This window comes from Carassius carassius, chromosome 13 (genome assembly GCF_963082965.1).
Source record: "Carassius carassius chromosome 13, fCarCar2.1, whole genome shotgun sequence".
Lineage (NCBI taxonomy): Eukaryota > Metazoa > Chordata > Actinopteri > Cypriniformes > Cyprinidae > Carassius > Carassius carassius.
The window spans coordinates 4,577,388-4,649,476 of record NC_081767.1 but is presented as its reverse complement, the minus strand read 5'-3'; the positions used below and the strand labels follow the sequence as shown (position 1 = coordinate 4,649,476).

The 72,089-nt window shown below is 37.4% G+C and overlaps 1 protein-coding gene across 3 annotated transcripts; it reads left to right on the top strand.

The window, feature by feature from the left end:
• Window positions 1-12,089: 12,089 nt before the first annotated feature.
• Window positions 12,090-56,426, top strand: LOC132155873 (xylosyl- and glucuronyltransferase LARGE2s). Of its 3 annotated transcripts, none has more exons than XM_059564623.1 (15): window positions 12,090-12,172; window positions 43,498-43,690; window positions 46,093-46,382; window positions 46,796-46,878; window positions 47,477-47,600; window positions 49,672-49,843; window positions 49,920-50,024; window positions 50,846-50,958; window positions 51,135-51,260; window positions 51,492-51,647; window positions 52,164-52,327; window positions 53,704-53,982; window positions 54,062-54,208; window positions 55,352-55,547; window positions 55,629-56,426. In XM_059564623.1, the coding sequence occupies exons 2-15, from the start codon at window positions 43,591-43,593 to the stop codon at window positions 55,824-55,826; spliced, it is 2,253 nt and encodes a 750-aa protein (XP_059420606.1). In that variant the 5' UTR covers window positions 12,090-12,172; window positions 43,498-43,590; the 3' UTR covers window positions 55,827-56,426. The 3 variants fall into 3 exon arrangements, with proteins under 3 accessions (XP_059420606.1, XP_059420605.1, XP_059420607.1); XM_059564622.1 differs by lacking the exon at window positions 12,090-12,172 and adding an exon at window positions 23,954-24,165; XM_059564624.1 differs by lacking the exon at window positions 12,090-12,172 and adding an exon at window positions 24,274-24,291.
• The last annotated feature ends 15,663 nt before the right edge of the window (window positions 56,427-72,089 follow it).

The window sequence follows — 72,089 nt, the reverse complement described above, 5'->3', positions numbered from 1 at the left end:
ATTAAATAAATAAAAAAACAAAGACAAAAAAGCATCTCTACAGATGAAACTGACCTGAAACCCTGAACAGGAGTTCTGCTTCTCTTCTCCAGCAGTCCACTGTATTCTCTCTCTCTCTCTCTCTCTCTCTCTCTCTCTCTCTCTCTCTCTCTCTCTCTCTCTCTCTCTCTCTCTCGCATTGATTACTCGGAGTCTGATCCAAACCGTTTGGCGGAGGCGCGGAGAGCGCGCGAGTCATGACTAACACTTCATGATTTATTAGAGATTTAATTATCAAATGGCGGATTCGCAAATGATCGCTTTAGTACATTCGGCAGGCTATTATAAAATAATGATATTAAAATAGCGGGCAAAATCGGCTGCCAGGCCACCGGGAATTGTCCCGGTTCTCCCGGTGTCCAGTCCGCGCCTGATTTCCACAGACACGCAGAACGTGCAGGAGTCATATATTGCATTTTTGGGGCTTAATATTCACAGACACTAGTCCAAGTCATGTTTTGATTCAAGTGTACTGACCTACTTTTGATTTAGTCATCCAAAATGTGCCATATTCCGTCCGCGTTAGGCATTCCGTTTTTATGACTGGATTCTACAAACTAGACTTGTGTTTCCGCATCCTGGAAATTATTAGGGCGGTATGTCTCAGAATAGTCAGTGCAATTTGGGAAAGAAATCAGTTAAATCTGTATGTGGATGTGTGTAAATATTCAAATGTAATCCACTTTGTAATCGTTCAAAATTTCATAAGTAACTGTAATTTAATTACTCATTTTTTCTTAGTAACTGTAACTAATTACAGTTACAATAATTTTGTAATTAAATTACGTAACGCCGTTACATGTAACAAGTTACTCCCCAACACTGTCTGTTGTATATTAGAATTCAGTATAACACAGCACATACGGACCTCTACATTCACAGACACACCTCAGCTGTCACTTTTTAATGCCTTAATGGCACAGTGAACTTTATTCAACCCTCCCAGCACTATGCAGCCATTTGAGTTTTAGTACTGAGTCATAAAACTGCATCAACACTGAATGGACGATGGTGTCTTTTGGTTTTTTAATTCCTATGTGCCAAATCAATGTTGTTTGTTACTGCTTCTTATCAGTTTGGGGCAGAAGTTGGTCGTGCGGTGTTAAGGTTTTAGAGGGGGGTTTACAGCCCTGCCAATGGTTTGAATGAATGTGAAGCAAGAGGTCAGGGGGTTTTCTATTAAAAGAGTGATACAACTCAATAATGTTCCCATCGGAGTGCAGTATGGCCACAGGCTAAACACAGACAGGCAGTGTAATTAACTCTAAGCAGCCTTCACAACTGCAATCTCTTTAAAGAGAGGAACTAATGGCCGTTGGGCGCTGATCTGATTTTGCTATTGGGACCTGATGGAATTGTGCTCAGGAGGTATGAGAGAATTTGAAAGCTGTGGGGAGGCAGAGAAAGTGGGAGAGAGGCAATTATGATTTCAGCAGGATTGGGACCAAAATGCTGACAATGAACTGAGCAGAATCAGACACTTGCATTTGGCTTCAAATTGTGAGAGAAACAAACATTCATCACTTTAACTCACAGTGATGTGGAGCGAGAGGCGTGATAGACGGAGTGTGGAAGCTGAGAGGTGCCAGTTAGGTTTTATTATGGCCGTTTATGCGGAACATTTTGATGTAGTTATTTTGGTTCATTTTTCCTCTTTGTGCAAAGTTAATTTACTAGAGATCTCTTTCATGTCTGAAAGAAAGAACATTTTGCTGATAGTTTTATTTTGGAGCATAGAATATTGTTTATAGCTTCTCAAAGCTGGTTATTATTTTGTCATTACTTGGTCAATAGTTTGTTTTGGCTACCAGTTTAAGTGGGTTTTATGAGCAGCAGAATCTCTAACAAGATCTTTGTGATATCACTCCTAGACAGCATGAGATAAACAGATGCCTGTCTCTATTTCTCAGATGTTTGTACTGAGAAAAAGACATCAATAATCTTGTATTTATCTTCTCAAAATTTTAAGAATAGAAATAATATATTAAATTCTTACAATATCAAATTATTTTGGCTGCGCTATCCACGTTACTTTTATACTACACTGAAAACAATTCGGTGTTGTATTTTCTTTAAAGTGCCCCATTATGCCATTTATCAAATGTTTTTATCTAAAGCAACTTACAGTGCATTCAGGCTATTTTTTTTTTACCAGTATGTGTGTTCCCTGGGCATCAAACCCACAACCTTTTGCGCTACTAACGCAAAGCTCTACCAATGAGCCACAGGAACACTTCTTTCTGGTGTCTCCTACAATAGGTTTAGATGCATGCAAGGTCAAAAAACACTTTGCTTTTCTCAAAATATGCATTTAATATCACCTCATTTTCCAACGATTCTCAAACAATTTGTTCAAAGCAGTTCTAGAGTCTCTCTAAACCCCTCCTTTCCATGAGCCTGCTCTGCTTTGATTGGTCAGATGGCACAGTATGTTGTGATTGGTCTACTATGTACTCCGTGTGTCAGAAATGTTATGCCCATTCCCATAGTTCAGTATTTTGAACGCTGGCTGGAAAACATTAAATAAATAAACATCTGTTATGTATCATACTTACAGGTTGAGATTCAAAGGAGCCTTCATGCTGGTCCAAATAAACTGAGCCATCGTTCAAGAGCAAGCGTTCTGTGAATCTTGTGTTGAACTCCCCAAAGGAGTCAGTAAAATGATGGGAACACACACACACACACACACAAAAGATTGTGATTGTACTGTACTTCTGTGGTACAGTGGAAAAAATATATATATATATTAACCACTGATTCTTTGCAGCCTCATCTTTCTGAAGTGAAATTAAAACAAATGTATTTTCATACTGAAGGACACAGTACACATGATGTTAACCACATGAACAAGCTACAGTGTTTGAGGGTGGGGTCAAGTTGTTCACGGTTGGCCAATTTAAAACATAGGTGGACATTATTCAGATGTTTTACCATGTGAGGTGCCAACATGGAAATGGGATTCAAATTACTGACGGCTCGTTCTGTTCAGAGTTGATTCTTTCTTTTGGGAGAAAATAACTTTATTTATCGTGCACTTTCGGCTTTACAACTTTACAACTTTGCAGATTATTCACATTCACATCAATATTCAAAATGGCATAATAGGGTCACTTTAAAACAATTTTTTACTTAGTAATTGCTAGTAATTTTCACAAACAGTTACAAATAAATGAATAGTAACACATTTAATTAAAAGTTATTTTTTTATGTAGAAATACTGAAATATAATTTTCTTGTAAAACACTAAAAAGTTAATTAATTAATTAACTTAATTAATTAAGCTTAATATCTGATAATACTTTTTTTGATGGTCCTCCAATAGACATTCTACTGAAGTTTTAGGTGGCATGTTGTTGCAAAGTTACTTATAGTTAATAAAATGTCTTAAGTGGACTATCAAATTAAATTTTTTTAAATGTAACCTAATATTGTGTCATCAACTGGAATGAATCCAGTCCAAGATTCTAAATGTTTATATGTACACTACCTTAAACATGTGTAATCCGATTTAAATATTCATTTACATTTGCATTATATATATTCTGAACAAAACTTCAGTGCATGCTCAGTGCCCAGTCGACTTGTTAACCAGAGTGCTTTACTGTAGTGTGAGCATAATTGTCATTTTTGCTTTGATGACATATATAAAAATAAAGCCACTAATTCACTAATAACTATGACTTTTCCCTCAATAAACTCCCAATTTTCTGCTTTTTAATAGTTAGTAAAGTAGTTGTTAAGTCTAGGTATTGGGTAGGATTAGGGATGTAGAAAAGGGTCATGTAGAATAAGGCATTAATATGTGCTTAATAGCACTAATAAATGGCTAATATTCTAGTAATATCCATACTAATAAGTAACTAGTTAAGAGACCCTAAAATAAAGTGTTACCAGTCTTTTTAGCAAAAAAAAAAAAAAAAAAAAAAAAAAGTTAATATTAAGTCTCCTCTTCTAATTAGTTTGTAAGATGTGAGACATAAATACTGTATGATCGGAGAAAAAATAAAATAAAATAAAATGCAAGCGTCCTTATGATTTAAAACATATTTAACTGTACCTGCAACGTATTTATGAATCTGACTGAAAAAAAATATATAAAATAGCCAGATTCAAGCATTTACATGCATGCATATTTTTTTTCTGACATTCTGATAATTTCAGGTCTGCACCAACCATTTCATTTTGACTTAAATTTAATTCAGATCAAGCTCATCAATGCAATTCTAAACTATTTATTTGAGTGCATGTAAACATAGATTGTCATTGCAGCTCCTTTTACTCTACCAGAACATAAGTCCTTAAATACAAAATATCTGTATACGAGAGCTGGTCTCTGTTAAAATGCAATTAACACCTCATTTGTATTTCTTAAATCCCAGTTTTAGCATTTTATAGTGCTAATAATTTTTTTCCCCCAAGTAGACTGCATTTTTAAAATACACCAACATTCAATAAATAATTACATTTATTAATATAAATAACTGGTAACACTTTAGAATGGGGAACACTAACCCATTTTAATTATGAATTTTACCTCAAATGGCTGATATGCTGCTTATTTATAGTTAATAAAGTAGTTGTTAAATTTAGGTATGCGGTCGGATTAAAGGATCTAGAAGAAGGTCATGCAGAATAAGGCACTGATATGTGCTCTGTAAGTACTTATAAGCAGCCAATATTCTAGTAATATGCATGCTAATAAGCAAGAATAGGTCCTTAAAATAAAGTGTTACCGAATAGTCACAAAAAAAACCGCTGATCGGAGATCATTAATGATCAGGATCGTTAGCTCAGCTGTCTATGGTTGCCAAGCAACAGAGCGCACTGATACAAAATTCAACTGATCACCGATGTGTGTATATTGGCTATTTTATAACAGCATTGTATGTGCCCTGTGCAGTAAAATTTACAGCTCAAATATATATATTTGCCATCATCAAAGCACAGTGAGGTGCTCTAGGCCAGATGGAATTAAGGGAAATCAGGATTAAAAATGTTTTTTAATTACAGGAAATTGATGTTCTCTATCTGTTCCTGAGAACTGAGTTTCACACAGAGCAATGTCACCTTCACCTGCTTGTGATGTTATTTCACAAGGGAAATATGGGGGATGGCTCATGTTCATTCCACTTCAAACATTTTCAGATGCTTTCATTGATGACAATATTCCATAATAAGTGCATGAATGTCTTGACAAAAAGGCAGAAAACGGCTGCTTACCCCCAAGCTCAGTTGTAGTGTTTGCGCTACTGAACTTCATTATTTCTTCAGTATTTTTCATGCCTTGCAGGATAAAGTCATGACAGTCATTTCAGGGCTGGTGTAGACTGCTGTTTTGGCAGTCTTCATTGAGTTTTGTCATGAATCGCATTAGTGCCGTGGGAAGATAAAGCAATGTAATGGTGCATAAAGCGATACAGATACGTTTATTAACCCGAGGGTCAGTCCTGAAATGAGAACAGCCCGTTATCTAATGATGGTATTGTTCTACTTGAAGGCCGGGGCTGTCATTTGTTGTTTAGCATTATTCACTGGAGCATTTTTTGTTTTGTTTTTTTCTTTTCAGGCAATTTCCTTCCATCGCAGGGGCTGATTCATAGAAACGTGAGCGTTGTTCATGTTTGTGTTCAATGTTGTAATTACCTCACATTCATTATTACTCATTTATAATCTGAATATTATAGTTCTGTTATAAAATGTTGAATTTTGAACCTTTGTGAAGGTATCTTAGTCATCATTATTATGGAGCCTTACTGGAACAGCTCTAGCATTAGATTTATGCCTAGTTATCCAAAAATGCCAAGGTAGGCAACTCATTAGGTTTTGGAACAAAGCTAAAGTTCTCCAGTGAGGAAGAGCCCTGAGGAACCAAGAAGTTTTAGTGGTACCCACCTATTGAGTTAGCTTAGTGGCAGGATAGCTTATCTGATTAGAGGGTGTTTGCCTGACCTCTGCCTTTCTAATGTATTCCACACTGAGATGTCTTTGATTGAGAGCATGTGTTTGCATAATATTGGGCAGAGCTGTGTGCCACACACACACAAACACACACACTGACCCTCTCCCCAGCTGCTTGAGTTTCATTTGCCATGGCAACCCTTTGATTGACTGAAGATTGATTTGATGGATAGGAACAATTATGGCAGGTCACTAACAGAATCAGGCCTTTTGATTGGATTATTGACTGCTTTATTAATGCCCTTAACTGGAGATTACACCCGGCATGCCACTGTATGCATACATGAAAGGGTTGTCTGCCTTTAACTGTATGCACTACTAATTCAAAAACATTTTTTTTTTAAAGAAATTAATACTATATTATTTCAACAAAGATGCATTCAACTGATCAAAAGTGACAGTAAAGGTATAAAAAAAAAAATACAAAGCTGCACAACTGTTTTCAACATTGATAATAATCATTTATTGAGCAGCAAATCAAGTTAAGTCATCACCTTTATTTAGCGCTAAATACAGTACAGATTGTCAAAGTAGCTTCACAGTGTTAAACAGGAAAAACATTTGCTGATAAATCAAGAGGACAATAGAAAACAGTCAGTTTATCAGATAAAATCAGTTAATTGTTATTTTGGTGATTTTATGGTCCAACTCAGTTCAGTTCTCTTCCAATAATATCTTTGTAGTCAAGTCAACAATAATGTCCCCAACTAGGCAAGCCAAAGGCAACACTGGCAAGGAACGAAAACTCCAACGGTGACAGCAATAAAGAAAAAAAAAACTTGGAAGAAACCAGGCTCAGTTGGGGGGCCAGTTCTCATCTGGCCAGATGAAACCAGCATGGTGTGGTTTGATTCCAGGCTGCAATGCACATCAAATTGAGCTGAGGACTTTTTCATGGTCTTGAGTCAACGGCCAATGAGGTCTTCAAAGGGGATCTGTCTCTAGGGTTTATCTAGTTGACACAGTCTCCACTGACATTCAGGGCTGTAGAGGTCATCTCAAGGTGCTGATCCACCATCTGGACTGGATACGGACTGGATCCAGGTGACTGCAGTCACCATATGATCTGGATACGGACTGGATCTAGGTGGCTATGGTAACCTTGGAATAAAAATAAAACAGACTAATATTAGAATAGATGCCATTCTTCTTATGATGTAACAAGTACATTGTGTGTTATGGGAATTGTTCCCGGTTCCGGTTGACCTAATTAATGCAGATTAACAATCCTTTAATGGATTTAAATGATAGAAAAGTGATTGTGTGTTATGTGTATGCTAGGTTAAAGAGATGGGTCTTTAATTTAGGTTTAAACTGAGAGAGTGTGTCTGCCTCCCGAACAATACTTGGTACATTGTTGCAGAGTATGGGCACTAAATAGGAATAGGATCTGCCACCCACAGTTGATTTTATATGATCAAAATTGAGGTATTATCAAGTGCCCAGAGTTTTCAGATCACAGTTGACTTGAAGGACTATAATGTGATAAGCGCTTGCTCAAGTACTGAGGAGCTATACCATTCAGGACTTTATAAGTAATTAGCAAGATTTTAATATCCATAATGTGTTTTATAGTGTGCCAGTGCAGTGTTGACAGAACCAGGCTAATATAGTCATAGTTCCTGGTTCTAGTAAGAATTCTAGCTGCTGGATTTTGGACCAGCTGGAGTTTGTTTATTAAATGTGCAGAGCTACCACCCAATAAAGCAGATAAATAATCTAACCTTGAGGTCATAAGCGCATTAATTAACATTTCTGTATTTGACATTGAGAGCACAGGTCATAATTTTGATGGAAAATGGCAGTTTTGCAAATGCTAGAAACATGATTTTCAAAGGAAAGGTTGCTATCAAATAGTACACCTAGGAATGATGACAAACAATTGACTGCACAGCCATCAAATGTTAGACAGTGTTCTAGATTGCATGCAGAGGATTTTGGTCCAATAATTAACACCTCTGAGTTTTCAGAATTTAGCTATTTCTGCTACGAATTGATGATGGTCAAAAAATATTATTTGAACCATGTCAAATCAATTCCACTAATGACAACATCATTTTTCTAGTCTATTCAAAAGAATGTTGTAGTCGATAGTGTCATACGCAGCGCTAAGATTCAATATTACTAATAGAAAGATACAACCACGGTCAGATGATAAGAGCAGGTAATTTGTTACTCTGATGAGAGCTATCTCTGTACTATGATACGCCTAAATCCTGATTGGAAATCCTCACAGATAACATTTTTCTCAAAGAAAGGGAATAGTTGTGAGGAGACTACCTTTTCTAGTATCTTTGACAGAAAAGGGAGATTTGAGATCAGTCTTTAATTAACTAATTCTCCAGGATAAAGTTGTGGTTTTTAAATGTTTTTAATATTTTTGGAACATACCCTAATGAGAACGATGAATTAATGATATTCAGAAGAGGTTCAATGACTTCTGGAAGTATAGAATCTAACATACATGTTGTTGGTGTAGATGGTTTAACAAGTTTATACAATTCTGTCCTATAGCTGTAGTGCACTGTCTGATGCAATACTGTAGCTGATGGCTGAATGGTTTTAATTTTATCTCGACGTTGGTAGTAAAGTAGTTACCCGGTGACTTGTTGGTATAGGGTATATGATTTTCGCTTCGGGTGCAAGAGGTCCCAGGTTCTGAAAGATCTAAAGGTGCCTGGTTCGATTCAGGGTTTCAGCAGAGTGTAGCCCAGATTTATTGGGGAAGTTGTGGCCTAATGGTTAGAGATTTTGACTTGTAATGCAAAGGCTGTGAGTTTGAGTCTTGGGCCAGCAGGAATTGTAGGTGGGGAGAATTAATGTACAGTGCTCTTGGCTGTATATCACGTCACACTTTCACATAAAGACATTACTGCTGTGCTGTTGGGAAATGTCTGTGCCTGCTGATGTTTTATGTTTTGTTAAATTAGCCACTGTATGGAACAAATACCTTGGGTTGTGTTTGTTTTCTTCTAAAAGAGTAGCAGATCTAGCTGTTTTTAAGGCTTCTCTTTATATAGAAGTACTTTCTCTCCATGCAATACGAAATACCTGTTGTTTTGTTTTCTTCCAGCTGTGCTCCATTTTCTGTGCTGCTTTCTTTAGGGCATGCATGTACTTATTATACCATGGTGTCGGACTGTTTTCCTTAACCTGTTAACGTGCACGTGGACTCCAGCGTACTGAACTGCCTTTGTTTGCACGTGTCAATGTTTACTAATAGATTAAATGAAATGGGACAAAATTAATCTTGACAAATTATTTATCATTATAGAGATCTAAGCCTCGAGCATCGACAACAGATCACTGTTTTCCAATGGAAAGCTTATAAAGAATGCATTTGCTACATTTGTGCAAGCAGTACTCATCAAAACATGAAGAATAAAAATGCAGTACATACCAGATTCTTCATAATAATGAGTAATAAACACATCCACAGCTGTAAATTACGGTTTTGTTAGAAAGGTAAAGGTCCACTGAACGTCATCTCATAGAGCACGTTAAGTCCAACGAAGCAATGACGTTGTAATATGGATGATAATTCCTTTGTTTATGTTTCAGTTCTTCAGGGACAGTATTGTTTGTGCCCGGTATGGAATAAATCACACTCAGAAAACTGCGTCTTTGTAGCAAAAAACAGCATGGTTTTGTAGCGTACAGTGTCACAAACAGAATGAGACGATCCACTAAAAAAAAATGTGAAAGATAGGGGGAAGATTGTTTATTTGAATTCTCTCTGAATGATCATGTGACACTGAAGACTGGAGTAATGATGCGGTCACATGAATAAATTATATTAAATTTTAAATTATTAATTAAATTTTAAATTATTAATTTTTAAATTATATTAAAAAATGTATATATATATATATATATATATATATATATATATATATATATATATATATATATATATATATATGTATATATATTTTAGGGCTTTCAAATATGTCAGATTATATTAAATTATATTTTCTATACCCATAGATGTATTATGTACACATGTATATAAATAAAAATATAGTTATTTATATCAAATGTATTTACAGAAGTAAACTACGCCACCATATATCAAACTTTAATATGATTAGGTTTGATCGGCGTGTTATGATAGTCAGTCAGTCTGAAACACTGTGTGTGAATGTAAGCTTTGGCAGAAAAAATCTACCTCATTTTGGTAATCTCCTCAGGGCAATAGACTACCTGTCCCCCCACACCGTGGAGAGATATTGCTTCCCCAAGGCTTTAATGACTCTTCCATTATTTTCCTCTCTAGTCTCGTAATGACCCCTTATTATGCTGTTTGGACACAAACTGAAGTGACAGCACTGCAATTAAGAGTCACAAAGGACTTAGAATAACCCCACAGACTGCACAAGCATCACAAGCCACAGACTGTCACGCCCCTCCTCCAGAATCTTGTTATGTGATCAGAATTATGGAATTTTATTTTAGCTGGAATTGTAAGGCTCATGTGATGTGTGTTTCACAGACCCAGATTCTGAATGTCAGATATTCAGTTTTCATAGCATTCCTGGACTGAAGACCATTTGTCTGTTGATATACTGTAGACATTATGTTCAGCCCTATATTTTTAAGCTGTAATATTTGCTGTCTAAACATGCTACATTGGTCTGTGCTATAACAGTTGTGAAAAAGAGCTAGAAATTGCATGCTTTTAAAAAGAGTACTTGGAATATTATGTTAATGATATTATTTAAACAAATATGAAAATATAAACTGATTGTGCTGTTTTCACACTTGATTGCATGTTATTTCCAGTTCCAATATAAATTAACCCTCATGTTGTTTTCCTGACTTTGCTCACAGAAAATATATAGCTTACTCCAAGCATTGATATTTTAGCACTTTTTTTTACCACCTTAAATTTCTTATTATGTTATATTTTAACCAAATATTAGATTCAATATTTTTGTAAACTAGATTTTTTCAATTGGCATAGGTTTTCAAAGCAGATTGATAATTAAATGGCTCAATGATCTAAGCCTTTTGAGTGAAAAAAAAGCATTTATTATTTGTGGATAAAATCTTCATTCAAAAACTTAGGTGCAAAAGCTCATATATTTTAGGCCTATTATCAATCAGCTCCAAAGAGGGGGAAAAAAAGACACAAAACCTGGGCTAACTGAAAGAAAGCATGTTGACAATTAGGCCTACAACCAGTCAGTTCCAAAAATAAATACAAAAGATATTTTGAAGCACCAAACAACACAGAGCCTCATTGGCTTTCATTGTACTGTATGAACAAAACATTCTTCAAAATATATTTTGTGTATTAATTACTTAGCCTAACCAGTGAGACTTCCTGTCTCTATTTACTTTGCTGGTAAATAGCATTGTTAGGATAGGCTAATACAAAACCAGCTCTAACCAGCCTAGACCAACATTCCTACAGTTGTCAATGCCATACTGAGCAGTACAAATTCCCCTTTTACTTTTATGCAAGTGGTCCATCTCCTCTTTCTTATACAGTCTCTAGCTTGCACGCTGATCACACTTTCTCAGCTGGAGCTCTGAGATGTGCTATCCTCAGTTCAACAGGCTCTTGTTGTAGGTAGGAGGACACAATATGTCTCTGTATAGAGAGAAACAGTGAGAGATAAAGCACATTTAATTTACAGCCAAACAAACCTGTGAGTCGGAGCTACATGCTGAAAGGACAACTCCCGCAGTGTACAGATGCTGTATCAACTCATGATTTGTTCAGTGCACCGTCCTGGGTTTGACCTTAATCCTCAATCAATATCAATAATTGTACTGTAAAAGTTGCCTCCAAACAAACTGAGGTGCTTTAAAAGAGCATATTTAAGTGCTTGAAATGTATCTCTTGGTTTGTGACCCATTTTTTTTTCCCAAAAGATTCGTTTTTCAAATGTACCATAGGTGTGTGCGGGAGTGGATACATTGAGTTCACCTATGCACCCAAGTTTCATTGTAGCCTCATTTTATGTAATATTTTAAGTAATATTTTAAGTACAACAGAAGTTCCATATTCCATATGTGGCATATAAGGTTGAAAATCTGTCTAAGAGTGTTTATTGCCTTCTGTTACAGGTTTCAGAAAGGTTGAAAGTAAAGGTTTTCCAGTGATTCCAGTCTGGGTCAGCAAACAAATCTCCTCTGCTTCAAAGAGCTTCCAGGACACTTTCTGGTGAGTCATCTGTGGAGGTTTATTTTTTTTATTTTCTGAAATATTATTCTAAAGGCCTTTTCCCATAGATTGTTTCGATTATATCTAGTGAAGCATCATTTTGTGCGCAGATCAAGCGTTATGAGGTTCAAATACTTAAACTTTTTGAAGCACAGCCAAGGATTACTGGACAATTTACATGATTATGTCAGCAAATTATAAGCTTATTGAGGCAAATGTCATTGTTAATGGTTTGTTAATAGTTAGATTTAAATAAATAACCTTAAACCTTAAAATAAAGTGTGACCCGAAAAAAAAAAATCAAGCCAGGAAATTTTTGTAGTATTATTTTTTAAATATTAGATATATATTTTTGTCCTAGTTACACTGGGAATGTTTAGCTGTTTTCATTGCATAATTGAGATAATCAGAGCAGCACTGTCATTGTGTCAATCACAGAATTGCAAGATGTGTCAGTCTCTCTCCTTCTGAAAAAAATGGCACCTGTGAATAAGTAGAGTGCACTGTGCTTATTACCAACATTGTTTTCTGTTTTGGTGGCCTACTGTGAGGAATCCTTCCAACCCAGGCTTATGAAAAATATTCCAGTGTCTGTATTTTTGCAGAAATTCTATTGCGTTGCTTTTTGCATGTTAAATGTAAGTTTAAATGTGAACTGTCCAGTAAGTAATGGTAAAAAGCATGGTTGATTTTCTTCAAAACAGATAAACATGACTGTGCCAACTTTTTATTATGTATGCACATATCATAGCATTGCAAGTGCAAAGCTGTACAAGGTGCGCTTTTGAGCAAGTTTACTGGATTTGAAAAGGCACAAATACGAAGCTGGCATTACTTTACAAATCATAAAATGCATTACTTTACAAATCATGCACTATGATAAAAGTGTTGTGAGGTGATAGCACAGTACTTGTGGATGACAATATGCCTTTATTTATCATTAATCTGCCCCTGTAATCAAAATTTGTGTGATAAGGAACAAACATTGTTGTTGTTTAACTACCACTAGTGTTCATTTCAGCTGGAAATTTCTTCGGCTTGTTAAAGTTTTTTAGAAGATATGCAAGTCACGGTGGATCTTTTCTTCGGTACACATTTTGGTTTTGTAATTCAATTTTGTAGTTCCTACAAGTTATTGGTTAGTGATTTAGTACAAATTTTGTATGACAATGTTAAGGCTAGGGCTGGGCGATATGGAGCAAAAAATATATCTCGATACAGGATATATATATATCTTTACAGGAAAAATAACCCCCCAAAACTACCTCTAAAAAAACAAATATGCCAAATATTACATATTTAGGGCCCTATGAAATGTTTTATTTTTTTCTTCACCATATGTTTTATTGTTACCTAATTCTGTGTTTTAGCATGTGTAATTATTTAAATGCATAAAAACAACTTAATTTGTTAATTTTTTTCTTAAAGTAGCCTTATGTGAAATGTTTTTCCCCTCTTAAATTCTGTGTATTTAAACTTTTCTGGTTATCAAATGAAGCACGCTTCAGAGTGTGTGTGTAATAGATGAAGACGCGCTTCTGCACCTTTCATTAACACAGACACGCAGAAGATGCAGGATTCATATTTAAATAGACTTTTTGGGCTTAATATTTACAGATATTAGTCCATATTGCGATTTGATGTGAGTGCAATGACCTACTTTTGATTAATTAATTCTAAATTTGACAAATTCAGTGACATTCCACGTTAAACTGTAAATTCCGTTTTTATGACTGGATTCCGCGATTCTGTCCATGTTTTCTGCATCGTGGAAATCATGGGGCCCTACAGTAAACATCTGCCTGCTGTTCGCCCAGCGCCTTAAAACCGAAGTATCTCCATATAATGGAGCCAGTTATCTTTTTTTTTTTTTGACTAGTTCATAGCCTCCAGGCTGGTTGCGGACGACGCCATGTTTATGAGACAACACGCAAGAGGAGGGGGAACAAAATCAAGGAGGCGGGGGCGAGCACAGCACAGAGAAGACAAACAAGCAAAGCGGAGGAATCAGAATTAAATATAAACAATATATCGATATATACGATATGTCAAAATCCAAATCGTGTTTAAAAAATATCTCGATATATTTTAAATATCGAGATATCGCCCACCCCTAGTTAAGGCATATCTTTTTCACTTTCTGTGATCTTTCAGAGCAATCGGCAAGCCTTTCCCCTGTCTAAACTCTAATATGTTTACTCTTTTTGTAGTCTATGTTAAAGTTTTTGTGTCCACACATCTTACTTAGCAGCACAGCATGATTTGATCTGTGATGCTTTTCATGGGGAGGTCAAAGGTTTCACATGATGTTTATGTTGAGAGATGGATTGAAGCTCTGACATGACTCATGCAAAGAGGGCCTTAACACCTACAAATGATGGGAGAAAAATATGCCATGTCAGTTCAGCAAATGTTAAATAAAGCCACAGTTTATTTGTCCAGAATCAAGCTCATCATTGTCCTTCCTTCAGTGGTTGTCAGGGAAACAGATCACTGTATTGCTAAAGCCCTTAACAACTCACTTACATGTTATGTTTTCCCATCTGAAGGGCAGAGATGCACACTTCTATACTTTTATATCCACAAACAAACAATCCTTGCAACTGGACCATTTAAGAGGGTGCATTAGCCAAGTTCATGAAATATTGATTGTTAGGCATTATTTAGTTTTATCTCTGATAATAGCTTTTGGGTGCTTTGCTATCAGGCTCTAGAGGATCTCTCAGGTCAAGCCATATCTTCTGGATTGGAGTTCATGTTACATCCGCTTTCAGGAAGAAGTGGATATCAAAATGTTTAGCGCTGATGCATTAGAAGCAGCTGACAGTTCATCTGTCGCAAATGTGGTGTTTGATTCATCAAAAGGAACACAGTGATTCTTTTTTTTTGTGCTGGAACACGACTGATGCTGACGGTTTCTAAAGTCTGTGGGCAGGTTGCTAGAGAATTAGCGTGTGTGGAGGTTGTGCAGACCACAACCCACAGGCTGCCCTTGGCTTCGAGGAGGCTGAGAAACAATACAGGCTCCTGAGAGGGGGCAGAGAACCCTGCTGTTAAATGCAGCTTAGACCAGCATGGATTTCCATACTGGTCCAGGTTGGTGTGTGTGGGCTAGAGCTGGTAATGGAAGATCAATCTCTGAGCTATACAAATTTTCTCTAGGAACCAGAAAGACCTCCAGAAATGACATATTTCACCAGAAAGACCATGTTGTTTATGTGTACTGTAAAACTTAGCTGATGAAGGAGCTAAGGAGATGAAGCTAGTAGTCTTGCTGGTTCCCAGAGGAAAGTGAACAGAGGTTTGCTCTTCCATAGCTGAGGAGACTTGCAGTTATTTTTCATGCCAGTATCAATTTTGTCTCAGGTTTATATCTCAGAAATTAAAATAGTCACAACTGAGAAAATATTTACATAATGTAAGCTATCAGATTTTGTTGGTAGCACAACCCAGATCAAATATGGAAAAAATTCTGATGTGTTTTATTTTTCCCTAAATTTTCTTCCTACCTCAAAATATTCTAAGTATATTTTTTCTATATTCCATTTAAATGGTTAAATTAAATTTAAGTAATCAAAAAGCATGCTTAATTGATTGAAATCATGAAACTTTAAACAACTTAATTTATTAAAAGTTTAACAAAGTTACATTATTAGTCACCAATGAAATTTGGGCTGTTGTTTTTAAAAACTACTTGAAAACTTGATATGCAAGCAGGTCAGAACATATCTGCTTTTGAGCAACTTGAGATTGTATAAAGATGATGCAACTCTATGCTGTCCTGAGGAAAATGTCTCTGCACATTGCTCAGGTGACTTAGATTTATTTATTTATTTATTTATTTTTTCATTTATGTATCAACGTTATTTCAGGTTCAACCCTAAAATTCTGAAATTAAAAATAGACACAACTTAGACAGCTTTAACTTAAAGTGAGAGTATAAACCTATATAATTAGCATAGCCCAGATAATTTGGTGAAGACTTACTTGGAAGAATTCGATTTTTTTTTTTTTTTTCGTTTTTTTTTTTTAATTTTGTCTAGGAGAAGCCATGATGATAGTTAAGAAGCTTAGTAAAAACATTAGCTTACAGGTTTTTTATCGTCTGATCCCAGCCAGACTTCATCCTGCTCTGACCTTTCACCTTCATGTTTGCGTCAGCAGACATTTTTGCTCTACCACAGAATAGGCCTTCCATAAAATGGACAAAATAAATCTCCTTCAATCTCTGAGCCCTTAAGGTTCAAAACAGGATATGCTCTTTTAGGGTGGTTTATAGCAATTTCTAGTTGTTAAAAGAACTTTTATCCCAGTCTCCCACTGGTACACGCTGTGTTAATACCTGGTGGTGTTCTCTTTCAATGACGAATTGGATTGCTTAGGCCTTCAGCGGCAAAACTCGGATAAGCGTGGCAGATGCAAGCTATATAGACTGTCCCAGGGCCGTGTTGGTGTGGAGCAGAGCTGTCTCTGACAGAATGAGATATTGTACTAGCGAGTTCAGATGAGCCTACTGGAGATCACTTTGTTTTGAAGGGCGGTAAAGAGGAGGGGAACACACTGTGATTCATGCTTCCTTAATGGAAAGCTCTCAGTGCCCTGGAGTACACACCTCAGTACAACACACTCCCACTTTTCATCCACAGAAAAAAACTCTTTGTGCCCCCTTTTAGAAAGGTAGAGGAATAGGGAAGAAATGCTGCATTTCCTCACATGCAGGGCTCATAAACACCACATGATCTTTTGACACCCTGTTAACCCTATACCTTCTGAAAACATATAGTGGCCTACAGGGATTTAGCCAAGGCTTCTGCTGTCATCATTTATCATCATTTGATTTCATTTTTCACTGTTGTCCTAAAATGAATCTCTGATCAAATTATAGAAGTTCAAATGCAGTGTCTTTTGCAAAAGACTTTGTTTGATGAAAAAAGGAAACAGAAGCAGAAGCAATTTATGGGGCTTTCAGCCATGCCTTAGTCCAATGAGTGTTCCTTCCTCTTTCACTCACATAACTGAAGAATAAACTCCTTTAAACATTTGACTGAAAGGTGATCTCTCGAACTTGCTTCTTTGCCAGGGTCTGAGAATCGTTTGGTGAATGCTTCAGATTAACTCAGATCCCTTTAAAGTCAACCATCTTGGGTGATAGTCTGAGTTAAAGGCTGCTTTTACACTTGGCAGTAATATGCGATCACCATGATCCAATCAAGAAGATGGGATTACCAGTCAATCAGAACATGGTGCATTTACACTTGGTAACATCAACTGACTTTTCTATCTGGATAACCGATCTAACGGATCTGTCTTTCCCAAGCAAGATTTAAATAAGTCTGCAGAGAATCTCCAGAGCAAAGTCAACCTAAAGTGGTGGGTTTTCTTTTGAAAAGCTTTTTCAGTCATGGGACATTTTACAAATCAAAGAGAAGTGTAGGAGTCTCATTGGCGCTCCAAACGGGTGTTCTCCATCTCTCTTCGGATAGTTCACAAGAGAGGGGCAGGGTTTTGTGTGACGTCCATCTGCGTATGCAGACACAAGATCTGATCACAATGCATCCTCAACTACTTCTGGACTAGGACATGTTGATCGGATAGCATTCTGATCAGAAGTGCGTTTACATTTGTCTTTTCAATGTGTATGTGGACAACATCCGGATACAGGTTGCATGTTAATGCCAAGTTTAAATGCAGCCAAAGTTTGGCTAGTTAGCTTTGGCAGTCCGGTAGATGCCATGACTAATTATGCAGCTAAAAATCATGGTTCTCCAAGAACATATTAAAAACACTGTACACTTAGAAGGACATTCCATGATGGCATCCAAAAAAGCTTTCATATGTGGTGTTCTGATAATGCTAACTACCTAGTTCCTGTGAAATCCAGTAATATCCTTCAACATCTAAGCATGAGTGTGTGTGTGTTTGTGTTACTGATATGTAGTTGTGAAAGAGAGTTAGAGATGCTGTTTGTAAGTGAGAGATGACAGTGTGAGACATGACAGCTCCCTCTTGGTTTTATTCGAATCATATTTTTTATGTGCACACAGGCTCATGAATAATGCAAAAGCAGGTTAAATGATGTCACAGATGCAGAATAAGCTCAGTGTTTGTTATTTATATGCATTTGCCGCTTCCGTGAACGTGGGTGTGTTAACTGTGAGGGGAAGTGAGTGCATGAAGCCTCCTGCTATTTTGTGGGCTATGAAACTAGGAGACATGGACACCTTGGCTGGATAGTGAGATCGAGAAGATTTAAAGAGAAGAGTTAGTCTCAGCAGCCAGAGAAGTGGCGTCTCAGTAGATAGATAGTTAGGGAACCCAAGATCTGGGCGAAAACAATATTGCCAGCTTTCGTTCCCCCGCTCACAATCTGCTGTCTATTTACCAAGTTGAAGGCCAGACTGCTTGTGCAAACTCACAGGTTCAAAACACTTTTGTTAAGTAGGAGTAGCTTCAGGATTTCTTTGTGGAAAATGAATGCATAAGAATATAGATTAAGTTCTTCTCAGGATGAGATGTAAAGTCTTCTGACCTTCAAGACTGCCAACTCATTCTATACAATAGACTTTTTAAACAGCTTGTGAATGTGTCTATCGACTTTCGCTGTGAAGCCCATGTAGTCCGATTGGCTCTTGCACCATGCCATCTGGGACCAGAACAAAAGATATTCTGCGTAAGTGGTCGTGGTTAATTCTCAGAAGGTCACAACAGATGTCCAGCAGTGCTACAGCCCTGGACGCGAGGTGTTAGCACTGCAGAGTCAGACCTTTTAAAAGCCTTCACAGCCACAGTCATATTATTTGTTCAGGTTCCGGTGGTTTGAATGGCTGTCCCAGGCTGCTGTTGAGAATACCTCAGAAATCTGCCTCAGACATCCTCGGATTTCATTTTTAGCTTTGGAAATCGTATTTCCCTACTTTGTATTTTTTTTATTTTTCTTTTAATTTTCCCATGACTGTGGGAGCCCTGCCAGAGACTAGTGGGCATGACCTCAGGAGATGAACCTTGCTTAATATGACAAAAATGTAGGTGCCCCTACCTATCTATAAATACAATTAACTGCAGTTTTGCCGCTGAAACGAATAAAAGTGGCAGCAAAACACCAACAGCTTTTATTCATTTCCCCAGAAATTATGATTAAAGTGGCAAATTATAGATTAATAAAGACTATAAATAAATGAAATTTTGCAGAAACATTGTCACAGGCACATTTATCCATGTAGCATGGGTTGGCTTTTTGATCACATTTAATTTCTGAACTGCCACCATACAATAAAACACTGCAAGACTCACATGATCTATTTCTGGATAAAACTAATCATGCTTTTAGTACGCTTCACTGGAAACATGAATTAAGCAACATAATATAATTTAGCAGAAATGTCACCACAGGCATGTTTTTTTAATGTGTGTGGATTAAAGTTATTGATACTACGATGCTCTTTATTCTCAAGCAATAAGGGTTACATGTCAGATATGGCTAATGAAAGGAATGTTGAGCTAATGGATGGCTTCACCACAGAAATTTCTCACACGCTCAACACCCCTCAGTTACATATGACCTTTGATACTTTATTTGTGGGGCGTGAGAAGCTCAGAAGAATCACGGTGCCAATAACTAAAAAAACATACACTAATAACAATCTCCATCTGTCATACTGAGCACACGTTCAGCATTTTCATCTCCATCCCTGGCAGGGTCACACGGTCAAAAATAGTCTTGGAAAGTGTATGGAAATTACTCATATCTTAAAAAAAAAAAAAGAAAAAAAGAACAGTAATAGAAAATAATCAAGTCAAAAAAAAAAGTTAAAAAAAAAAAGAAAATGATTTTTATATGTATAATTGGAGATTGTTACAACAGACATTTTAAAGCAGCTTCACGGTAATAGCATTAATAATAATAGTATTAATGTTCTTAAATTATGAAACATACAATTTTAGCTATTAGTCATTATTCAGATCATTTTAGTTTAGTGTGGATTCAATTTATATATATTTATATATATATATATATATATATATATATATATATATATATATATATATATATATATATATATATATATATATATATATATATATATATGTGTGTGTGTGTGTGTGTGTGTGTAATAGGTTCATTACTCAATGTGCGGGAACCCTGCACTGACCAATCAGCTGCTAAGCTCTCATAATACCTCCCCCCTCACCATGGCAACAAGTTTGGAAACTATGGTCAAGCTTTTAAAAAGCGGCCTTCTTAATTAGTGTGATTAGTACAATTACAGACACAGGCATTAAGAGACATTCTTTATAATGAAGCCGTTGGCTTGATGTAAAGGTTTATCTAGTTTAAGAATATAATAAGACTCTGTTGTGGACGTGTGTGTATATGACAAGCTGATTAAGTTCACTCAACGGAGGTAAGATGTTGTCTGTGTTATTTTAGTCATGTCTAAGGTCTTAGATACAGTCTGCGTTCGGGATGAAGGCGGCTGACGCTGCGACTGGATGAAACTCTATTTAGAAAAGCTGTCTGGAGCCAGAGATAGGAGTGACCACAGACCGAAGAGAGACAGCATTTAGTAGAGTTTGCTAACCCATAAGCCAAGCTCTCCTGCTTCTCATCCAGTACTTGTCAGGACTAAATAAATTGTCACTTTTCCATCAGCTTTATGTGTGTGTGCTCGCTTGTGTCAGTATCAATTATTTTCGCTCAACAGCTCATGGTCCTCAAGCAATATTCTGTTCCCATCAGCCATTGAGAATCCAAGCGAAGCAAAATGCTGCTTGTTTTGGAGACTTTCGGACTTCTTGATCCTTTTAAAACCTCTGTAGTGAGCTGGCTGTTATATTTCTTATTGTTTTGTCATGTCAAAGCCCTCTGTCCTGACGGCCGTCACGAGTTTGTTCACACTCAGGCAGGAGGATTAGAGAGTGTTTTTACTGCAGTTTGGCACTGTTAACATCATTTCCTACATGACTCCGTGAGTCATAAAATGTGCTGGTGTCTGTATTCCAGTGAGAGAGAAAGACTGATGAACAGAATGTAAGTGAAATAGTGAGAAAATTCATAGGGCAAGTGTCAGGCAGAGTGTTTTAGTAATGGACAACAGAGGAAACTCTCCAGATGATTCAGTGTTTATCCCTCACACAATGACTAAACCGGAGATTAGTCCTTAAATGCTAAGCTCTGGGTTTCTACAGCTATGATTTTTCAGTGAATTCGTCACAGAGATTGTGATATTTTGTTCACGAGGATCACAAATGTGCAGCTGTCGCAGCCGTAAACACATATGCCCCAGCGCATTGGGTGGTCCCACTCATGCAAGTGATAAAAGTTCAGCTTGTGTCTTCATGATTTATGATTTATAATGCTGAGTTCCCTCTATCATGTTCTGTTTATTCCTTACTATTTGTGAATCCCAAAATTAAAATAAATCAATACGAAATCACAATTTGATTACTGAAAATGAATCTTTTTTTTTTAATTTTGAATTTGAATTTATTTATCAATAATCGACTTATTTGATCACAAAATGAGAATTAAACAATTGAAAAATCTAACATTTTTGCATTGTTATTCTCATGACAATTAAGTAAATTTACCCTAGGCCTTATGAAATCCATTTTATTTATTCACACACACACAAATTCCATGTGTTTCCATGGGGAAAAAAAAAAAGATTTAAATAAAGATATTGTATTACAGTTATATTAATGAGTGTCTTAACAAACTGTATTAACTGCTATATAAATAATAAAAAAAAAAACTAGTACGAAAAAAAAAGTACAAACTTCCAGACTTATTGTGATAGTGAGAATTTTTGTGCAAAGCTATAATCGAAATAATGTCACAATGCGAAAATAAAAAATAAATATAATAATAATAATAATAATAATAATAATAATGTCTCTTCTTTAGATTTTTGTATTAAGTATGAACTGGGCATGTTTTCATTAGGTTCACTCTCTATTTTTACAAACTAAATTTAACTAAAAGGCAAAAAAAAAAAAACTTTAAGTAGCCACTGTGTATGGTGAAGTGATTCATTAGTTGAAGCCTGTTGCTATTTTTTGTGGCTTAAACAATTGTTAGAGAAACCCAATGCTCCTCATTTTACCACACCCCTCCTCCTCATGCACAGGACTCCCCTTGGAGTACTAGATTAGTCCCATCTCCCTCCATGGCGTCTTGGCTTACTGTCATACCATCCAGTTGCACCCCAGGCTTCTCCAGTGACCTTTACTTCCTTAATGAGGAGAAAACATGAAGTGTTAACTTTGATACATTCATTTAGCTGTCATCTTGTCCTCAGTACAACAAAGCAGGGCAAAGCAAGTGCAGGTTTCTTGTCCAAAAAGAATGAATCTGATAAGCAGTCTCACAGTCACAATAACCAAATATTTAGTGAAAAAATAAATAATAGTGTATGGTGCAGTGTGTTATTACAGTTGCAATTCGACTGGATTGTTTTGTTTATTGTATTAATAGGATTGGCTAATATTTTTTGCTATATTATGTTTTGATGAATAATTTGGAGGAGCCAATTAGATGTGAACATTTGACACTTACCGTTTGAAATGCAGCCAATGATTGGCAGACAATTCATATGACATATGCATTGTTTGCTTTGAATTAACAGCTAGTTTTAGTTTATGTAGTATGAGACTCTCTAAGGGGATGTGATGGGAAAAAAATATGAGCTTGGAAGAAAAAATTATATTTTGATGTACTGGATTTGCTACCAAATGTGTTGCATTTAGTCAAGAAACTTGCAATTCTTGCAAAAGTTTCTCAGTGAAATGCAAGCTTTGGAAGCAAATGGAAAGTTTTGTGTGGTAAATGCAAAAGCACTACATTTTTTTTTCACCATGTCTTCTTGGGGGCTCCATAGTTATGCTTTCTCCTTATACAGTCTTTTCTCTATGTTTTTACTATGACACGGTGAATGCTCCACCTACTGTAGCATCCACATAAATCACCCCTCTGAAACACTATTTGTAGCACTTCCAGAGGTCAAAGAATATGTCATGTCATGTGAAGTGGCCTTTATACACTAATGGACTGCAAAATAAAACCAGAAACATTTTGATTCTTTATTATTCAATTTGTTCTTTTGGGATAGCACATTTCTTTGAACAGGAAGTGAGTAAATCATTGAAACATTTAATCTCTCAGTGATACTGAGCAGAGTGTACTGTAGAGATCCATTAGGGGACTCTCCAGCTCGTCCGCTGCGATAAAAGCATCTAATGAGAGCCTGTAGAAATTCGAATGACAAACCAAGCTGTATCATTGTCTGATAACAATGCTTGATTACACTCGTCTCCGAGTACATGCGTGTGACAATCTGTGCTGCAGGATCATATTGCTGGAGAAGCTTCGCAGACTCCTGCTTTCCTGCACAACCCATCTTTTGTCATGCAACAACAGTTATTTGGAAGATGACACCCTCCCCCCTTCTCCTTAAGTCCATGTCAGTCATCTTTCAATAGAGAGGGAGGAACTGAGGAGGAGTGAGAGTGAATGAGCCAACTGAGGTAAGGGCATTTAGTAAATCAGGTGTAGCGGAGGCTCAAAGACAGGTTTCTGCAGGTTTTCGTCATGGCAAGGTCAGCGGCGGTGGAGTAACTTTAAAAGCAATCACAATATACTTTAGAGCGTAAAGAGAGATTTGGAGAACGACAGAACAAAAGAGAGAGTCTGAGAGGTGACTTTGATCTGAATGTGAGAAGTAAACCTGCCTGGCATGCTTGCAGAAAGGTGGAGGGAAAGAGGGAGGAGTTTTTTCTACCCTCCCTCTCAAACACACATGAACCAACACACAGGTAGAGCAGTTCAAAGTTTGCCACTAGCGATTCATATCAGCCCAAAATCTCATGCATGTTGGGCGCTGTAAGTTCATTCAGCTGTCAGACCGTCATCAAAGCACGCTCAAGCTGCCGGACAGAAGAAGAGAAAGAGAGAGGGAGCGAGGGAGAAGGAGAGCCGGCCTTGGCGCTGAGCAGAGGTGAAGATAAGAGTGTTCTTTCTCCCCCTTTCAGCTCCCTGAATGCAGGCTTTGTGTATGTGGCTCCTTTTTCTTACTCTGTCTTTCTCCCTGGTGATATGAGTCTGTCTTCTTTTGTGGCATGAGGTATTGTCCCACTTTTTCTTCTTTCACTTTGCTGTGTAAAAGTTGTTGTGTTTTTGTGGTGTAGAGATACTTGGGTTTTACAACAGTTCAGTGGTGTGTGTGTGTGTGTGTGTGTGTGTGTTTGCTGTCTAATGGGTGTGTGGTGTTTGCTGAGGTGAGGTTCTTTGTGTGTCTGAGGGAGTTGGGATACTTTAATTTTGTAATTGTGTACCAGAGACATTATTATTAGATAAATCATACAGATAATATATATATATATATTATGGCAAGCCGTTCAGGAAATAATTATATTTATAATATGAAGTCTGAATATATAGAATAAAAAGGCTGAATATATAGAATAAAAAGTCTGAATATATAGAATGAAAGTCTGAATATATAAAACGAATGTCTGAATATATATGGAATGAAAGTCTGAATATATAAAACGAATTTCTGAATATATATATAGAATGAAAGTCTGAAAATATAGAGAATGAAAGTCTGAATATATAAAACAAATGTTTGAAAATATGGAAAGTCTGAATATATATAGAATGAAAGTTTGAATATATATAGAATGAAAGTCTGAATATATAAAACGAATGTCTGAAAATCATTGCAAAAGCAATGAGCGACCCTGTCGAATGCGTGTACGGGCCAAAATACTGGCAACCGTACTCAACATCGTTCTACTGATGAAGAAATTTATTCGCTATTTCAAAGGTGAAGATTGTAGATAGCTGTGGGTGGTCCCTGTGAGGTAGAAGGCATGTTTCTTTCTGTAATGTTTGCTTGATAAGCAGGAACTTCCTGGGCTGTGAAGTTCACCGCATTCGCTCTTCCGCAGTGAAATAGCGAATAAATTTCTTCATCAGTAGAATGATGTTGAGTACGGTTGCCAGTATTTTGGCCCGTACACGCATTCGACAGGGTGTTAATTAGATGATCGTTACTTAAAATTGCTGCTACAAAATTTCGTGTGGACTCGCTCATTGCTTTTGCTTTTGAATTGATTTTCAGACATTCATTTTATATATTCAGACTTTCATTATATATATTTTCAAACTTTCATTATATACATATATTCAGACTTTCCATATATTCAGACATTTGTTTTATATATTCAGACTTTCATTCTATATATATTCAGACTTTCATTCCATATATTCAGACTTCATATTATAAATATAATTATTTCCTGAATGGCTTGCATTATATATATACTACCAGTCAAACGTATTGAATAATTAAAATTGTTATGTTTTTGAAAGTCCCATTGTGCTCAACAAGGGTCACCGTGATTTTGCCAAGTAAGACATGTTCCTGGATCAACATCTTTTGATGATCCTGGATCAACATTGTTGTCCAAAAATAAAGACTTAGCCCAATCCCTATCCATAAACCTAATCCTACCCATAATGTAGTTCAAAAATCAGTTGGAAATAATAGCTGATTAACATGAGTGTAGAAGCACCTAACCCATATTGTAAGCCTAAAACAGATATTTCCTGAAAAATTATATCTTAATTCTGATTGGTTGATTAGAATGTTGTTCCAGGATCAACGAGGATGATGATCAAGGAACATGTTGTACTTGGTGAAATCACACTCACTGCTCACCAAGACTGCATTTTTTTAATTAAAAAAAACCAATAATATTGTAAAATATTATTGCAATGATTATGTGGCATTCAGTGCTTTAAGTAGCCCAAAAGAGGTGTCGGTACTCTATAGCCTATATATATATATATATATATATATATATATTTAATTTTTTTTTTTTTTTTTGATGACTTCCCTCATCCCCTGAGGTAACAACAACTATATTGAAGGGGTTTTATATACAGCAGTCAACAAAAACAACAACATTAAAATCATGAACTCAAATGTCATTGTAAAAAAAAAAAAACAATGACAGTGCGTAAATCAGACCTTTCTGTAATGCTAACGCTAATGAGCTTAAACGTATTTTTTGTACACAGTGCCGCGAACTGTCAATCACTTCTGTACACGTGCATCACTGTCCTCCTCGCAGCTGCAGCAACTTGCGCTCTCTTCATCAAGCTTTAAAACAAAAAGGGGACAAAAAGGTCGTATTGTCTTTGTGCATATAGATTAATTAGATAAATGAATATCTAAATTCGTGCCTAGCCGCCTACGGTATTTTTTAGAACTTAGAAAAAAGATGCTGCAGCCAATGAGCAGCCGGCGGGGGCTGGTTGCAGGACGACTCAACCTCCGCAGACAATTTTTAATGTTTATCAGACGATAACTACTCAAGATTTTGCTTTAGTATAATTTTCGGGACAATTAGGGCCAGATTTAGATTTCGGGACAACAGTTTAGATTTCGGGACTGTCCCTAATTTTTCGGGATATCTGGTCACCCTACCTGAAAGAGCTACTGCATTACTTCATTAGCTGGCGTCTGACCTGCAGTGATATCAATTAGGCTTGGTAGGTTGTTCGCAAGCGAGTCATCCATGTTGTTTTTATACTCAGAGTCTGAAGCCAGGAGACCATATTAAGTGTTGTTCATTGTTCAAGGGTGTATGGGTAATGTAGTCTCTGCTCTCGGTGGGACGAATTAGGAAGCTTGCATTGTGAAGGGCGCTCTGAAAAGCGGCAGCGCAGGCAAAAGATTAAAACCTCTATTTAAACAGATGTCAAAAAGAGCGTACCGGTACGCTAAAACCAAGTTCTGGGCGCATGGAGAGGTGGCGGTACGCTGAAGAGCTATATTTGGAAGTGGCGGTACTGAGTACCGGTGCGTACCAGCCCACTTAAAGCACTGGTGACACTGAAGATTGAAGTAATAGCTGCTGAAAATTCAGCTTTGCATCACAGAAATAATTTACATTGTAAAATATATTTTAATAGAAAACATTTTATTTTTAATCATTATAATATTTTGAAATAATATTATTTTATTGGTCAAATAATTGCAACCTTGGTGAGCATAAGAGAATTGCTGAACATTTTAAAATTAAATCTTAATTATTCTAACTTTTTGACTAGAAAATATATATTTGGGTTAGTATGTAGTAATTAGTAATTAGCTTCATTTTTATTGAGAGAGAGAGATTACTTGGTGAGGAAAGCAGGTTAGTCTTTTAGCCTGTAACCATTTGAATGGTAAAGGTTCGGACAATGGCTTAATGATTTACATTTAAATTGTCGTTAGCTGTATGGACTTTTGTCATGTGAATTCACAATGCCTAGTTTCACTTAAAAAGAGCTTTGAGGTCAGCCTGGATTTCCTCACTGTGAGGATCCAAGATTGTAATAGAGAAAACTTCAGACAGTTACATTTCACTGGAAACTCATCTTTCTGTAATTAGTCAGCGTAGTTCATCAAAAGGTGATTTCAAATGCCCCCTCTCATCTGTTTTTTTGTAGTTTAGATACTTTTTTTATGAAAAGGAGCTTGTGGAAAGAGCTGTTTACTGATGAACCCTTCAGAGTTGATCAATGTTCCTTTCAGGCACTTCTGATGTTGCTTCTATGCAGGTGGAAAAAATGAATGAATGGGCTAAATGAACGGACATCTCTAACTGGAGTCACTGATTTTCAGTATGAAACTGAAGCTGGGAGGAATATGCAGTGCTGATTAGTTTGCGAGACATGGCCACATCCTTGAACAGTACAGGGAAGTTCATAGTGGTTCAAAACACTGTATTTACATAATTTTTTGGCTTGTGATCTTGAGACCATGAAAAAGATAAGTCATAACAAAAACATAAGATATCTTGACCAAACAAAGTCCTTGAGTAAAATAAAGAAAAATAACGGTAATTCATGACTTCTAGATAGAATTTACTACTAGTAGTAGACAAAACCTGAAACAGTAGACTCAATATTTGCAATATGTTTCCATGTAAACTGATACACCACTTTTTAAAAGTTTATGCGATGACAATGATTTTTGTATGTGAATAAAACAAAAATAATAACTTTATTCAACAATTTGTCTCCTCTGTGTCACTCCACATCCATGTATTGCCATTTTGGAGAATCTGAACAGTACGCAGGCAGCCTACGCTCTTCTGTGTCAGCCGCACAAGCAGGGCTGCCCTTAGTTGACGCGGGGCCCGGTGCAGGGTAGGGAGCGGGGTTCCCTCTCAGACTGTTCCCGATTGCGTTCCACACCAGTTGCAATCCCCTAAGGACGGCCCTGGCCACAAGGATACATTTTCTATATATATTTACACTTTGATTTGAAAGAACACTGCACATCAGTGCAGTGCGGCTGACACAGAAGTGCGTAAGTTGCCGGCATACTGAACAGATTCTCCAAAATGTTGCTACGCTGATGTGGAGTAACACAGAGGAGACAAATTGTTGAATAAAGTCATTATTTTTGTTTTATTCACGTACAAAAAAAATAGTCGTCGCTTCATAATGTTACAGTTGAACCACCGATGGCAGATGGACAATTCTGTTGACATCTTTCATACAGCCTCCCAGTTTTCATCCAAAATATCTTAAGTTGTGTTCTGAAGACGAGCAAAGCTTTTATGGGTTTGGAACAACATGGCGGTAAGTGATTAATGACAAAATGTTAATTTTGGGGTGGAGTATCCCTTTAATTTAAATTAAAATTTATTTATAAAGCACAACTAAACACAACCACCTTTGACCAGTGTGCCGTACAAAGTAAGTAAACACTAACAGAATTAAAAACAGAGGCGAGGTCACAAATAAAACTGCAAGACACAGGGCAGAACAAATGCAAATCACGAATAATAATCCAGATCAAATAAAAATGTTTTTAACCTGGATTTAAAAATGGATAGTGTAGGGGCCGTTCTGATTTCTGTAGGAAAACTATTCCAAAGTCTCGGTGCGTCTACAGCGAATGCTCGATCACCCCTAGACTTGCCTGGCACTAGTAATGCTAAGATCACTCTTATTAGTTTGTAGACAGATCCGCTGATTATAGCTAATAATAATCTGCAGTAGTTGGTCACTTTAGGTTGAGGTTGCCCGTGTGGAGTCAAAGACGAAAATTTAACCAATTCAAAAGCTTTGTGACATGGTGTGTTGGAAGAAGCCATCACAATATGGGTACACTGTGGTCATCAACAACATGGTCAGCAACAATACTGTAGGTAGATGGTGGTGTTTAAATGATGCTCAGCTGGTACTAAAAGGTCCAAAGTGTGCCAAGAAAACATCCCACACCATTACACCACCAGCAGCCTGAACCGTAGGTAGGATGGATCTATGCTTTCATGTTGTTTACACCCAATTCTGACCCAACCATCTGAATGAATGTTTTACGCAGCAGAAATAGAGACTATTAGAAAAATAGATAAATAGAGTCTAGAGATCTTCTATTGTCCAATTTTGGTGAGCTGTGTGAAATGCAGCCTCAGTTTTCTGTTCTTGTGCCTTCTGCTGCTGTAGCCCATCTGCTTTAAGGATTGATGTGTTGTGCATTCAGAGATGCTCTTCTGCATACCTCAGTTATTAACAAGTGCTTATTTGAGTTACTGTTGCCTTTCTATCAGCTTGAACCAGTCTGGCCATTCTCTGGCGTTTCTCTTTTTCAGACTATTCTCTGTAAACACTAGAGATGGTTGTGCATAGAAATCAGCAGTTTCTGAAATACTTAGTCCAGCCCGCCTGGCACCGGAAACAATGCCATGTTCAAATCTATCTACCTACCTACCTACCTTTTACGTTTCTGTCAGTAATTTAAGAATCATCTCCACAGGATTGATATGTTTGGGAAGCTCTGCTTTGCACCATGTGACTTGGTGATGCACAACCACAGCACAAGTCTTTTTAAAGTACTGGTTGTCTCACGGATGGCAGCTCTCTCTTTCTCATTATCATCTATCACTCTGTCTGAATCTGTATCTCTCTCTCTCACGCTCACACACATAGACATATGATTGAGGCTTTGTTTTTTTTTTTACTATAAGACTCTAAAAGATAGAAGCTGATTTGGTTTCCTGGCTTGGAAGAGAGAAAGATTAGCTGGATTTCAGGCCTCAAAGGGACAACTGCAGCATGTGAGGAGATATTGAGTGGAAAGGGGGGGGGGGGCAGTGTTTTTGAAGATTAGCCCTCTAATGCACTGAGTATCAGACTGGGGGGACAGACAGACTCACACACTGAAGTCTTTATGAGTGATATTCCACGATCTCTTGCTGCAAAGCCACTGGAGAGAAGTTCTTAATGGCTGTCAGTTCTCCTCTGGTGGCTTAAAGATGGAAAGAGACATTTCAAACCTGGTTCTATCCAGGTTCAGTCTTCAAACCTTTTGTAGTTCACATATACCTAGAGAATTTCTGTTCAAGGTGCTAATGATCAGACACTAGGTTTGTCTCTGTTTTATGGTGTTGTATTAAGACAGTATCTGTGCTCAGAGAGGAGAAGAGGCAATACAATTCATTTTACAAATACAAATAATCTATCCAGCACATACTTACTGTCTGCTGTCAGCTGCCTTCTAACTAGAACAGACCTTCATAAATGACAGATTGATTATATGTATATATAATATACACATGTATATATATCTACCTATCTATTTTACCATTATATATATATATATATATATATATATATATATATATTAGGGGTGACCCCGAATAGTTGACGATTCGATGCTTCAATTTGAGGACTGATAAATTGTTATTAATAATTATTATACTATTAATGTTTTCTAAGATTAACTTTAAGTGACTGTTAGATGACAGCAAATGTGATCTAAAATCTGATATTGATACCCGTAAATTAAAAAAATCTCTTATATCAGCCAATAACTGATATTGGGAAACCCTATGAACAAGCTATGAACAAGGTTTCGAAGGCATTGTTTCCCTGGCTGATTAAAATGTGAGAACAGCTTCCTTTTTAGACTGTGGAAATTCAGAACTGCCAATGAAACACTGTGTGTGCAGACAGTGCTGAAATGATTGTGATTTAATAAAAAAAGATCTTGTCCCTGATTATATTCATGATTACAATGTCCCTCATCTAAAAGGGTAACGCCGATGTAGTTCTAGGTCTTGTCCACAGAGACTCCATTCCATTAATGGCATTACCATACTGCGACTGACAGCAGCAGTGGAGCTCTGGTCCCACCTGTGCTGTCCACCAATAGAACATGACAAAGACGGAGCTGAATAGATGAAATATTCATATAAATTAATAGCAGATTACATAAAGTTGTCACAAGAAGAATCCCACTGTAGTACAAGTGCTTAGTCCAAGGGCACAATGGTGACAGCGCACAACCTCAATTGCGAGTGAGATATTGCTTTTATACAACATCAATGTACATAAAGGTAATACTGAGTAATTTCTTAATTACTATACTTACTATTGCCAACAAGAATAATTCAAAATGAAGCCATAAAACACAGTACTGATGTTTTGTTACTCAAAGAATAAGTATTTTTAATGAATCAGTTGACTGAATGATTTAGTGAGTCGCTCTGTCTATTGTTTTTTTTGAATAATAAATTTTAACTGAATGGTTCAATGACTGTTGACTCATTTTTGAACGAATCATATGAATGAGTGACTCCCTTATAAAGACACTGGCTTTATCTGAAATCTCATACTGTGAGTATAGGTACTTCTTTTGAATAAGTAATTACTTTCTATACGTTGCATATGTGTGAATGTGTGTAATATGAAAGTAATCTGGATATACATTGGTCATCTTGTCATTGTCATGTGACCTACAGTGTCAGTTGCGTTAGTTCACTGCCATTCATAAAACCTCTCCCGTGGCCTCATGATTTAGTATTGATAAGTGTTGATTGAATGTCCACTTCAAAATTGCACTGATAGATTTGCCCACTGTTTTATGAATACTATGAATTCAGATATATTACACTTTTCACATACTGTTCTTCATCTACTGTATAGTAGGGAAGTATCCAATTTTGGATGCAGTCGGTCATTTCTTTAGCGCCTGAATGAATCATTGTTTTTGAACACTTTTTTTTGTTTTGAGTGAGTGAGTGATTCAAGTGACTCATTAATAAAGATGGTCACTTGTCGCCACCTACTGGCATAATATTGTGAGCTGCTGAATAAGTCAGTTAAAGAGTCACCCTTGTAATGCTGCTCAGATTCAGATTTGAGGACTGGAGAATAAAGGAGATTATTCATTGGATTTTATTCATCTATATCTTCCCTTTAAAAAAAAAAGAAAAAAGAAAAATACACACTTGCATTCCTACCCTGCTCTGCAACCACTTCAAAACTCCATTTTACACCTGTTTGCAATTTCTACAAAATAAGCATCTAAATGTGCGTGCAGAGCTGTAAGCTGTAACAGGACTGGTGATGTGTCCTTTTACACATTCATTGAACTTCTATAGGTTGATAAGTGTAATGTTCAGATAAGAGAGCGTATGAAGTGTTCACCCTGATCAATACTGGAGTGCACTAAAAGGGGCTCACTGGTTTAATGTAAGCTGTCCTACTGCAGATGAGATGAGTATGTAGGCTATAAAAGCCAGTGTGGGCTGAATGTTATGTATTGTATTTCACCTCCCTCCACTATACAACCTCAGTAATTCCTGATTTACTAAGACATCTGTCCCTGTAGAGCGTGCTTGCGAGTCCCGTTGCTTGTTCAGCTAAAGATCCGTATGAAAGCTGCCAGCTAGCCCACCTTGACCACCTTTTTTTTGTTCTTTTTTTTCACTTTCACTATCACTAGTCTTTTAATGGATTTGGGTAGAGGCTTTTCATCTCATAAAAGCCTTGTGTCATAAAGATCCTCTGCAAAGTGACCTTTTAAAAAGCATCTTAAACGGAAGCCATAAACTGCATGCATTTCCTGTTTAGAAAGATAAACCGGGCAGTACAGGTTTGGCTGAGGTGGCATTTTAGTGTTCAGTCTGAGCAGGTTTTGTATTATAAGACACAAAAGTGAGAGTTAAAACCCAATGTGACCTCAGCTCTAAAGCATTTGGCCCATTCTACTCCTATAAGAATTAGAGACGTGCCCTGAGGTTATGTTGTGTCATCTGTGGTTTCTCTTTACTCTCTCTATTCAGAGAATACTAACAAGCAGTAGATATGAACAGAGATTTATGTGCCACTGATCAGACCGCCTGCTATGGAAAAGGCAAGTTTCATCTTACCTGTGCCATTGCAAACATAGGAGACCTTCTCACTTCTGGATCATCAAAACAGATGGCACATTTATTATATTTCAGCAAACAAGTCTGGTTATTTTTTAAAGTTTTAAAGTTTAAATTAATGATTATCCAGATATATATGATAATGATGGACTGGAAATATCATCAAAATTCATGGGAGGGATGAGACTGGTTGTTGGGTTGAATCTCACTTTTAAAAAAAAAGTTATGTATGTTTATTATCATTACAATTGAGCATATTTAATTATATTAACAATATACATTATGAACATATATAATATAATACACTCATAATACAATTAGGAATAAAGGTACAAATCAATGGTTCAATGAAGAACCTTCAACATCCATGGAACTCTTCCATTCCACAGAAGGTTCTTTGAAGTGGAAAAAAGTTCTTTGGGGAACCAAAATGTTTTTTTTTCTATGGCATTGCTGTGAAAACTTCCTTTTTAAGGGTGTAAAGTCCAGTGCAATCTCTTTGATTTACTTAATGTATTACTTCCTGTTTTAGAACCAAATGTGTTCTGATGACTCCTGTGCTGGCAACAGTTTAAAAACGTTCTCTAACTGCAAGAGTGGCACATAGTGGGAACCTGGCTGTTTTAATTTATGACCTGCTGACCTTTAGTGCTGCTCATCCACCATCACGAGGCCTGTGGAGTCTGAAATCACAGGAGAGGAGGAGAAGGGAGTCCGGTGAAAGAAAAAGATTGAAATGCTATTAGGTGTGCGGTCTGGTATATGTGCCCAATGACATCATGAAGAGGGAAACAGCCAAATGATTGGATTTTGTATTAATTGGATTTTGTATCAGAGTTTAGCCTATGTGTTTTTTTGTCAGGGCATCGTTGGATTGGAATCACCTTTTCTTAGCCAGGTGTCTCTTTTTAAAAAGTAGTTATTGAGAAATATAGATGTCCGATGTAATAAGAAATAAATATAAAGTAAGATTATAAGGCTTATTTATAAGGCTGGTAATTGTAAATGCATGAGCGGGATTCAATAGAATAGATGATTAATGCCCACCTGAGGGTGCGTGTTGCATATTAACATGCTAATGTCCCATGTCAACAAGCCTCTAGGCTAATTAACTATACAAATAGTTTATTCAGATTTTTGTCATTAATACATGTCATTATTGATCTTTGGTGTCCTTTAGTAAATTGCTATTGCAGCTTAAGACCATGTGTACATTCTTCAAAAGTGTTCTTGGTGATGATGCCAGTGACATGTATTACTGAAATATTTCAAAAACATAAAAACCTTTAATGCCAATGAAGAAACTCAATATTTATTTTTAAGAGTTTCATTAAAAAAAAAAAAAAAACCTACCAGGCTTTTTATTCAGAAGTTGATGTTGATTATGCAATATTGGTCGATTGTGGGTGCCTGAGTTAAACATTATGTATGACTGAAGGAGACTGAATGAGTCATTTTTTTCCCAGTTAACCTCTTTGTAATCCCTGTCAGGGTGATTTTTTTCTGTGTAATGAAGAGAAGTTTTTAGTGGTGATGTTGGCTTTGAAAAGGCTGTAGAATGAACTCCAGAAACGGCTGCGTCTTCTGTGGGTTAATTGCTTGAGGTTACGTTTCACATGTCCCATTAATAAGGGTTGACTATGTGTCTACAAGGACTGCACTCTGTTTATAGACAACCCAGCAAGTTGGTTTATGCTTTATTCCAACTTATGTAATATCTTTCAGACTCAAGAAGTGTAGACTTACATACTAGGCTCACTTTTTTAGCTCACATGAAATCATTCCGCACTTTTTCTTTTCTTTTTTTCCCACCAGCCGCACATACTTGGCTTTCACATCCCTAAAGTTTGAGAGAGCATTTTGCAGCCGTGGCAAGTATGTGTGTGTGTGTGTGTGTGTGGGTGGATGTAATCTGGTAATGAGCAGTGGAGAGCTCAGGATGGCCTTGAATGTTCAAGAGAGCCACACATAAGAGACGACTAACAAACAAACAAACAAAGGCTGGTGTCAGCCTCAGTCAGGTGATGAAGGACATCATTTATAAAACAGTTACATTGGTAACCATACAGGACAGCTCAACACAATTCAGAGACAAACAAAACACACACATACAAACAGACACACTGACTGCAGTCACCACTAGCATTAAAATGGGTTTTATGCAGTACAGGAAAGCAGCCATTGATGCTAGCACTTACTGATTAATGTGTTCATTATGTCAGGTCATTTTAATCTTGTATGCCTTTCTTTTTAGCTTTTGTATTTTCTAATTCTGTGGTAGAAATTATGATTTTGAAATGTGACTGACTTGTCTGTCCACAGGTTTTAAGGCTAGCATTTTATGAACAATTTAAAAAAAAAAAAAAAAAAAAAAACTTGTGTATTGTGTATGTGCATTTTAACAAATTAATTCGAATCTTTGAACCATTTTAAATTCAGGACTTTAAAGGAGCATTGCGTAGGTTCTGAAATTTCTAACCGTTACTGACACCAGTGGCCGTTAGAGGAACTGCAGCCAGTCTCATGCTCGTTCTCAGTGCGCACGCTCTTTTTTTTTTTTTAACTTACGAGGAGTGTCCGTGGCAGACATGGGGACTTGTGACTTGGTGACTTGGACTCGAGTCGACTCAAGTCGCTATTTTTATGACTTGTGACTTGACTTGACAAAAAATAAAATACTTGAGACTTGACTCGGACTTGGAAGTTAAAGACTCAGGCTTGACTTGACTTGAGACACGATGACTTGAATGACTTGAGTGTTAATCACATCATGTTTTCAGTTTGAATGTAAAATATATAAATTATTTTTTAAAATAAAATTGATTACTCAGCTGGAGCACAGGCTGAGAATCGCGTTGTCATGACTGGACCAGGAAATCGCTAGGCGCGCCGCTTTCACCTTGTTTCCAAAGCGCTCGAGCAGTTGCGCCCCTGAGGTGTCTGCCGTTGCTAAGCAACCATGACGCGCTCTCTCCATGAAGACGCGGGAATTTCAGCAAATGATAAATGGATTTGCAGCACTAAAAATCGCTTGCAGTAGCTCTGCTAATAAATTTATTTCAAAGTGGCAATCCATATACAGCTATGATCAGCTGTTCCTTCATCTTGGCTAAGCTTTCAATGTTGTTAGGGGAAAGGATGAAGCTGATTGGTTGGTTCTTGTCACATGACCTGCGGTGCGCTTGCGGCTCTCTGAAAGTTGAGATGTTTTTAACTCGATGGGGTGCGGACGCGATTGGAAAAAAAGAGCGCGTCGCGACCGCGTTGCTTCCATTATGAGCGCGCATACCGGTGGCGCATACATGGTGGGATAGGCCACATCGTGCTCGGCTTGCAGACAATACTCTCTCGAATCTTATATTTTGCAAGTGCAATACCTTGTAATAGGGGTAATGACTTACGGATATACTCTGAGAGAGAGAGAGTGTGTGTGTGTGTGTGTGTGTGTGTGTGTGTGTGTCTGTGTGTGTGTGTGTGTGTGTGTGTGTGTGTGTGAGAGAGAGAGAGAGAGAGAGAGAGAGAGAGAAAGAGAGAGAGAAACACACTCCTGCTTCACCTGATGAAGGAAACCCAAACTGATTCTGACTCCAATCACAACCCCAACATTCAGAAACCAATTGACAAAAATCTGAAGTATAATTATGATGAAAAATGAAAAAATGAATTTGAGCTCCAAACCAAACTCCAGTGTTATTCGGCCCTAAACAGAACCACAAAACTGGCAAATTACTTATCACTCAAGCATTTAAAGGAAAGACAAATCCTTTCAAAATATCGACTCCGTGATCATGATTTGGAAATAGAGATTGGTAGACATAAAAGATCCTGGCTACCGAGAGAAGAGAGACTGTGCAAACACTGAGCTGAATCAAACAGAGGATGAGAAACACTTACTTCTTGTCTGTCCCAAATACAGCACTACAAGAGAAACATTCTTTCCACAGTTTGAAGCTTTGAATCATTCATTCTTGTCTCTAAATGACTCGGAGAAACTACTCTATATACTTGGAGAAAATGAGACGGCAGTCACAATAGCTACTAAATATTTATACACCATACACACCATACGAAAGGGATAATTTATTGTATTCAACTGTTTTATTTGATATTCTTAACTTTATATAATTACTATTATTAATATTAGAAATAGTATCTGCTGTTGCTATTTTTATTGTATTGTATTTTATTGTAATCATATTTTATATTTTATTCTGTATCTAAATGCTTTGGCAATACTGTAACTCAAATGGCATGCCAATAAAGCAACTTGAACTTGAACTTGAGAGAGAGAGAGAGAGAGAGAGAGAGAGAGAGAGAGAGAGAGAGAGGAGAAATGTAAGAAAGTTTAATGTTGTATGTAAACTGTGTTTGAGGGGAAGTTGTGGCCTAATGGTTAGAGAGTCGGACTCCCAATCGAAAGGTTGTGATTTCGAGTCTCGGGCCGGCAGGAATTGTGGGTGGGGGGAGTGCATGCACAGTCCTCTCTCCACCCTCAATACCACGACTTAGGTGCGCTTGAGCAAGGCATCGAACCCCCAACTGCTCCCCGGGCGCCGCAGCATAAATGGCTGCCCACTGCTCTGGGTGTGTGTTCACAGTGTGTGTGTGTGTTCACTGCTCTGTGTGTGTGCACTTTGGATGGGTTAAATGCAGAGCACGAATTCTGAGTATGGGTCACCATACTTGGCCGAATGTCATGTCACGTCACATCGTTAGAGAGAGAGGTGTTCAGAGAGGAGTCTGTTGGATGTTAGCTGTTATTTGTTTTATGGACTCAATGTTGAAAATGTAAAACATTTCAAACTCTGTTGGCAGAAGTGAAAAATAAATAATTTTATGAAGGTACAATTTTGTTTGATTCCATGATGTATTTTACTGAACATGAGTATTTACAATGCAAATCCAAATTATTTTAATTTACTGACAGTTACTTATATCTTGTCTTTTAACTTTATTAAGATCAGATTCTGCAGGTAAAATTACAATAATAAGGTGACTTGACTTGGACTTGACTTGACTTACTACAGGACTTGACTTGACTTGACTTGACATAACTTGTGACTTGACTTGACTTGCCCAAGAAAAAAATACTTGGGACTTACTTGAGACTTGAAGGTTAAGACTTGAGACTTACTTGAGACTTGCACATGTGTGACTTGGTCCCATCTCTGGTCCGTGGGTGTCTGAATTGTGCTGGAGGCTGGTCACTTCTTTCCATCCGCAGAGTCCATTTGAAAACACTATTGGCGTGCCCCACGGTTGTTAGCCCAAGTACACGAGAACGCGCATGACGTCACATTTTGTGAATTTTCGCGCCAATTCGGGCCCGACTCCTCCACACACAATTGAGCCTACAGGCTGATAGAGGCAACCGTGGTGGACAGTCGAGGTGTCATTCTTTTTTAACATCATGGTTGGCTCATACATGTACAAATGAAAACTCTATCTTAAAGATTTTTTTAAGTAAAAACCTCCACATAGCTCCTTTAAGTTGCTAGCAAGAAAGAGGCAGTGGTATTAGAGGGCAGGGCATTATTGTAGAGAGCATTTGACTGGACGAAATAAGTGAGTGAATGGTGAGTCATCAATCTTTTGATTTGTTGTCACAGAGGAATACTCTACATTTTAAAGTGATTAATTTTCAATTGCTAAAACTTTTGCTTACACTTTCAATGTATGGAAGGCATTTTCTGCCAAATTTAAATAAATAAATGAAATGATTAAAATTAAAACCAGATTAACGATTTCATTACATTCATTACATTACATACCTGTCAAATTGAAAAATAAAATGTAATTGGTGATTTCACATTTCATTTTCAATACATATAATTTCAAAACATATAATTTGCATGCAGGTTGTCTTTGAAAATGAAAACGAAAATAAAAACAGTGAAATAAAAGAGGAATTAAAATGACAAGTAAAATTTACATTTAAATTTGAATTGTGTCACTATTATTGCGTGAGCGTTAATAAAGAGCTTTGTAAAAACTGTATGTGTAGTTTCTTTTTCACGTTTGCTCTTCATTTTAATATTGGCAGTCTTGCCTCGAGACTGTATTGAAAATTAAATGTGAAATCAGCAATTGCATTTTATTTTTCAATTTGACAGGTATGTCACCGTGAAAATGAAATCATTTAATTTCATTCTCAATTTTGTCACATATTTTGCGTACAGTTTTCTGTAATGAAATAGTTAATCTGGTTTTAATTTTAATTTTAATCATTTCATTTATGTATTTAAATTTGGCAGAAAATGCCTTCCATATCAATGAAGCCTGTATTTATGATAAATTAAAAGAAGATTCATCATGCATTATAATGCATGTAAAATGCATTTTGTGTATGTGTGTGTGTGTGTGTGTAAATATGATAAACCAAATTAATTGATATGTAACCATTTGAGTGTTTCATTTAGGTGTATAATAGAATGTAATAATCACTAAGCTTAATATATAATATGCATTATATATTAAATTCAGTATATTTATTTTATAATTTTATGGTCTTTTAAATTGTAAAAATAACATGTATTGCACAGTAAGGCATGCAAAAAAAATAAATAGATAAATGAAATGCAAATAAATATTTAAAAGCCCAGACAAAAAGCCTAGACCTGCACCTGTGTGAGTGAAGCAGTCATTAATAAGCATATGAAAGTCAACACAGTAAGCACCTGAAATACCACATCCAAATTCCCAAGAAAATAAAATTATATATATATATATATATATATATATATATATATATATATATATATATATATATATATATATATATATATATTATAATTATTATTATTATTAATTATTAGTATTTTTTTTGTCAGCATCCAATCTTGCATCCTGCAGGCATATGTCTTATTATACTAAAGCATGATTAATTAAGCTCATAAGTTCATAATAAAATAAAGATGATTTTGTTTGTCTGTCTACTGTCTCCTTTCTCCCACTCCTTCTTTCTCTTTTTTTTGTTGTTGTTAATCTGCGTCTGCTGGGGTGATGAAGAGCCTCCCACGGCTCGCTCTTTAATTAAGAGTGGTGTAAACAACAATGGTTGTCATGTAGCCCACGTGGCATGAACACAGACATGAATGCGTGCTGTAAAGTGGCGTGCAGAGAGGCTTACATGGAGTTACTCTGGACAGCTGAAAGCCTGGAGTTTAGTGAAGCCAGAGCCCTGCAATGCTTTTAATGCAGACACAATGCTGCACAAAGATGGAAAAACAACACTGAATCAATATTTATTATTATACCAATTATATTATCTGCAATATATGTCTTGCTGTACTAAAGCTTTTATAGGACAGCTGAAATGCATTATATATTTGTGTTTGGAAGCTTTGATGAAAGCTGTAAATTGTCAGTGATGTATTATCAGATTTTCTCTACTGATTTTTGGCATTAAATTTTTTTTTTTTTTTTTAATGATTTCTATTGGTAGCTCAAAACATGATTAAAGTAGCTCAAATATTTCATGGTTTGGATTCATTTACTTTATTCAATTAGAAAAAAAAAACTATCAGTTCTGTCTGATCATTAACCAGCCAAACAGCAACATTTATATACCGTCTATATATATATATATATATATATATATATATATATATATATATATATATATATATATATATATATATATATATATATATATATATATATATATATATATATATATATATTTATATATAGACGGTTTCAACGGCAACAACATAAACAAACGTTACTGCCGTGCGCGCTTTTGTGGACCTAACTTAACTTCCGGTAGACTTCCGAATCAATAACCATAGCCAAGTCCCTCTAGAGGAGATCATTTTTGATAACAAAGAAGAAATGTGTGCACCGTGGATCAGGCAGACTTAATGTAAATGCAAATTCATTCTTTGCCAACAGGTGTTTTAAAGCATAGACATAAAGCACGAGAAATAGAGGTTTCCCCAGTAACAGCTGTAAACAAAGCAGAGCTGGTATGCTCACACGCTGTTTTTATCAGGCATATAACATGCAAGTCTTCCTTCAGAAATACAGCGATATAAAAACACCTGTGCCTCGTTTTGATATTTAAACATATAAATGTAAGGAATTATTATTAGATGTGCAGTACGTGCTCATGTTTATTCAACAAAGCTTTTTGGAAAATCGATCAGTTTTAAAATCGTGGCGAGTCTCCACAAATAAATAACTAAATGTATGGAAAACATCCCACATGACAACCACCTGAGCCCAACTTCAGTCTACTCATCACTTTAACTTTAACTGTGTTTGAGAGGCTGACGGTTTCATCGAGCGCACGCGCCTGGATCTAAGTTAACTTCCGGTCTGTGTTGTGTATATCAACACCGCGCGCGCGCACGCGCAGTACTTACTTACTTTATACTTTATTGTCAGACTGTGTCTGAAATCTTTCTTGCATAACAGTATTTATGTTTACAACAACATTTAACATACATTCTACATTGACATTCAATCCAGCAGTACAATTATACATTTCATACAACATTTATACGGAGTCGGACTCGCAATCGAAAGGTTGTGAGTTCGAGTCTCGGGCTGGCAGGAATTGTGGGTGGGGGGAGTGCATGTACAGTTCTCTCTCCACCTTCAATACCACGACTTAGGTGCCCTTGAGCAAGGCATTGAACCCCCAACTGCTCCCCGGGCGCCGCAGCATAAATGGCTGCCCACTGCTCCGTGTGTGTGTGTGTGTGTGTGTGTGTGTGTGCGCGCGCGAGTGCTAGGATTGCCTGGTGCACAAAATAATTTTTCAGCTTCACTCTATACCTCCATTGTGACGGTAATAGTTCAAAAAGTAACGTTTGTTTATGTTGTTGCCATTGAAAACGTCTATATATATGTATATACACTGTATATATATATATATATATATATATATATATATATATATATATATATATATATATATATATATATACATTTTTTTTTTTTTTTTTTTTTTTGGACCAATGGCAGATAGGGGAGTGTCTTTATTGTTTTAGTTTGTTTAGTGACAGTAGTGAAGAAATTACACACTGCAGCTTGGTGATTTCAAAGATCTATTTCTACTTATCTAGCTCATAAAAAAGAATTTCCTTGATTAGACTAAATTAGTTCGGATGGATATAAAATGGTCACATTAAATTATATTTTTGAATCAATTATTTATTTGATGTTGCCACAAGAAACATAATATTAGTTACCTGGGGAAGAAAACAAAAACAATTTTTTTTGTACGATGCAATGTAAAATACATGTTATTTTACAGGATTTGTAGTTCTTATTACAATTTATTTGTAATAATGAAATTTATTCCACCTTTGTTCCATAAATATTATATGAAACGTACGCTACTGGTATTTTTTTTTATTGTATCTATTTATTCATTCTAATGCTTATTAGTTGCTGAAGAAACATTTCTTCTTTTTAACAATGTTTTATGCTGCTATTAATAATATTAATAATAATTGAGGAGCATAATTAATAATATTAGAATAACTTCTGAAGGATCATGTGACACTAAAGACTGGAGTAATGATGCTGAAAATTCAGCTTTGTTATCACTATAAATACATTTCATTTTAAAATATATTAAAGTAGAAAACAGTTCCTTTAAATTGTAATAATATCTCACTATGCTATTGTATTTTTAAACAAATAAATGGTAAACATAAGAGAGAAAAAAATGTAAATTAATCCGGAGACAATAAAAATCTTAATCAATCCTTTGATTTTAAACCACATTTGACACATTGTATGCTCTATTTCTCAGTGTAAGGAAAAGATAGTATATTTTAGTATTAAGTACACTACATTTTGTCACAGCTGGGTAAAACTTAGTTACCTGTAAACCCCATTGGATTTTTTGGGATTCTTGGGTGTTTCTTAATTTTCTTGCTTTTTTATTTATAGAGTCTAGGGCTGTCACATACGCATGATATCTATATCAGCATTTTATGCATGGAATCCCCCCAAAAATGAACAAACCTGCATGGAGCAGCAGAAATGCAAAGCTCTGTGAATGACATCTGTTTCAATATGTGTGGAGCTTTAGATTCTCAATGGGCTTGTGCATTTGTAACAAATTACCTCTTCCTCTTTCTCTCCTCCAGAAGAGAGGATGCTGCAGGAGACCAGCGTTAGAGCAAGTCCAACCTGATCGCTCCATCCCCTCCCTCCCCCGCCCAGTCCTCCACAATCCCAGGATGCTCTGCCCCTGCCGAGGGAAGCTGAAGTTGCTGGTGGTGTCTCTGAGTTTCGTCATCCTGTTCACCTGGCTTTACCTGCTCGTGGGGAACTCGGAAAGTGAGTATCAAGACACTTATCGTCAGATCTTTAGTTTTCTAAAAAAAGGGATCTCTGTGGGACAGACTACAGTGGCCTATTTTTCTATGCTCTGATGTAAAGGCTGGACCGACAAAGAGTTTTCCTTTTAAGCTGGGGTGACTTGGGTGTTGAGACTGTCAGTCATAGACTTATCTCGGTCTGTGTTCTAAAAGCCTCGTCTGATGGGTCTGTCATCGTCAGAGTCGCACAATAATGCTGTGGAGTGCTGATAACACAACTGATCTGCAGCCAGATCTTACAAAGCTAATCATTATAAAAGCTCGTTCTCTCACTCTTTATCTGGCATGTGAACCTATCATGAGAAATGCACACACAGAAAAGAAGATTATCAGAGCATGATCATCAGTATTTATAAGACTGAAAGTGTTTAAGAGAAGACTTGTTTCCTATAGAAAAAAAAAAAATGTTGAAGATATATTTCTGCGCTTTAAAAGCATTTTATCGGTCATTGTTTGAAACCGGGGTGAACTGGAGAGGTGGTTTTTAATGCAATATTCTTTCTAAGAATGCCTTGAAGTGTTAAAACATTGTGCTGAATTGTGCCATATCAAGTTAATTTAATATTTAAGCAGCAAGGGATGAGTGCCTGCAGCCCTGGGACTTTACAATGCAGCATGGCCTGTTTAAAAGTGGTTGCTTTTATAAAGCCGTACTAATTAAATATATTAAGGACCCACATATTCATGGTTTATTTTTTAAAACAATTCATTCAAAATTGGCATTCTTCCGTTATAACAGGGACCTTTGACCTAAAATATTTACTTGAAAGTTCTCTGCGATTTCAGTTAGTATTTCAGTAATTTAACCTCACATTCACGTTCACAGTTTTCTGATGTTGTTTTATGGTCTTGTGACATGCAGACAAATTAAACATTTTTTTTTTTTTAGTCAATGTTTTATTTTGGTTGTTGTTATTGCAAAATTATTCATTTATTCTAATGTTATAGTTTTATGAATTTAAACCATTATTAATTAATTATTAATTGAATTAATTATTAATAATGATCCCAGTTTTGGAAAACTTGTGGTATAAAATATAATCTGCTGAACCAATTGTTCACATCAGAGAACTATATTATGGATTATAGAATGAATGCAAAATTATATTGACCAGTGAGAATTCAGCAACGGAAATATCCATTTTATAAACAATAATACATACTAGGATTATAATAAGGTAAAAACATAGGCCCTCTTACAGTTTAGTTGGACATTGCTAGTCTTGCTCAAGTTTTGATACTACATCAGTATTTCTTAACTAGAGGTCCAGGGCCCACCTGGGGGCCTCAGAAAATTCCCACTAGGGCCGCGGGATGACTACAAAAGTAACTAAATTAACAAATTTATAAAGTAAAATAATCTAAAATAAAATCGTACAAAAAAATTATAACTTTTATTAAAGAATGTATAGTTCTTTAAAGTTGTGGAATCACAGAATTAACTGTAATTCATGAATCACAATTGGACAGTAGGCAGGTCTGTTGACAATGGCTGCACTTTGTTGAGAATGCTTTCGGGAATATATATATATATATATATATATATATATATATAGGCATTTTTAAAAAGTAGGTCTTATTTGTCTTTGCAGGGTTCACTTTCTGCCCTTTTAAAAAAAAATCCCTTTTTTTTATAAGTGGTTTTGTAAAATAACCTCATAATTATAGATTTTATAGTTTTTGGAGGGCTCATAAAAGCATGAAATGGACTTTTCTCCATCTGCTGCCTTTGATTTCACAGCTCAGCATAGATGCAAGTGTAGCAACTGTTTGTGTTCTTGTGCTGTCGTCAGCCAGTCAGGGCAGGTCATTTTCCTTTTCTGCTCTAGATTCATTAATCACATGGCATTTACCGCTCAGGTGATTGGCTCAAAATAACCTTGTGGCAGAATTGTTGGCTCGTAAGCAAAGATGTAGATTACATATCACATACTTCCAGAGGCCCCTGTGCCCAACTGCCTGAGATGAATGTGAATGCTAATGGATAATGGATGAGAAACGACATGGCTACGCTCCGTAAGATGGTTCCCAACTCTGGTTAACAGGGATGAGTGATTTGCACTCACTTGTACATGAGTGCAATGCAAGAAAATCCATCAAATCATTCCGATAAATTCAATGCCTGTTACTTTGTTCTCCCTGATCACACCCAATTTTCTGCTACTATAATCATTCCAGCAGAGAGCAAAGTGTAGATTGAGATACTCTTGGAGTCTGTCTTGAATCCAAATGACATTTACATTTTATTGTCTCTGCAAATTCACCTCAGGCTTCCTATTTTCTTACCTCTCATCCATCCATCTCTGGGGTGTAATCTGTCAAGATCACTCGAAATAAATGAAATCTGTTGTGCCGTATCAGACGGGCGTTCCCTGCTCCTCTCCGCATGCTTGGTGGAATCTACAGAAGCACGGCTGCTCGAACGGGACGTCCTGGCATCGCGGGTTCGAGAGGTGGAGGAAGAGAACCGGCAAATCCGCCTCCAGCTGAGCCAATCGCAGGGCCTGGCTGCCCAGCCTGCTGAGGGTAACTATGGCAACCAGCAGTGGGTTGCATCAGCAGACACCGGTCCAGAAGACGTGGAGAACACAGCCGAGGAACGGGCCAATCACAGCGAGTGTTCTCGCTCGCCCACAGCCGAGAAGTGTGAGGTTAGATGACATATTAGGTCCTGTCAGATGTGAGAACAAATCTTTAGAGGAACATGCAGCGGCCCGAAAAAATTATTTAAATCACACTTTGGTGTATTTTCACAAAGACAAGTTCGATAGGTTGAAATGATAAAACAATACGGGCTAATATAGTTGGTTAAAACAAAAAAATGGCTCTGAAAAGTAAAGTCATTTCTATGGAAAGTACTGGCATCATCATGTTGGCAGATGCCACTGTAATTTGATATTCTGTATATATCGTATCTATATTCAAATAATTTTTCTGGCATATGTGTATGCTTCTTTTCTGGATTACTGCTGCATGTTAGATGATGTTTAAAGTCTACACAATAAATTTTAAGCTAAAGTTTTTCAGTCCAATCTAAAACATTGGCCTTTCTCTCCACACACAGTTGATTCACGTGGCGTGTGTGTGTGCGGGTCACAACGCCAGTCGGGACGTGGTCACTCTGGTCAAATCCATCCTGTTCCACAGGTAAGAACCAAGGACAGGAAAATTTATAGTAAATAAAAAAGCAATATAATAGTATACTGACACCAATATACAGAGCTGCATTGTGCATGCAATCTTATGTATGTGAAGTGTATAAGAATAAATATTGGAATTTAGCTATATAATTTTTTTTCATATGTATTGTGTTTGACCTGAAATGAAATTCCACAATTACAAATTCAAATTTTCAAATTCAAAATCAAATAATAATAAAAAAAAAAAATTAAAAAGTTGAATTTTAGTTTGAAATTTGACATTTCAATTTTGGAATTTGGAATTTGACATTTGAAATTAAAATTCCAAACTTGAAATTTCATTTTCAGATTTCAAATTCCAAAATTCAAATCCAACATTTTACATTTTAAATTTTAAAAATGGAAAATTAAAAAAATACACATTTTCAAATTACCAAATTGTCACCTTAGCATCACATATTGTCATCTTTGTTGTCGCACCGCATGATAATTCCAAATTAAATCATGAAACTAGCAAAAATAGTCATCTGAATTTTTAAATTAGCTTGATGTATTCATACAGTATAAAACCTAAGATATCAACATGTCCACATCTCTCTTTTCAGGAGAAACCCACTACACTTTCATTTCATCACAGATACAGTGGCCAATCAGATCCTCAGCACTCTGTTCCAGTCGTGGATGGTGCCGTCCGTGCAAGTCAGCTTCTATGACGCTGATGAACTCAAAGTAAGCACCTGCCTCACCATTCTTCCATGACTCTACACTTGCTCTTTGACCCAGAGATAATGACCATGTCACAGAGCACCATTATAGAGGTTTAATGGGAGGTCATAAGCAGAGATAGTTTTGAAACGATGCAGGTGGCAATGACAAGTCTGAAGAATGATGCTCATCACAATCTTCTCTGAGCTCATTCAGGCACAAACAACTGGGATGAAAGACGTGTCACATGCGCTTATGGATTGTAATGGAGGGGCAAAGGTCCCCTTGGGACAGTATGGCTTGTCTGTGATAGTGGAAACATTGAGCTTGTTTACACTCCAGCAAGCTCAAGCGCTCTTACTCTCTTGCATGCTCCAGAGCATGTGGGAAAACACAGAATTATTCATTTCTGTTTATATATTAAAAGTGACAGTGCTTCTATTTTTTTTTTTTTTTTTTACAACTTGGCATGTGAGTGCAGTCTTTGCTGTGGTGTTGAATTATTCACCGTCCGTTGTGAATTTTTTTTATTTTTATGCAGTGCACGTTAGAGTGAAGTGACAATCAAAGAGCATGCCTCCTCTACACACACACATGCACACATATTCTAGGAGAGCTCATTCTAGTTTACATTACACTGCACTATCAAGGACACTCACATGAATGCATGCACAATAACACAAATACATTACTTCTTGTCCTGTTTTGTGCTCTCGTTCCCCTCCCGCATTTAGTACACCACTGATTGTCAGCTGTTTGGCTTGGAGCCATCTCTAATCATGTGGATTTTACATCCTGTGTCTCTGCTGTGGATAGAGACCTCTTTGCTCTCCTGAGTATATGAGAGCTAAACTGCAGGAAATCCAGTCTTTTTCAATCAACCCCTCTTCGGCAGATTATTATTAACCCTGAGCTCAGGTCATAAAGGATGTATGCTGAGATGATGAATCATATGATAAGAACTGTATAGGTTTTTTCCATGGGTTCAGATGATGCTATAACTGCAGAATACAGTTCAGAAGCAAACAGGAAGAGCACAATGAGCACCTGTGGTCGGTGATAGTAAACACATGCAGGGTTATAAGAACAATCTAAAAACTATAACCTTGTCAGGTTTAGTAAATAATCAGTTATAATAGTCGCTATGCCCAGTAATACATGTTTTCATTCTGTGTACATTATTATTATTATTATATCAATATATGGGTCTCAGTACAATAGTTTTATGATTTTGTAATGCTTAGTGTATACCTGATTTTCTCTTACATTAATCACTTGAGAATATCAGTACAGTTGTGTGTGGGAAAATACTGTAATATTTATAAAAAAATATATAGATTAATCTTTTTTCTCAGCTGTTGAGGGGAGAGCACAACAGCAGGTATATATATATACATAAATATATATATCAAGTACTTGATGGTGACATCAGCATTTTTTTTATTATTATTATTGATATATTATAGTTTTTATACTTTTTAATCACATTTTATTTAAAGGTTTAGTTATCATTATTTAAATATATCTACATAGTTTCGTTTTATCATATTTGCACTTTGACCTGAAATAAAATATTCCAAAAAAATAAAAATAAAAAGTCAAATGTTTCATTTGAAATTTACATTTTTTGGAATTATAATTTTTTTAAAAATTAAATTTAATTTAATTTGAAATGAATAAAAAGTTTGTTTTACACAAAATAACCTCTCTCTCTCTCTCTCTCTCTCTCTCTCTCTCTCTCTAACCGATTATAAGTTTAAAATTCATTAAATGTTTTGTCAGAAATACACAAAAGGTAAATACTGTTTAAAAGTGTATATATAAATATATAATAATTGTTGCCGATTTGATTCTCTTTTGCCAAGTTGATTTTCCAGTGTTAAAATATCAAATACTTTTCTATGATTATAATGTTGTAATTTATAGAGCTGGATGATTTTTATTGAAGTTTATATTAAAGAATAAAGAATGAGTTCTCTGGGTAGAAAAAAAAGAATTCTCTAGGTAGAAAAAAATATTTCTAGAACCAAGTCACTGTTGTGCTCTTTTGCTAGTTTCTCACAGATTTCTGTGTTTATCTCTCTCATTCTCCTAGTCGGAGGTGTCATGGATACCAAACAAACACTATTCAGGAATTTATGGCCTGATGAAGCTCACACTCACCAAAGCTCTGCCATCCAACCTTTCAAAGGCCATCGTCCTCGATACAGATATCACCTTCGCCACAGACATCGCCGAGCTGTGGGCCATCTTCCGGAAGTTCACAGGTAATCGCTCGCTTTTATTCAGGAGGCATGTAAAGCATCTGGACAGTGAAATTTAACACCGACGTTGTGATTGCAGAGAAACAGGTGATTGGTCTGGTAGAGAATCAGAGCGATTGGTACCTCGGTAATCTGTGGAAAAATCATAAACCCTGGCCAGCCCTCGGGAGGGGCTTTAACACAGGTGAGGGCTTGCAGCTTCCACTTCAACTCTGCTTATCAACCAACACAGCAGGTTATGTAAATATTTAATGGTGGGCATTCTTGGCAATATATGATACTAATAAGTAAAGAAAGGGGGAAAAGCATACAGTTTTAATAACTGAACACACACTGAAAACACACCCACATATATGTGTTGTATCAAAAGTGTGGAATAAACAAGAATTTTTTGTTTTTGAATGAAGTCTGTTATACATACTCACCAATATACTGAAGTTACAATTTAAAATAGCTGTTTTCTGTAGGAATATATTTTTACTTTAACGTCTGATCAATTTCATGCATCCTTGCTGAATAAAAGTACTGATTTCAGTTCATAAATGATGATTTGAATTTGAAATGTCAGTTTCCACAAAAATATGAACTGTATACACAACTGTTTTCAACATTCATAATTAAAAATATTTCTTTAGCACCAAAAATTGTTTTTACTGTGTTTAAACTGATGAATGCAGTATTGGTGAGCATCAGATACTTACTTCAAAAACATAAAAAAAAAATCTAAATTATCCAAACTTTTGACCGGTAGTGCATATATTGTAATATATTAACCAAATTAATTACTCCTTTAAATAAAAAATGAATAAATAATATAAAGGTTATTTATTAAATTTGTTCATAAAGTTGCTGGTTTGCTTGTTGATTTGGAAAGAGCACAGGCATGATCACTTCTGAATGGAGCACACTGTTTATGTCACACTTAGAATTTCATTTCAGTATGAAAAAGAGAATAGCTTGCACTGGGCTCCGTTTGACAACAGGTGATTCTTTTTGGGGCTGCAGGTGTGATTTTACTCTACCTTGAGAGACTGCGGCGCATCGGCTGGGAACAGATGTGGAGACTGACGGCAGAGCGAGAGCTAATGAGCATGCTTTCAACATCCCTGGCAGACCAGGTCCATATCCTTCATGAACAATACATGAAAAACACTTTAGAAGAAGAAGTGATCTCATAGATCTTAGGAGACTGTGCTTTGCACAAAACTAGTCAAAATAATGATGAAATCTGAGCTAACCATGGCTGAATAATGTGTATTGCAACAAATGTCATGTTATTATTTTATGTTCACAGGACATCTTCAATGCATTCATAAAACAGAACCCAGTTCTGGTGCATCAGCTTCCATGCTTCTGGAACGTTCAGTTATCGGATCACACACGCTCTGAACAGTGCTACACCGAGGTGTCAGATCTAAAGGTAACAATATATTTGGAAAATGTTTAGGTATGCTGGGTATAAACGACTAAATTGACCTAGAGGAATTAATTGGTTCAGGCTTTGCCAAATTCACTGTTTGTTTTACAAATTCCCTCTAATGCAAATGTTCGCCCAACCGTCACATTAATTTCCTGTCAAATTTCCATTTTAGCTTTGCAAATGACGTCTTTGAAGTTGTTTATTGCTCACTTTTATTATTTCCTCCTGCAGGTCATTCACTGGAACTCTCCTAAAAAGCTGAGGGTGAAGAACAAGCACGTGGAATTTTTCCGTAATCTTTACTTGACGTTCCTGGAGTACGATGGGAATCTTCTGCGACGGGAACTCTTCGGCTGTCCCAGTCAGGCCAGCTCTGAGGGAACAGTGGTGAGTTAGTTTAGTAGTAGATTATGTAGTATTATGCAAATATCTTATTTTTGGAGTAGCATGCATATAATGTCACTATTTGTTGACTTAAATGCTTAAAAATACACAATAAAATTTATATACTGTACATCTTGTAAATGGACTGTATATCTGACAGTCCTGGGCTACGGAAGCCTGTTTCTGCCTGATATTTTAAAATAAATAATACATTTCTAATAAGTAATTTATAATTACTAAAACTAACCCAGACAGCAAGCTTTTCGGCCCAAGTCCGGCCCGCATCTGGCCCGCATCTGGCCCGTATGCTGGGAATAAGACTGCCATATAAACTCATTTAGAGACATAAACACAGAATTGTGAAATGTTAACTCGCTATTCTGAGAAGAAAAGTCAGAATTGTGAGATTAAAGGTTAAGGAAAAACTATTTCATAAAGTCTCAAAGGGCAGCTCGACCAGTGCCTTTTTGATGTGACTTGCTCAGCATAGCTGATAAAACATATTATTCATCATTCCAGCTTCAGCACGCACTAGAGGAGTTAGATGAGGACGACCAGTGCTATGATTTTCGGAGGGAGCGAATCATGGTGCACAGGGTGCATCTGTACTTCCTGCAGTATGAATACACACCTACAGATGATGGCACAGACATCACACTGGTCGCACAGCTCTCTATGGACAGGTGAGGAAGATAGACTGTCCAAATAAATCTGCAGTCACGTTTGGGCCGCTCATGCTCATGCCAAGGCAATTTAATTACAAAACTGTCAAATATGATGTTGTGTTTAATGAACCTTCTGCAGCACTCTGATTGAAATGAGAATAGATTTCTACAAGCATTGCAAGTTAATAACATTTTCAAAACAGGATGATTATTGTTTACTAAAACTAAAACTGTTAAATGATAAAGCTGAAATAAAATAAAATATAAATAATTAGATTTACTTTTTTTTTTCTCAGTGAGTAAAGAATGCAACATTTCTTATTTTTTATTTAAGTGGAATAACTAAAATGCCTAACTGTAAATAAAATTAAATTAAAACTGAAAAAAATTATAATAGTAATAATAATAATTATATAAACAAAAAAAATAAACTAATAAAAAAGCAAATAAATTATATATATATATATATATATATATATATATATATATATATATATATATATATATATATATATATATATATATTATTAACTAATAATATATTTAAAATATTAATAAAAACTTTGACAATTTTAAAACAAAACTGAAATAAAAAATAAATTAAAACTGAATAGCAAAACTGAACAAATACTAATACGAAAAAGCACATAAGAAATATACTATAAAATAAGAAACATTTAAATAAAAATGAAAGTATAAAAATAAAATTACAATTATTAATAGATTCTTAATCTTCATTTATTCATATTTTTTCTATTTTTATTACATTTAAATATAAATAAAACTATAATATTATACAAACAATACTAAAATATTGCTTTGAGGCATGTTGAACCCTCGTGTTATTTTCAGATGTACTTTATTTTAGGGTTGCTAATTTAACATGAAATGAAACATAATGCTTGACAAGGGATTGTTGGGAAATGAATTGTGTAAATAATAATTAATTATAGCACATTTTGCATTTTGTGATTAATTCTATTACTTCACTGGCACGTCATTTATTTAATTCACTTGCATTCGACCGAAGACCCTACATTATTCTTTTTTTAAAATAGTAATCTTTTCAGCTAGAAGAAAATAATAGTGTATTATCTTCCATTTAGAGTCCTTCCACTTCCACTATATATATATATCTCTGAAGCCTTGGTTTTATCATGAAGTAGTCTTGGCATTTTCTGAAAGGTGATTGTTATGCAGGATAGCAGCTTTGTTTGTGTTTGAACAAAGTATCAACTAGAAGTGCCTGACGTAGTGAAGATCAGAATGTACCATACTAGCTACTGAAAGCTTGCCTTGCAGGTTTTAAAAAATTATCAAAAAGAGCCAATAATCTTGCCTCACTTCAGTTACTGCCCAAAATTTCACCAGAGACACTTTGTATTTGTCCACAGACTGCAGATGCTGGAGGCCATCTGTAAACACTGGGAGGGCCCCATTAGTTTGGCCCTGTACATGTCTGATGCCGAGGCCCAGCAGTTCCTGCGTTACGCTCAGGCATCTGAAGTCCTCAAGAACCGCAAGAATGTAGGCTATCATATTGTTTATAAGGAGGGTCAGTTCTACCCTGTCAATCTGGTACGCAATGTGGCACTCCGCAACGTCAACACACCCTACGTTTTTCTGACTGATGTGGATTTTCTGCCTGTGTACGGCCTCTACGATTACCTTCGGTAAGCTGTGAATTTGTTAGGAATTATCTGTTAATGTAAAGTTCCATTTCTGTAATATATCTCTGTTTTTGTTACTTAGAAAAAGTATAGTCCAACTGGACATGGCCAATACCAAGAAGGCTCTGGTTGTGCCTGCCTTTGAGACGTTGAGATATCGCCTCTCCTTCCCCAAATCCAAGGCCGAGCTGCTGTCTATGCTGGACATGGGGACTCTCTACACCTTCAGGTACAGCAGACATTCAAAATAATCATCTCATAATCAATCTCCAGTGTGTTTAGAATTGATATTAGAGTTAAAGACAAATAAGAGTGTGTCCAATAAAGAGAAGGGAAATTCTTGTAAAATTTCACATGTGCCACATTCTTATAAATGTACTTTTTATATTCATGTCAGTTCCATGTGGGTTTTGAAAATGTTTCAATTAATTTATTTTTCCATTGAAACTACAGGATAATAACATACAGTATATATATATATATATATATATATATATATATATATATATATATATATATATATATATATATATATATATATATTTTACACTTTGAACATATGTGAGTGTACACCTTAAACATTTAAAAAAGATTCAGTAATATAATCTAGTCTTTTGGGAGCCACACCACATTACATTTTAAAATGTGGTCTTTGACAGTAAACTGATATTAAACATCAATAATCAGTGGAACCGTTTCTTTTTTAGTTTTTTTTTTAATTAATAATAATAATAATACATTTTAATAGCTTTTATTTATTTTATTTTTTATAAGAGTTTTTTCTTTATTATGATATCAATACAGCTGTATCACCTTGCCTTTTTCTAGATTTTGCTCCAAAAATATCAATTATTTTTAATTCAGAAATTAAAAAATATGCGCATTATAGAGCAAGGTTTCCTGAGTTGATAAAAAGCTTACTTTATTAAATCATAAAAATGTAAAATTAAAATAAATATATATATATATATATATATATATATATATATATATATATATATATATATATATATATGTTTTTTTTTATTTATTTATTTATTTATTTATTTATTTTTTTTTGCTGTTGTTTACTTTCACGTTCAAGCACAAGCACATAATCCAGCATTAGATAACCATGAAAATGTAACTGTGTTGTTAAATAATTTCAATACTGACTTAAAAGTGGCTACTTCCAGGTGTTCATTTGACAAAAAAAAAAAAAAAGTTTTTGGAATCCCTTTTATATAAAATGATGACGGTTAAAAGATGACGTTTGATTAATATAAATTCAATCAAAACATGAGAACCATGTCTTTGGCCCATTATTAAAAGTCCACTCAAAAAGTTTTCATTTAGTATGGAAGTATTCATTTACTACTCTCCTGAAATGCAGGTATCACGTCTGGACAAAGGGTCACGCGCCAACCAATTATGCCAAATGGAGAACAGCCACAACGCCATACAAGGTGGAGTGGGAGGCAGATTTTGAGCCATATGTTGTTGTGCGACGAGACTGTCCTGAGTATGACCAGAGATTTGTTGGCTTTGGCTGGAACAAAGTATCCCATATCATGGAGCTTGATGCTCAGGTAAGGTTTTAAAGGGTGTTTGGCTTGTTTATACTACCAGTGTCCAGTGTCCCTAACCTGTCACATTTCCTTGTTCCAAAGGAGTATGATCTTATTGTGTTACCAAATGCCTTCATGATCCACATGCCCCACGCGCCCAGCTTTGACATCTCAAAGTTTCGTTCCAGTCCGAGTTACCGCTACTGCTTGACGACTCTGAAGGACGAGTTCCACCAAGACCTTTCTCGAAAGTACGGTTCTGCTGCTCTCAAGTACCTCACAGCACAGAGGAACATCTGAACACTGTTTCAAATGTACTTTAGCACACACGAAGATGGCTCGGTCTAGTCATTTGAGGCTCAACAGCCAACATGCTGCTCTGCTACATGTTACGGTGTCTAGAGGAACGAAGCTGAAACCCACGTCTCTGCTAAAGAATATAAAATCAGAGCTTTAATTCTTCTTTTTGATAAGTCATACAGCAGAGAACTGTGGAAACCATTGACATCAGCAACACACCCATCAGTCTGGTGTTGAAAACTCGACCAAACATGTTTGAACTGCTTAAAAGACATTAGTAGATGTTTGTGATGACCTACTTGCTTTATAGCCTAAAATGAACTGTCATGATAAAGACCTTTTTTGACAATCAGGGCTTTTTCTTCACTTAAGATCTGCAGCTAGCGGTCCATGGCACTACACAGCTTTGAACCTGGCTGAAACCATTCGATGGAGTATCAAAAGGACGAGAAATTAATGAGCTTTCCAAAGACTCTTCGCTGGACTGAAGTGTGGGGAGGCCATCATGACAGACGAGGGATTTTAAGCCTTATAATTTCACTGATATTTAAAATATGTAAAAATATTTTTCTTTGTTTTTAATGAATACAAAACAACAACTTACAGCCTATGTATGTTTTACAACAAAAAATTGAAAATCACATTATTTTTTAATTTAGAAACACTGATTTGCTTGTAGCGAAAGTAGATTGAATGCTTGACAGGGGTGCGATATTATGTGCAGAGTCCTGAATGAAGGTTTGGGTGAGAAATGATCAGTGTGTTTAACTGCTGCATTTATAATTGTCACAAATGGGGCATATTAAGACATGCTTTAACATGCAGTATTATAACGTATACCAGGACGCTTTCCTGTCCTGAACTCAATCACTTTTTTTCACTTTTAAAGATTTGCACTACATACTGTTACAAAAAAAAACATGATAAAAAAAAAACATGTCTAAATGTACATTTGCTTTGAGATCCACTCAAGGGACCATTAAAAAACAAAAGAGGCATCCATTGCTGAAGTTTCTCAAAGACTGAATATTTTGTTGTCAGATATAAAACACTTCCTGTTGTTGAAAACAATATTTATCGTGTAAAATGTCACTTTCTGGTCAGCCCTGAAATAAGAATCCAATGTCCAACTCAACATCAGTCACTCAAAGATGTATTTGTAAAAAACAAAAAAGATGTTGTGATTCCCAATGTGTCGGGTCTTTATAAAGAAACACTCCTCCAGGTCATATTGAGTTGACCACTCATATGCCACCCATGCCCTTCCACTCCATCAGACTGCAGATTTACGGAAATACCCGTGCCTTTGCTGTGTTGCGAAAACTGGATATTGATTGTACTACTGTACGCATCAGCGGGGCCTGCAAGGATACAGGTACTCTATTTATTATTGTTGACTTAAATCAATCATATTTTTCTATGTATGGGACAAAGTGCTTTAATAAATTCTCCCTGTTTCTATAGTTTTTTAAAGTTCTTGTGCTTTTTATTTGACAAGAGAAGTTGATCCACACATTGCTTTGTGCGCTTCAATGAATATATTATCTTTGAGCTTGTTGTAGGATTCACTGGTGACTAATAGTTAAGAGGTCCAATAGACGGCAGAGCAAATAGAAAATTAGTGCAAAAAAATAAAATATATGGTATACAAATTTTTATAAAAGTACATTAACGGAATATTTCACCAAAAGACATCAGGCCATCTAAAATGTAGATGAGTTTGTTTGTTGAGTCCAAACAACTGGTTAAATCATCTAGTCACACTGTTTACATCTCGTGTAATGGCATACTGGGAATGGAGAAAGTTGCATTCTATCACAAAAACAGAGACCACTGTTATCAAAAGTATGGGAATACTTAAAACAGAGGCCAAATAAAATGGCCATTTGTTCCCTTTGAAAAACCGATATGGTGTACCACGGTAGCACAACTGCGATGCACGAGCACCTCAGAGGAAAACATACTGGCCCTCTCCGGTGTTACATTTAACTGGTTACCGTATGATCTGGTGACCAACTTCTTGGTTCAGGTCTCTGCTGCAGATGTATATATCTATATGATGTCTATGGTTGCGCCCCTGGGATGTCTGCCGTTGCTAAGCAACCATGACGTGTTCTCTCCATGAAGATGTGGAAATTTCAGCAAAGGATAAATGGATCTGCAGCACTAAAAATTGCTTGCAGTAGCTCTGCTACTAAATTTATTTCAAAATGGCAATCCATATACAGCTATGATCAGCAGTTCCTTCATCTTAGAGCTTTCAACGTTGTTACGGGAAAGGATGAAGCTGATTGGTTAGTTCTTGTCACATGACCCGCGGTGCGCTTGCGGCATTCTGAAAAGTTGAGATGTTTTTAACTCGGTGCGGTGCGGACGTATGGAAAGCCAAGTGGTCCATAAAACGCGTGCTTTTCGACCCCGTATTAATTTTAAAACGCCGTTTTCATAACGCCGACAGGCGATAAATAAGCGCCGTGGCGCGATAAGTTAACGCCAGACGCCACCACGCGTTAAAAAAAGCGCCACACGCCGACAGACGTTAAGTTAACGCGACACGCCACTTAAGATGCAGATTTATTTACTCATCTACATGGACACACCTCTCATGGCTACAAGGACTCTACGGCAAGTCAGAGCATCCAGTTTGCAAGAGCGCGAAGATGGCAAGGATAGCCCTTACAATTATACATATAGCTTTTGTCTCATAAAGTTATCACCCCAGGCACGAATGAGTGCAAATTTGGAAATGATTTTATTCAACAGTTAAATTAATAAGAAAGTAATATTATTTTTTTTTTATTATATTTTGAGTAGGCGATCATTTCAATTTAATCAATAGTTGGCGATAGTTTCACAAAAATAGAAATTTTGTTTATTTACATTTACTCAACCCAATGATTCAGATGCAGCTTCTGTAACAAAAGTATAGCATGTGTAATTCTAAATTAAATATTAATATTTAAAGCTACATTTTGTTTGCTTTTTCACATTTAACACAATTAGGCTCTAAAATATCTTCTGAGGGTACTTTTTCTTCGTTTTTAAAAACATAATAACATATGATAAACTGAAATCATACTCAAAAGTAGATACCTGATTTATTTTACAATAAAGCAATTACAAATATAGATATAGGGAATATAGTTATCGAATGACACAAATTAGTCCAAATTTGGAAATTATTACAACGGTTAAATAAATAAGAAAATGTATGGCAAGTCCTGACCTTTTGGATGTATTTAATTATAAATACCTTTGTAATCTATAATAACAGTACATTTATTCATTCTTGAATATTAATATAGGTACCTGTAATTTTGAAAAAAATAATCGTTAGTTGCAGCTCTAAAATCATCACAATAATCCATAAGTAATCCACACCTCTCCAGTCCATCAATTAATGTCTTGTGAGGCGAAAAAATCTGTGTTTGTAAGAAACAAGTTCACCATTAAGCTGTTTTAACTTTAAACCACACTTCAGGGCAAAATATCAGTTATCATAATCCATAATAACGCTTCCTCTAGTAAAAAACTCTATCTACTGTTATGCTTTCACATCAAACTCTACCGACAAATTAGTTTAGAACTATTTTAAACTGTTTTCAATTGTAAATGGTGCTTAATCTGCACATATTTGTCTCCTGATTCAGACTACACAACTTTTTCCCTGGAGAAAATAATAATAAGGATGAGGACTTTCAACAGTTTGTTAAAAACGTCTTGATGGATTTGTTAATTACAAACAGACTTCACAAGAGGTTAACTTATGAGCTGGAGTTGTTTTTATAAGCTATTTTTGACTCTCATTCTGATGCCACTTTAACCATATTTCAAAGACAATATAAGTAACTACATATAAAGTTGGACTTAAATCATAAGTCAAAAAATCACTCTAAAGTCTAGATATCTGTATTAATCATGAAGGCATACTATAATACATTTTAATTTAATATCAATTAACATGCACTTAAGTGCAGGATAAATAAATTGTCTGGAGAAGTTTCCATGCATTAAAAACATTAAAAAAAAACTATCAACTTCAGGGGCAGAATATGACCTGAGGACTGTAATTTAAGACCTCTGCTCTATATTACAGTAGACTTGATGTTAATGTTGACTGCAAATGACTTCAGCCAATCCAGCTGTTAGTGGCAAGAGGGTGAAGTTTATCAATTGTTTTCCAAATGGAATTGACGTCTGTTAAAACAAAGGTAATTTCTGGCAATTGCAGGAGAGAGGCGGTGGTAAGCGGAGCCCTGAGAGTGAGCGGACGGCTCTTTCCTGTGCTGCGTTGCCTAATGCATGTGTAATTGCCTGAAGTGGCCCTTTATGACATCATGAATCAGAAACCATTGCACACAGTCAAAGAGTTTCAAGCTGCTTTTTCAGCATTTATTCACTCTGACTTTACCCAGCAGCACATTATAGGAAAGGGCATGCAGGGAAACTGCTCACAGTGTGAGCGATGCAGCTCAGGATGTCCCAGCAACAAACTAGAAAATGGACTCACATCAGGAAACATACTCATGCTTGAATAATTCATTAGATACAAGACGGTGGCAAGTAAAATGCTGTTTCTTGCTGATTCCAACAGTCCCAAATCTAATTTTTTTATTGATTTATTATTATTTATTTATTTAATCTCATTAGTAATTAAACTTTATTGTCTCAGTTTTTTTTTCTCCTTCATAATGAAATGTACATTTCTTTGGGAACTTGGCTTAATGAATCCAGACCATAATTTCTTGCATTTACATCAGGAAAAGTGTTTGTGTTTAATACAACAGATAAAAAAAAAGTTTGGAATGTTTTTAAAGGCTCTTATAGACTGCATTTATATAATCAAAAATACAGTAAACATTGTTAAACATTATTACAATTTAAACTGTTTTCTATTTAATATATTTTAAACTGTAATTTATTCCTGTGATGCAAAGCAGAATTTTCAGAATCATCACTCCAATCTCCAGTGTTAATATCTTTACTGTTACTTTTGAGCAATTTAATGCATCGTTGCTGCATAAAACTATAAATGTTTTCAAATTGGGCATTGTAATACTATTTTACAATGTTACTATTTTTGCAGTATTCTTGATCAAATACATGCAGCCTTGGTGAGCAAAAGATACTCATTTTAAACAATAAAAAAATCTTAACTGTTCCAGAATTTTGACAGATAGAGAAAGAACAGAGATGGAAGTTCTCGTTAATGGTGTCAACACCAAAATTGATGAATTTGTTTTGTGAGAGTCAAGCAACAGGAAATAATTATTTCAGATTGTCCAACAAGAATCAATGCCAATAGCCCACTGCACCATTTTTTGTCTCTTAAGTTAATGACAGGTATCAAAGCACTCCATTTATCAATGGGTGACAGCCTCCAAAAATCACCACAGCTCAACAATGACTGCTCAATATTGATATTGAAATCCTCATATTAACTTCAGTAATGGTTGCTCAATATCATTTGCAGTGCAGTTTAACAGGAGGCCATGATTTGTGCTTTTCTGTTTGTTCCTCACCAGTCATCTCCCCTTCACACTCAGTGAAACAAAGGCAGTAAATAAGGAACTATAGATAAATATAACCCAGAGGTTATTGTTGTGTTAACAGTGATTTCTCAACTTGTCATTTGTGATAATAATAAGTCTCAGGTTACACATGCAACTATGGTTCCCTGAAAATAGGGAGCGAGATGCTGCGTCCCCTAAAGGGTGCTATGGGGAATGCCTCTGGCATGACCAGTGTTTGATGCACTAGTCTAAACACGACAATGACCTTGACATTGGCAGGCGGCAGCCTATGATGTCACAACTGCTGCAGCTGAGAATATAAAAGAGCACCTGTGAAATATGTCATCCACTTCTTAGAGACATACGCAGGAATACCTGAAGCATGGCAAAGGAACACAGCGTCTTGTTGTATGGTTACATGCGTAACATGAGATGTTCCCTTTAGAAAAGTGAACTTGCGCTGTGTCCCCTAGATGGCACTATGTGGAACAGTATAATCATGCTGCCATGCTGAAGGGATGATTGCCTTATGGGCTGAGCTATGTCGAAGACTCAAAGGAGTCCTCACCACTGCAGCAGCAACGTGATTATAGACCAGAGCCTCTCAAGCATGAAGGCCTCAACAGGACAGAAGAAGCCTAACTACATTCTTATTCAAGGAGGCTCACTGAGAGCCTAACACTCAGAGCTAACTGGCCCGCGAAGCTCTGCAGAGTGGAGGCCTAAATATATCAACTTTTAAATGAGAGGTAGCCTGTCAACACTCCATACTAAGGTCAGTAGGAGGCAGCTAGAGAACATTACAACTTAGCATACTACCCTACCTCCAAGCTGAGCTCGAGGAACGGAAGACTCAGTATGAATAACTCTCCAAATCGGAAGAATAGCTAACAATGTCCCATTCTCAGGATAACTTAGTGAGGAGGTTAACAAGGAACCTACTACTCACAATTACTCTTTGAGCAGAGGCCTCATCGTGAGGAGGCCTTACAATGCTCGCAGTATCTAAGGAGGCTCACAGAGAGCCTAGTCAACTTGGCAAACCTGCTCTGGTTAAGAGCAAACTAGGGTCTAACAAAGATAGAAAGGTCACAAACCACCCAGCACATGCCCTTACCATAACCATGGATTTCAGAAATGCATGACATGGTGCAAATGTCCCATTCCACCACATCTTAAAAGTGCTCTATTAGACTGAGATCTGGTGACTGTGGGGCAGTGGTGGTTCTGTGATTTTTCTGTAACAGGGGCCAATAAGGGGCCACGTGTTACATTCGGGGGCCAAGTACAGGGTACATTCAAGTACACAAAATAATGTATTCAGTACGGTGCAAATAGATTTTGGCAGTCATTCCTTTTTCAAACGCTCCAATAAAAAAATGAGCCAGTAAAGTTATTAATGATTTTTTTCATTTATTTATACTGTGTATAAAGGACACAACGCATCACGTCTCACACATTTCAATGACTAATTTGTGCTGTGTCCAAGCAAACACAGCACTTCTGTGCTGTTCTGATTTGCAATGATCTCTAAAGCCACCATTTCTGCACAGTATTTTTTTCCAATTAGAGAACCCTGATTCTGACCTGCATATAGACATTGGGGCATTTGGGAGCGAAAAGTGGCGAAAAGGGTAGCAAAAAACAGTCTCTAGAGACAGAATACTCCAGCCACGTATAGAATGTACCACCCTCTTATTTCCATAGCGACGCGTTGTATGTGACACAACACAGGCAAAATAGATCTGTATGACACATGGATAGCTTTTATTTAGTTTTTCCTGTTTTATTCAAAATATTTGCGAACATACTCACTATATTATGAAATATCTGATATTCCGTTTCTGAAATATGTGCAAGTAAATATATTTGGTAGCTTAAACACTTTTATATCGACCTTGTTAGTTGATCTATACCGGGTGACGACATCGCCATGTTGGTTCGTGCTAAATCCGAGCTGTGGGATTTACAACACGCATATTCATCCTCTCCTCCCGAAACACATTGAAGTAGGTCTCCGGTAAGCTCGGAGAAGGGCAGAGTAAACTTTAGTTACCTACACAATCTGTATATGATATCAATAAAAAACATGGAGTCAGATTATATTTGCAAGGATCATTATTGCCGTTTCCATAGACATCGGCGTGTATTTTACAAACTGTAAATGTATGGTTTTGCTAGTACTTATGTGTATTTAAATGTTTAACCTAAAATAAGACAACCAAAAAGAGGATTTGTGACTCACCAAGAATTGTCTTCAAATTGGATAGATAGATGGATTCTTTCTCCCGGCTACTGGCATAACGTCAGAGAATGTTCTGGTATCACTCAAGCCAAAGCCATTCAAAGTTTCAAGCAAATATAATATAAAGCCAAGACCTGTGCTTCTTCTCACAAGTTGCATCGACACATTACTGCCGTGAGTGCAGCCAATTGTTTGGGGGTGGAATTGCATCTGTGATCGTTGTGAAGAATTCTCCAGTTGCTCTTCTCGTCGACGATTGATGGAACGGGGGCCAATCAAATTAGCCTGAAATTAGCCAACATAAGATGGTTCAACTTTGGTTATAAAGGGATAGACATGGTCAGCAACAATTCTCAGGCAGACTGTGGCATTTGAATGTTCACTTGGTACCCAAAGTGGGCCCAAAATGTGCCAAGAAAATATCCCCCACACCATTACACTGGCATCAACAAGGCATTTTCTCTTTATCAGGTTATTCTCTGTAAACCCTAGAGATGGTTGATCTCAGTAGATCAGCAACAGCCCATCTGGCACCAACAATCATGCCACATCCAAAGAAACTTAAATCACTTCTCGTCCCCATTCTGATACTTCAGCAGATCATCTTGACCATTATTACTGAACTCATATTCATAGCACAAACGGGGTGTAGTAGTGCTTCCCTTAGCAAACATTAATAATACGATAAATGCATTTAATAGGTTTAACAAACTCAAATATTTAATTAATCTCAAAAGTTAATACATCAACGTTGACAGCTTTATTATTTCACATCACAGTCCAAGCAAAAAGAAAGCAAAAATGGAAGAAAATGAAGAAGAAGGAAAACAAAAGGAATAAAAAACAAAAATATCTCAATGGCTTGTGTCCTGAAGGAAATGAGGACAGAGTCCTGTTATAAATCTCACTTGCTCTTCACCCGGTGGACTCTGAATGAAAATATTTGATGTAACATACAGCTTTTTTCTTCTATCTCTCCTGAGGCCAAGAAGTCACTGTCAGAGTAAAGCTTTCTGTCAAACACTCTCATTTCCAGCCCTTTCCTGAATTATGTCAGGCATTCCTCAGCTGGACAAAGGTATATACACAGGAATGACAGACGAATAAAAGCAATCACTGGTTTCTTCAAATCACAACGTCAACTCCAACGAATAAAACCCAAACATACTTTACACAAGTACATGAATGCAAATGCTTCAAGCTACAAAAGCTCAATTTCACACATCATTGCGTTCTGAAAGGAGTCAGAACAGAATTCATACTTCTTGCATTCTCAGCTTTGCCGAAAGGGCCAGTATAACGGCATTAGTGTAAATTGTCTAAATTGTCTATTATATTCAGCATCGTTTTAGTTCACGTGGGCCATGTCAGGCAAGCTCGCATCAGCCAACAGTCAGCTGTTCCTGACGTGTACTAGTCCAGTCTTGACTCCGATCACAAGCGGCCTATTTAAATTCCCATTCTTCAGCATCACTTCCATCACATCGCTGCTTGCAAATCAAACTGTTGCAGCGTGTATCAGAACATCTGAAATCCACATCTAAGATAAGTGAATGCTCTGTTAATCCACATCGCTGTGTATATTGCCTGGACTGCTAATTGTAATAAATAAATAATAATAAAAAAAAATATATATATATATAAAAAAATACGTCAGCAGTTTTGCATTGTTTGCAGGAGCAAAATATTAAGCATATTTGCACCAGCATTTATGCAACTGTGTTTATACACCTGGAGCACGCAGTCTAGAGCATGTAATCACTCTGAGGACATGCCGACAGTTAAGGCCATGATAACAGGTTAAATGAAACAAGCATTCTCGTGTAGGCGTTTCAACTGGGGTTTTTATCTAATTATTAAATGGTTAAAAAGCCATATTTAAAAAACATAATGCCCTCTAGAAAAGCTTAAATGTAGTTAGCTATTTTTGCTAGTGTTTTTTTTTTGTAAGGGGGGGGGGTAAACTACATAAGAAACGTACTCGGTTACTAACGTAACCTCGGTTCTCTCTAGAAGAGGGAACAAGTACTGCGTCTTAGCTAAGACGCTACGGGAAAAGTCTCTTTTCACGAAATACTGAAGCAAAAAATTATCCTTAATTTTGAATTATTGTAAAGCGCATTTGCAGCAGCACACAGCCATTGGCGAGATGGCTCGCTCGCTCATTGGCTGCTCTGCGGCAACTGCACAAGCCTATAGAGTGCAGGCTGATATAGAACCTGGTTATAGAACCTGATAAATGTAGACGGCGAGGCCCAACCTGCCGCCATACATATATCCTGCAAGGAGATCCCAGTAGACCACGCCCACGACGAGGCGACGCCTCTTGTGGAGTGTGCTCTGACGCCCAGTGGGCACTGAAGGCCCCTGGAAGCGTAAGCTAACGCTATGGCGTCAACTATCCATCTGGATAGGCTCTGTCTCGAAACAGCCATTCCTTTGGAACGTCCACTGAACGAGACAAACAGCTGCTCAGTCCGTCTAAAGACAGCGGAGCGAGACACATAAGCTCTTAAAGCCCTAACAGGGCAAAGAAGACTCGAGTCTCCATCCTCTCCTGACACCGACAGGGCAGACAGGGCAATAACCTGAGCCCGAAACGGCGTGTTGAGGGATTTCGGCACATAACCATGCCTAGGTTTGAGTATGACCCTTGAGTCATTAGGCCCAAACTCCAAGCACGACGAGCTCACCGAGAGTGCGTGCAGGTCACCCACACACTTCACTGAAGTGAGAGCCAACAAGAACACTGTCTTGAACGACAGATGCTTGAGGCTAATCGTTTGGATAGGCTCGAAAGGGGAACCTTTCATGGCCTCCAAAACCGTCGCGAGGTCCCATACAGGGACTGACGGAGGTCTGGGAGGATTCAGCCTCCTAGCTCCTCTAAGGAAGCAGATGACCAAATCGTTCCTTCCTATTGACTGACCGAGCGCTGTCTCAGAAAACGCTGCGATAGCCGCCACGTAAACTTTGAGCGTGGAGGGGGCTCTGCCCTTATCCAACAGCTGCTGTAGGAAGGAGAGAACCTCCGTCACCTCACAACTAAGGGGTGAACATCCCCGAGCTGTGCACCAGCTGGAGAACACCGACCTCTTCGAGGCATACAGCCGTCGCGTCGACGGAGCTCTAGCCTGAGTGATGGTATTTAGCACTCCCACTGAGAGATCAGCGGGTAACCGTTGAGCGCCCACACATGGAGGGACCACAACTCCGGTTGAGGGTGCCAAATCGAGCCCCCAACCTGCAAGAGGAGATCCCTCCTCAACGGCACTGGCCACGGGGCAGTGTCTGCTAACTGCATCAAATCTGGAAACCATGGTTGGTTCTTCAAAAATGGTGCTACAAGCAGTATTGAGCATCTCGTTTCCCTCACCCGTTCTATCACCTGCGGCATAGAGCGGGCAGCACGGCCATCTCCGTGACAGAGCGCTTTCGTTCTTGGAAAAAAACGGGTTTGTTTGCGGGTGTAGAGACCATTCGCCCGTGGGAATGTTGTTTCTGGACAGCCTGTCTGGACCCAGATTCTGTAGCCCAGGCACATGAACTGCCCTCAGCGAGCGCAAGTTGCGCTGAGCCCAAACCAGAAGGCGTTCCGCCAACCTGTACAGGTTTCGGGACCCGAGACCGCCCTGGCGATTTATGTAGGACACCACAGACATGTTGTCCGAACGGACTAAGACGTGGTGGCCTTTGATTCGGGGACAAAAACGCGTTCTCCACTGCCAGCATTTCCAGACAGTTGATATGTTGGAGCTTTTCCCGTTCTGACCACAGGCCAAAGGACGGTCTGCCCTCGAGCAGCGCTCCCCATCCCGAAGTGGAGGCGTCCGTCGACACCATCTTCACTTTCGAGGAAGTCCCCAGGCTTACACCTGATTGGTACCAGTCGTTCGCTGTCCAGGGTTTCAGGGCTGTAACGCAGCTCTGATTGACCCTGAGACGCAGCCGACCAGATATCCACGCTCCGTGTGGTACTCGCGCTCTCAGCCAGAACTGCAGGGGGCGCATGCGGAGCAGGCCCAACCGAAGAACTGGAGATGCTGAGGCCATGAGACCCAGCATCTTCTGAAATTCTCTGAGCGAGACGGTCGCGCCGCAGCGGAGAGAGTTTGCTGCTCGCTGAATGCCCAACGCGCGCTGTGGCGACAGCCGCGCCGTCATGGAACGTGAGTCCAGAGCTATACCCAAAAACAGTATCGTCTGACTGGGGTTCAGCGAACTCTTCGTCCAGTTGACACTGAGACCGAGTTTCTCGAGGTGATCGAGTAAAATGGCCCCGTTTTCCACGAGCTCTGATTGTGATTGAGCCAGAATCAGCCAGTCGTCCAAATAGTTCAGCACTCGCATGCCTCTGAGTCTGAGAGGAGCGAGCGCTGCGTCCATGCACCTCGTAAACGTACGAGGAGCCACGGACAAGCCGAACTGCAGGACTGTAAACTGGTATGTCTGGACCTCGAAGGCGAATCTCAAGTATCGCCTGTGACGTGACGCTATCTGTATTTGAAAATACGCGTCCTTCAGATCTATTGACATGAACCAGTCTCCTCTGCGAATATGCGCGAGGAGTTTCCTGGTCGTAAGCATTCTGAAACTGTGTTTCACCAATGCCTTGTTCAGCTGTCTTAGATCCAGTATGGGCCTGAGACCCCCGTCTTTCTTGGGCACTAGAACGTATCTGCTGTACAGCCCCAGAAATAACACTCTTTTCGGGAAATATCTGGGTAGCCGTGATAACGGCTTTTGTGTGCAGGCAAGCGGGCAACTGTGCAGGCTTGCGTGTTGCAGAAAATGCTGAGACAGTCACAATTCCTGGAACTGAAACAGCGGTGCGCTTGGGTGAGAGCTCGGCCACAGCGGAACTCGTACACCGGTGCTTTCCTAGAAGTGCTAGGATGACTTCGGAGCTTCCGGCTTCACCGTAATCCTCTGCCGTGACTCCCGCGGCGCGACGGCTGGTAGAGCGAGAACGGGGTCCCGAGCTGCGTTGCTGACGCTGTCGCGATGAAGCAGCTGGAGGCGGGGGGCGTGACTGAGAGCTTTGCGGGGCCGGTCTAGCGCGACTCGCTGCAGAACCGGAGCGCTTCGGTAAGAAGTGCTTAAAAGCTTGCGAAGCTTTCTGCTCCTCGACGAATCTCTCGACAAACTTGTTGACAGACGATCCGAAGAGGACAGCAGGAGTCAGCGGGGCGTCGAGGAATGCAGCGCGCTCAGACTCTGCCATGTCCGAAAGCATTAGCCACAAATGTCTCTCAGCCACCGTAGCGGAAGCCATAACCCGTCCCATGGCCTGTGCAGCGGACTTAGTAGCGCGGAGGGAGAGATCCGAAGCACTCCTCAGATCCGCGAGACAGATAGCTTCAGGCCCCATCTCATCCAGCTTGCGGAGGAGATCGCCCTGGAAAATCTGCAGCGTGGCCATGGTGTGTAGAGATGGCAACGCCTCTTTCATCAAGGTGCGTTGCTATAGCCGGTTCCACCGGCGGAAGTGACTGGTAGCCTCTGTTCTTAGCATCGTCCAGTGTGGAGAATTCTGGCAAAACAGACAAACGAGTTGGCGCCGAGAATGGAGCGTTCCAAGCTTTCGCGACTTCTTCATGAAGCTCAGGAAGAAACGGGGCGGGCTTCGAGCTGGGAGAAATACGCTCATCTGGAAGAAAGCTACCATCCAGCCGGGAACGAGAGGGGGGCGCTGGTGCAGACCACTCGAGGCCGAGGCTCGCCGCGGCCAGCGTGAGCACTCGCATCAGCTCCTTCTCGATATCAGCCCATCTGCTGGGCCTCTGAGCAGAAGGCGCGAGATCCCAACCTTCACTGCCCGAAGCTAGCAGAGAGCACGTGTCCTCTTCCTCCGACGCGGCCCTGAGATCCACTTCCTTGGAGGACGCAGCAGCAGACAGCGGGCGCTGACCATCGGGAAGCGATGCAGGGGAGGCCGGTGAAGCAGAGAGAACCGGCTAGCTCGGTTGAGCTGGAGGCGGTTCCGGTAATCGCTGGGAGCGGCGCTTTTTACGGCGCAGCGGAGGATGCAGGCTCGGAGAAGAATGCCAGGCGAGTCCTCAGAGTCACCATCGGCAGTAGCTCGCAGTGAGGGCAGCCGCCGTCAGCGAGCGCGAGCGCTGCATGATCCTCACCCAGGCAGGAGATACAGATGACGTGACTGTGTCGCAGGGCGAACACACACAAGGATATAAAAGGATATAGGCGCCGGAGAGCGCAGCAGGAACGGCGGCGAAGGCCAGCGGCTTCAGAAGTGGCTCGTCCCGCTGAGATGCTTATCAGACGGCGCTTGCTTCCTCTCGTGATCCAACGATGCGTGAGCTTCGCTGAAGAGATGAAAAATCAGGTGAGTCAGCCTTTTCGAGCTCCCTTTATAGGGCTAGGCCACACCCGTTTCGGCGGAAGCGCCCTTATTGGTCTGATGTTGCATCAGCCTGCGCTCGATAGGCTTGTGCAGTTGCCGCAGAGCAGCCAATGAGCGAGCGAGCCGTCTCGCCTATGGCTGTGTGCTGCTGCAATTGCGCTTTACAATAATTCAAAATTAAGGATAATTTTTTGCTTCAAAAAGATACGAAAAGAGTGAAAAGAGACTTTTCCCGTAGCATCTTAGCTAAGACGCAGTACGAGAGAACTCTCGTAAGAGAACTAGTTTCAAAGTAAGCAGGACCTATGTATCAGATTCTTGAATCTTTCAGTATGTTTAACATAGTTTTTTTAGCAAACTTATTTAGGAAATAATATCTTCAAAAAAAAAAAAGATTGTGCACGCAAATTGAGTGTTTGTGTGTTATTTACAATATAAAAAAAATGGTCACACTTTATTTTAGGGTCCAATTCTCACTATTAACTAACCATTAACTATGACTTTTGCCTCAATTAACCCCTTATTTGCTGCTTATTGATAGTTTATAAGGTAGTTGTTAAGTCTAGGGAATTTGGTAGGATTATGGATGTCATGCATTATATGTACTTTATTAGCACTAATAAACAGCCAATATGTTATTAATGGACATGCTAATAAGCAAGTAGTTATTAGTGTGAATTGGACCCTATACTAAAGTGTTACCAAAAAAATGTATTCTAATTTTTTTTAATGCAATTAGATGAACTTAGAAGTGCTTTAACTAATTTGTGTAGCACTTTAAGTACATCTTTATATCAAATTTCATAATTCTATTTTGTTTAAAATATGGTTAAAGTTCACTGCTGAATGTACTAACAAGCATTTACGATAAACTAAAATTATAATTTTTGTTAAAGTTATTATTAAATAAAATACTTGAATGTAATTTATATTGAAATGTATGTCATGTATTTAAATACATGTATAATTACACTTGTAATGATGAAGCTGCAGTTTAGTGCATTTAATATATATATATATATATATATATATATATATATATATATATATATATATATATATATATATATATATATATATATATATAAACTATATTAACTATTAAAAAGTATTCAAATAACACAATAAAGTTAAAATAAAAAATTAAGTACTTTCATGTTACTCAACACATCAAAATTAGAGTACTTCCTTAAATAATAAAAAATAAATAAATAAATAAAACATGATTTAATATGTACTTTAAAATAAATGTTTAGTTTGATACTAATACAAAGTGCACTTTTTAGAAGTCTACTTAAGTATGTTAGGAAACAGTAAACTTCACTGAATCACACATGCGCAGTATCATCAGCTCCTCGGTTCTCAAATCGGATGCGTCTGACAGAAACGGTTCTTGACTCGAGAACGATCTGGCTCGGCTCTGTGTCCATCTTCAGTTCTCTCTTCACAGCAGTTCAGTCAGTGTACTGTTTGAGTGCATGCATTACTCCGGGATATTGGTTTGTTTTAACTCAGAGGGAGTGTCAGCCACATTAAAAAAGTTAACAGCTTAAGTCATTTGTGGATTAATGCTTATTGGAGACGTGGACCGCTTTAAACGATTCAGTTCGATTTGGTGAACTGGTTCAAGAAGATCCGGTTACAATGAATGATTTGTTCGCGAACCGGATATCACTACACTGTTGTGTTTTGAACTCTCTCACAACAGACACGGAAGAGAAGACAATGCTGAATAAAGTCGTAGTTTTCGCTATTTTTGGACCAAAATGTATTTTCGATGCTTCAAAAAACTCTAACTGACCCTTTGATGTCACATGGACTACTTTGAAGATGTTTTTCTTAACTTTCTGGACATGGACAGTATACCGTTCACAGTTTCAATGGAGGGACAGAGAGCTCTCGGACTAGATCGAAAATATCTTAAACTGTGTCCCGAAGATGAACAGAAGTCTTACGGGTTTGGAAGTTATTAATGACATAATTTTAATTTTTCGGTGAACTAACCCTTTAATGTAGAGTGTGTTTCAAGCTTACACCTCACACCGATGTTCCATTGTGACCAGCCTGTCCTGTTGTGGTTTCAAAGTGACAACAGCATGCACAGTCACTAATGAGAAGTAATTCCTTGGCAGGAAAACCAA

Coding starts and splice junctions, on each gene's coding strand:
- LOC132155873 (XM_059564623.1), top strand. CDS start 43,591: ATGCTCTGCCCCTGCCGAGGGAAGCTGAAGTTGCTGGTGGTGTCTCTG. Junction 46,383..46,795: donor CCACAGCCGAGAAGTGTGAG/GTTAGATGACAT, acceptor CTCCACACACAG/TTGATTCACGTGGCGTGTGT. Junction 53,983..54,061: donor GGCCTCTACGATTACCTTCG/GTAAGCTGTGAA, acceptor TTTGTTACTTAG/AAAAAGTATAGTCCAACTGG.